The 60948-nt window shown below is 40.3% G+C and overlaps 1 protein-coding gene across 1 annotated transcript; it reads right to left on the bottom strand.

Moving 5' to 3' along the window:
- Window positions 1-454: 454 nt before the first annotated feature.
- Window positions 455-34383, bottom strand: spred1 (sprouty related EVH1 domain containing 1). Its single transcript, XM_084914372.1, has 6 exons — window positions 33292-34383; window positions 18244-18508; window positions 13310-13478; window positions 9530-9576; window positions 3271-3426; window positions 455-3130 (listed from the first exon to the last, which is right to left on the bottom strand). The coding sequence occupies exons 1-6, from the start codon at window positions 33321-33323 to the stop codon at window positions 2444-2446; spliced, it is 1356 nt and encodes a 451-aa protein (XP_084770498.1). The 5' UTR covers window positions 33324-34383; the 3' UTR covers window positions 455-2443.
- Between the last annotated feature and the right edge of the window lie 26565 nt (window positions 34384-60948).

Raw genomic sequence — 60948 nt, 5'->3', positions numbered from 1 at the left:
AGGAAACCTTATTTCCTGCCCCATCTTTTGTCAGTCAGCAGTATCCCTTGCCATCCCATTGGTAGTTGTTTCAAATTGTTGTGTCTAGCCATTTCGCACCGCTAACTGTTATTCCATCTGTCATCACTACAAGACTCCGAATTTCACTGACATTCCATAATCTCTGGTCTCCACGCCGCCTTTTTTTTTTTTCTTCTTGTGAGTATTAAAAACAAAACAAAACCAAAAAAACCCCAATGTGATGAAGAAGCTTTTTAACAGTCTTACTTAGGGTGAAGATTTTTGTTTCCCTGGACAAAGATGGGAATAAATAACAACAAAAACACATTAAAATGTGGAAAAATATCATGCTGGCGTTGGCCAATTTATTTTTAAACATCCGTGCATCCATATGTAATTCCTTTTTTTAAAATGCACTTTTTGATTACTTTTTTTTTTTTTTAATTTAAAGGGAAAAGGGATTAATGCAATTTAGAGATATCGGTTAGCTGGTTCCACCTGCTTTCAGTCTTCATATTAACAGAACGAGCGTCACTCTTCTCAATCTAACTTGGCAAGAAAGCCGATGAGTGCATTTCATTACTTTGTTTACTCTGAAGCCAGGGCTTCCAAAAGCAGGATGGTGGTCAGTACTGTTATGAGTCAAAGCCTGAATCACGTAGTCACCGGTGACGTTACGTAACATAAAACCACCTCTGCGTATGCAGACCTATGCACACACACACACACACACACACACACACACACACATATATACATACAGAACATCTCAGGGTTTAATAGCTGAGATGCTCAGCGTTCCCAAAACAATACATTCATTCCTTCACTCGTTCATTCATTCATTCATTCATGGAAGGAGTGGACTAACTTTCAAGGAACAATGTAATACAACATTTGCACAACATTTGAAGGGGAAAAACAGAAAGATTCAGAGGTCAAACAAGGGAATTTAAGAGGGTGCTGCAACCAAAGCTTGGAGAGCAGTGCTTTAAAAAGAGGGTTGTTTTTTTGGCTTTTTGTCTCTTTTATTTTTAACCCACTACAAAAAAAAAAAAAACAAAAAACAAAAACACAACAACAACAAAAAAACCAGGATGTTAACTTAATTTTTGAACAGACTAATTCCAAAATCTGGAGTTTTATCAGTCAAAGAATAGTCTAATTTAAGTGCCATGTCATTTTAACCAAGGAGCACTGTAACCCCTTACCTCACCAAAACAAAACTTGCTGGTTGAGCAACATTTTAACACTTGATTAAGAACTAATTGTAAAAATGAGCAGGAAAATAAGAAAAAAAAATAACAACAAACAAAAAAACCACCAATTTCACTACAGCAGTAAATAACTGGACTATAACTGAGATTCACTGAAGTAAATGAAACTGTTGTGTGTTGGTTTCTATTTATATGGTTCAAGAGGTTCTAAAATGCAATTTTCTTATGAGGAAATAAAAATATATGGGGGGGAGGGGGTGTTTAATGTAGTGAAGTTGTTACCATATTTTTCCCTTCTAATCGTAGAATCGATCCCTTTATTTTGGAATGCAATCAAACGATCTAAATCACCTCAGGAAGGCGAGTTAGTCATTTTAACGTCTTTTAAATGAACTGTGCAAGCTGTGCCAAGGTGGACCTTCAAAATCAATCTGTTACTCTGCTTAAAAAAAGTGATGGAAAGGAAAGAAGGAAATCAAATGGCCAGACATCCACCACAGCAACTACTCTCAAGCATTAAAATTACAATAGAACACGGTGGTTAATATACCACAAGAATTTCAGAGGATTACCTTTACTCGGGGGGGAATATCATTTTATAGTGCACTTTTCTCTGTCTAATAATTACATTGTCAGCGAATGCTTAAGCCATGAAGGAAAGGCCACTGTTACCTAACTGCAAATTCACAAACAAGCAAAAACATATCCCTTTTAGCATACCCAAACAGCAAGTACGTTTTTTCCTCAGCGCAGAATAGTTTTGATTTCTTTTTCTTTTTTTTGTCGTGAAGTCGTCGCTCTCTGTACAAATTTTCCTTCATGAAGTTACACATAACTTGTACTAGAAGTCTGATATTTGTGGCCTGGCTTATGAGTGTGAATGTGAGAGAGGTGTGTGTGTTTGTATGTGCAGATGTGTGTAGTAACATCTCCAAGTCTATTAATCGTGACTTCTCCTCCTCCTCTTCTTCTCCTCAGCTTAAGCTCCTGAGCTTAGCTTGATGCTCAGAGCCCCCCTACCCCCCACAAAGCATATGGTTTTGTCCTCCGCTGCTGCTTGTCGGCGACAAACACAAACTGAAATCTCCAAAAGCCCTCAAAGTGGGGATCAACAACATATCACCCCGTCTGAGAGGGGAATGAAAAAAGGATGCCAGCTTATAATTTTCCGCTTTTATCCACTTCCTTTGTTTTCTAGCTTTGATGGCGTCCCAGTGTCCGGTGTCGGGTCACCCCGCGGCCTTGTGCTTGCCCCCACAGCAGCGGCAGGCCTCGCCACAGTGGTGGCACGCGCGCAGAGGCAGGTAGCAGCACATGCAGGGTGCGATAAACGAGAGCGCCACCAAGGCCAGCCAGCGCAGACAGAACTGCTCGTCAGAAGTGTCACATGAACAGGGGTCTGAGAAGTCACCCTCTGAGTCAGACATGCAGTGATACAGCATGCTCTCGGCGCATAGCATACAGCTGACTTTGTAGATGCACTGTTTAATTGGGTCGGGGGCATCCTGGCACTGCCCCCGCCAGTTGTCTTCATGGTTGAACATCTCCCGACAGTAGATGCACCGTGAACGCTCGCCGTCCTCTCGCCGCCGTCTGCTCTTTTTGGACTTCATGAGGGGCGACGGCTGAGTCTTGATGGCCGTGTCCTTGCCCAGCCCAAGCCCTATACTTGTTCCTATACCCATTCCGGGGCCTGAGTGGGAGTCTCCACCGGGGCCATCGGGGAAGAGGTACTCGCACTTCTTACTGTCCAATTTGTGAAATGCAGTGGGGAAATCCAGGTCCTCACGGTCAGGTTCAGGTTTCCACATGACAGGGTGACGGTAGTCCTCGTAGCCACGGATGAGCACGTCTTTGCGTGGGTTGATGCGGACGATCTCTTCTTCATCCATGCGAAAACTGACACGGCGAGTCGACTTAAAGAGGAAAATCAAAAGAGGAATAAGTCAGATTGCTAGAAAGACTAGAAATCAACACTTTGTGGAAAATACTACATAAAAAGTACCTTAATTTAAAGAATTATATATTGATATAAGCCAGTAAGGCAAAGGCAGACCTGTGGAGGCAGGTAGCGCCTGTTGCTGGAGGGGAACTCGTCAAAGGGCTGGGCGCGAACGTAGCAGCCCCTGAATGGCTCGGTGGAGACGACATTGTTCAGAGGAGAGAAGGGCTCTTTCATCGGGGTACAGATGGAAGGAGGCTCATCACACACCTACAGGCATACAGAATCAGGTAAGTATGCAAAACAGGATGAAACTTAAAACATGTTCAAATTTCTTCCTTAGTAACACATCACAAAGAAAATCTAGTGAATTAACACTCTGATGATGCAATAACAACTTTTGTAATTATTTTTAGTCACTTTGCTTACCAAAAAATCTGCAAATTATCAATTTTTTTTGTTAATCCCCCCTGAAAAAAGCCATTCTCACTTTTCACGATACTGCTTCACTGTTAAAAGCTCTAATGGTCAATCAGTTCAGTTTTCATGATTACAACAGCTTTGACTCAGTGTGTGTAGGCTGTCGTTTGTGTGTGTGTGTGTGTTCCACTTTAACCACCAGGGGGCATCCTGCACCCACGCTTGTCCAAATGACTGAGCTGTGTAGATGACTCAAGGCCCTTCTGTTAAGAACTCAGAGTTCCCATCAGCCTTGCATGTGTTCCCACAAACATTTTAGCTGATGCAAAAATCTACAAACACTGGCCTAAAAAGGCTCTTGACAATGCCGAAAAAAAGAGAAATGTTGGAAACCATGCGCTGCAACGTGAAAGCGAACAATTAATTCCTTCCAACAATTACAAGAAGAAAGCTCACTGTTGACATCAATCGGCCTATAAATAACATCTTGTGAATGACACAGAGGACATCAAATGCAGGAAAATATTTTTACACATCTACAGAAATTATATTTAAAAAAGGAGCCTCCAACAGCAATAGCCTCATACTTTAAGTACTCATGGCAACAAAAATCAAAAGCAGCAGTGATTTTCATGATTCATGCATGCAGAGGTGATGAGAGTTGGGGGAGGATAGTTATTATGTTAAGAGCCTTGTGATATTTTGTGGAGCTTGATTTCAGTGCAACTATGTTCACAACTTCCAGCTTATTCAAACGTTCACGCGAGATACGGGAAAATAAGCAGAACTGTGCACCGGTCGCCCTCAAAACGTGGCTAAACTTCACATTCACGGACGTGCCTGCCTATTTCTAAACGCTCCTGTGATGTCTCAAAGTGACCCCGCTAAACTGAAGGTTCTTTCTCTCTGCGTGTCGCAACCGAAAATACACAAACACAGATGGATGCATGCCGAGGCGTCTTCGAGTTCGATCGGACCGTATTCGAGCCTCGTATGCACTGGCTAGCTGACCCTCTTTCCCCCCCCACACACATCTCGACCTCATCAAAGCAGGGTTAGTCCTCCTCTCTTCTCCTTCTCCCACCTTCTCTCCCTCTCTCTTTTCTGTGTGTGGAGGTGGTGCTGGCTGTAGTTAGTCAGTGCCGTGTGTAAAGTAGCCCACGCCAGTGCTTTAACGCACAGCGGAAATCTGGTTTGCTCCCAGCTGCTGCTACAGTAATTACTGTCCTGTGGTTGCTAAGAGATGCTTCCTTTGACTCCCACCCCCCCTCCCTCTCTTCTCCACTAGCCCCCTACCCTACCCAACCCACCCCACAGACTGCTAACACATGGTCTGTGCACGTGTGTGTGACTTTGTTCCTTCATTGCCTCCAAACATACCAAGTGGTGCAACACACATCGACAGCGTCTGCAGGGGAATGTGAGGAACAGGAGACATTGGAGGCAGAGGGAAGAGAAAGAACAGAGCAGGAAAAAATGAGATTGTGTTGTATTTGTGTGTGCGCGTCTGAGAGAGCTAGAGCGAGGGAGGGGGGGGAGAGGGAGCGAGAGGCCAAAGAGTCTGCCGAGGGAATGTCATAAACCAGCTCCAGCTGGAGAAATGCAGCAGAGAACTTAAAAAGCCAGATGACAGCTGTATGTGTATGTGAGAGAAAGAGAGAAAGGAGCGAGGGGCGGCGGGGCAAATGGGAAACAGACTTGGGCTTCCTTTTAAAGTGCTTGCCCAAGCCCCCACTATTCAAAGGCATGCGTGGGGGCCAATCTGGAGCTGATCTGACCCTAGAGATGTGGCTGTTTGAGGGAGGAGACGAGAAGGGGGAGGAATGCAGAGAGGGCGTTGTAGGTGGTGCGGAGCCACGGGCAACCTGGCTCCACACCAACATCAGGGATCCATGCACTTCCGCCCTCAAAGGCACAGGGGTTGAGGACAAGGAAGGCTGGCCCACATACTAAAAGCTTACGACACACACTTCAACAAAGCAAAGGAACGTTTTGTGTGCGTGCCTGGATATTAGAATGCAAACATGAATACATGCTTTACTTCTCTATGAGCTTGTTTCTCACAGGCTAGAAAGAAGCCTGATAGGTGCTCATCTCTGGGTCCTGCCAGCTTAAAATAAAAAATGTAAAAATTAAAAAAAAAAAAAAAGCCCACTCCTGATGTGTCCTAAAGGAGTGGTTGGCTGTTTTGGGAAGTGAGTCTTTATTTGTAAGAGTGAGGTGAGATGTATGTAACCAACTTCTGGCCTGCTGAGTTACATCAATCTACAAATACATGTTTGTAGATTTTTGTCAAATTCACAGCAAAAGAGAATAAAAGGCATATTTCATAAAATGTCAAATGGCTACTTTTAAACTACTCTTCTTCACAGCTTTGAGATGTCTCATAGAAAACGACATCATCGGTCAGAGTGAGGCTGTGAAACTCACTGGCCAACAAAACCCATGTGTACAAAACAGATAAGAGAAAACTTCCTGCCAGTTCTAAATTAGATGTGGATGTTTTCCTGTGGTATTCGAGAAAAGAAAAAAAACAAAAGAACAAAAAACCCTCACATACATATTTTACTTAGTACTAGCGGAAGGACTGTAGCGGTACAGCATAATTCCTGGCAGTGGGTCATCACAGCAGAGTAGGGTGTTGTGCAACCACTTTTCTCTATGGGTGAAATATGTTGCATGTTCAGTGTGTGTGTGTGTGTGTGTATGTGTGTGTGTTTTTTGAGTGAGAGGAAGAATGTGGTAAGCTTGTGAAGGGCATACATGTGGGTGCTCAGCCTCAGTGGGCAGGATGTGGGTGGAGAAGACCATCTTCAGCGCACGAACACTGACAATGCACGCGTGTGTGCGTGCACATACACGACGCACACAAATCTTTGTAACAATGCAAGGCTAGGATGAATTCCAGCAAATTTTGATACCCGTCGATTTTTAGAGCCATTTAATCAAGGAACAAAAACAAGGCTTCATGGTGACCTCTGGTATCTGTTTTTGGCACAAGGTCACAGCAAATCCATAGAGAGCTGCTACTGCTTCTAAAAAGACCTACCACTAATAAAAACTACACGTGTGGTCAACCAGGGGTGGGACAACATTTTGAAATCTTGATGCATCATCACACCGCTTCCTGTTGTGATACAATTATTAACATTCTGTTGCCAAATATTAGCAGAAAGCGCACACGCTCCAAATACAGCAACTAATCTGACTTACTAGAGTGATTATTTCATGACTCCGTGTGAAGTGAATGAAATTACTATCCATTTCCCACCTCTATTGGTCATAACAATTTCTTTCTTTCTTTTATGCTTTTTTTGCATTTTGCCTTTTACACACCCACACATGGCAGATGGAGGGAGCCACAGAAAGGTTGGGAGGGGGTGACATGCAGCAAAGCTTCTGTACTTTTTTTTTTTTTTTGAAAGTCATCATTTATCTGCACAGACACTGACGTGACTTCGTGATGGAGCTTGGAGCCACACAGCTCGGCTAACACTTTGCTGTGTGGTGGTATTTGCTGCTTCTCTGGCCGCAGCCACTGGTTCACTTCTCTGTCTGTAGCCCAGGTCTCTGACCGCAACATTCGGATGCCAAATCACCATGGTGACACCCTCGGTGGCTTGCTGAACACCCCCCTTCTACCCCTCTCTGGCTGCACCCCTTACCCCTCCTCCTGCCCACCCCCCACCCCCCCGCTGCCTAGCAACAGCGGTGCCATTGGATTTCCTGTATGTTCAGGCTGATTCCTTAAAGAGGAACTTTGCCACAAGAACTGGAACACCACTTTCTCCTCCATCACTGCTCTTGTAGTCTGCATCATGCAGATGGGCAAGTACAGAGCAGATCAGAGGTAAGTATAAGCCTCTGGGAGGTTCATAGCTAAAAATTTAATTCACATGAGGTCCAGCATGAAGTCAAAAAGAGACCACAAACGTGGTTCTGTCTATTCCATATACAGTGTGCAGAGTGGAGGAAATGATCAGAGGTGAATCAACACACCTCAGTGTTGCACAACAGTTAATCATTATTATGTGTAGGGTTTCTTTACAGCACTGGTGCATTGGATTGCTTAACAGTGTCAGAGGCTTCTATACTGTCACTAAATGTGTCCTACAAGAGCTGCCCTTCCTACTAATGTGCCTTTATCAACTTTGCAATCAGAAGCAGAACAGGTGGGTGGCTGGCTTTCCTGTAAAAGGCCAGATATCTAAAACAAATTACCAAGGGTGTGTTGCCTTGAACTATACACCTGCTGCCTTTTTCTGCTAAAGAGAACGTGACATTCTTAAACACACATGGTGACAGTCAACCGCTGTGCAAAGGCACTGAGTGTTGTTGTTGGTACAATACATGGTGCATGCAGTTATTGTATACAGGTTTAGTTGGTCCCAAATTTAGTTAGCTAAAGTCATAGAGTCCTATCTTCACACAAAGGAAGAATAAAGAGTCTTACGAGATGCGACCCTGATGTCAGCATCATGGAGAGATTAGCTTAAACAGGCTAAACGCGAGTTCACAACTATCTACTGAGCACCTTAAAGTACCTTGTTTTTTCAGCTAAGACAACATCAACATCCTTAAGCCTTATTTGACTAGTAAAGATGAATGCTCCAGGTGATAATATATCATCTTCAATCTTGACAACACTGACAGCTGCAGAGTTAGAGTACACCACATTTGCTGGCCAACACCCAGCTTCACCTCAGGGTCTGGCTGACACTGGTTAAACATCTGTAAATCTCTAAGAACAACTGTGAGACAACAAAGGCAGGTGTCAGCACCTGGCTGGGACAGATCAGACCCCAACCAAACATGTGGATCATGTCATTTCAGAGTCGGTGACAAAGCAGAGAGAACTTCACTTTTTTCAGTCATAGCAACTAGGGCTGCCACAAACAATTATTCTGATAGTCGACTAGTCACCGATTATTTTTGCGATTAGTCGACTAATCAGATCATGCATCCATTGGACGTAAAACGTACAGCTTATTGCACCAGCAGCATCTGCTCTTATATAACTATCATTAACTTACAGCTTTAAGTGTTTAAGGTATGTGCTAACTAAAAATAAAGACAAGATGATAGTTTATAAAATTTTAATGAAGTTTGCAGATTGTTTCGGTGGAGTTTAATAAACTCAGCCGTCTGCTCCTTGCTATCTAAAATATAACAGGACGCCGGAGTATACTCTCGAGCATCTCACACTTCTGATAATCAGTTGTTTGCTTGATGTTTATTCAGCTGTGTAAAAACTATAACTTTAATCTCAGCCAAACCGATTTACTCAGGAACAAATAAAATACTGAAAAAAGCCAAACAATAACATTTTTAAGTTATCTAAGTGACTTATATATCATGTTTAACCTGAGTAGCGAAAGACGGCGGTGGGTTTGAAAACGATTTGCCGGGAGTCCGGTGTTCTCACCGGCTCTAGTTAGCCTTGCCCCCGGCTAGCTAACGAGCTAGTGGGTAACAGACGTCTCCGAAAACGTCGGAGCGCTTTTGAAAATATGTGGTGTCTTGATAAACTGAGCAGATATTTGAGGTTTACACAGCTACATTCTCGTCTGAAAATATGTTAAACATTTATTTTGTGACCCAGAAAGAATAATAAGAGTAATATTAAAACTAACTAGCTGCCGCCATTGTTGGAAACTGAGCAGGGCCGCGCTATGAATTCTGGGACACAGTTTCTTCTTCTTCGGGGTTTAACGGCAGCTGGCACCCTTGTACATGTAGTGCTGCCATCTTCTGTTTCAGTCCGTTATTACACTCTTAAATCCTACTACTTATTCCTGCGTCTTTTGGGATCTTACAAAGCTTCAAACGACGCGTCAACTATTAAATCAGTCGTCGACGATTTTGATAGTCGACGTAATCGTGACTAGTCGACTAATCGTGGTAGCTCTAATAGCAACACAGGTTTTCTTTACTAAACCTTAATGTCACTCACCGGTAGTCCATCCTCTGGATTATCGCCCTCCCCAAACGGTCGACAACCTGAAAGAGAGAAAGGTACGAGAACTCAACAACAGCTCAAACAGGCAAAGTATGCAACACAAAACTCTCATAGCTAAATTTGATTGACAAAAGCAAGGGAAGACTAGAGGGTAAAAATTCAAAGAACCCAGGCGACAACCTGCATCAGTCTGAATCTTTCAGCAACTTCCTTCTACCAACAAAATATTTCTATTTGTTTGTTTGTTTCTCAAACTGTTCCCCTAAGCATGGTTTAAAGTTACCACGCTGACTCTTGTCGGGCCGGAATAGTTCAAGTCTTCTGCCTGTGGCCTAATGGGGAAATGAAAGCTGCTTTGTGTTAGTGGGGTTCACAGAAGTTAATAAAATAAGCATGCAGAGAATAATGTAACCGTGACCTCGTCTAAAAACCCACGTACCATTTTCGCACCCCAAACACCTCAGTTACCGAGGTGAAGGAAAGAGCTAACGTTTTTCATCACTGCACACATTGACTTCTCCTGTAGATTGTGTAATCTTAAGAAAGACACTTACACTACTTATATTTTCATAGTGTTTTGCTGAACACTAATCTCACAAACATCACTTTTTAAAAGATAACATTTTAGTGGTGCTTATGTCAACAATGTGAAATAACTTGTTTAATGTATGCAGTCTGAAGATTTTTTTTAAAGCTAGGTGAAGGTGTAATTGAATAAAGTCTGCCAATTTCCCTGCACGTACTGACACTGTATAGTCCAGTGAAGTCTTGAGGTTTGTCAGATCACAACAAGCAGAATGCAACACCACCGTTTTGTGACATAAGATAAAAACTTTGCTTGGAATAAACCTAAATTTTTAGTATGTGTAATATATGGCTGTTAATGTAACCAAATCCAAGAAAAAAAAAACCAAAAACCAAAAATAAAGCATTACACAACTAAAAGATGCCACCAGTTAACCACTCATTCGTGCAGGTGTGTGTTGCTTTACAGACAGCAGACATTTACTCTTTCAGAACAATAATTGAAGTAAATCTGAGTTAATATGTGCATAACGTTACATAAAGAACTGTTAAATCACATTTAAAGTTAATAATTTGATAATATTCACCAGGTAATATCATCAGAAGTATAAAATCTAAAAGCTGAGTTCAGAACGATGAGTTATAGCTATGCACTTCCAAGCATATGGTCAGAATTAACATAAAATGCAGCCATTTACTAAAAAAAATATCAGTGCACAGGTACAGCCAATCAAATTATTGTGGTTTCAGTCAGCTTAAATTAACACATAAAAACAACTGATGAACGCACCAGCTTATAAATTAAAAATAAATAAATAAAAAGAAGAATCAATGTTTAAGGACATTTCTAGATGAGAAAACAGTTTGGCAATGCTGTAGAAAGCAAGGACAAAACTATCTGAATGTGGGGAGGGGGGGTGGTGAATATATTTGTACCCAAGGGCATCAAGAGGTTCTTTTTAAACTTTGGTTCACTTATTTAGGATTACTGAGGCTTTATTTAAAGCACTGAGGCATCAATCTTCCTGTCTGCATTCAGAGAGAGAATGCAGAAAAACACAGTAATGTGATCTCTGTCACAGAGAGGACAGAAGAATTCACTGAGCTTGTGTTAGACACAGTCTGTCCATCAGTCTGTCTGTCTGTCGCTGAGTCACATGGAGAAAGGTGTGTGTGTGTGTGTGTATGCATTTCTCCACTACTGAGAGAAAGGCCTCCTGCAGCCCAACTCTGGCAGCGCTGGGCCACAAAGCTGCCTGAGCCATGTGCCTGACGTTGCCATGGCAACAGAGGACTGCAAGACTGATACACACGTGTGTGTGCGCACAGATACGCGTGCGCAGACACACACACACACACACACACACACACACAGGCAAAAACATATATTCCCTTCCTGCCTCTTCTCTCCCCCACACACATTCACGCAGCAGTCCAGCAGCAGAACGATGCAACTGGAATACAGAAGAACTGAGGAGAGGCATTACACAACACTGGCAGAATACAGAAGATGCCAGGAGAGAGAGGAGAACGGAGGGAGGAGAGGACAGCAGGGGCGGGAGGGGGAGAGAGAGAGAAATGCAAGGGAATGAAACCCCACCATCACCTGCTGTAGCTGACATTCACAGGAAGAAGCCGAAGCATTTATTAGCACACCAAAACTATACAGTCTCTGAATGAGAATCTTCACAATCACCCGGGCCCTGCTACATGAGATATCCATGCCTCTTTGCCATCTGATTATGTGAACAGCACTGAAACGGCCTCAAATCATGAATATCAGATATGTTACTGATATTTTGTTGTCAAACTGTGACAAAAGACCATAACAGCTTCCCAGCTCACAGTAACACCTTCAAATGCCAACACCCCATTCAAAACAAAACCCCTCAGGTTTCCACACATCATTTTAGCGTACCAAAATAGAAGACATTATTTAAGAAACTGTGAGCGAATTTTGGTTTGTTTAAAAGAGACACTAATCATCCTAGAAGATGACCCTGTGGTAATGAAGTACGCTATTATTGCCTGTTCGTTATCTTCATGTGAAATTTACAGGAAAAGCAGCTTGCAAAGCAAGTTCTACATGACTACCTTTTACCTAGATGGTGTGGACTTGTGCCCAGGAAGTTCAAATCTCAGATAAACGGCTGTGGGCAAGAAGCAACTGATGCTCAGTGGCGATAAACCTTTACAAATGTTCCGCTGTACCTCCTCTATGCTCCCCATGATTCCTGGGTCTAGAGAGTAAAGGCTATTACAGCTCCTCAGCCAGCCAGCCAGCCGGTCGACCAGCATCTTGTATAACACAGGGCTGGATAGCAGATTGCTGAGTTGGCAATTCTCCTACTAATTGGATGACTTTGCAACCTCTGGCACTGTGCTGAAAAATAATGCTTATTAGGACCTAAACCTGCCCACTCAGTTCCACGCATAAAGTAAATACCTATCTTAGCTTTAAAATATATAAATGCCACATTCAGTCCAAATACAAAATTTTGTTAGACTAGTCTAGCCAGTCCTCAAGCTATCTTGCCAAGACAGAGAAAGACAAAAGCCCAGTCTGGTCAAGTTTCTTCTGAGTGAAGCTCAGCCCATATCTCAGGTTGCGATCCATTCTATGAGTTTCTCGTCTTTCCCACCAACCCTCTCCTGTCCTCTATCACCCACTGTCTGAGCAAAGCATTGCATTGCCAGTCTCTACGGATGTGGCAAGCTTATCTGGGCAGCTGGGCTTGATAAGATAACACAGGAGGGTTCAAGCTTGGGTGAGAGAGCAGGTAGCATTGGCGGAGGAGTCATCAAAGGTAATCAACGGCACACATCTCTTCTAGAACAGATGCTAGGTCAGCCTTTACAAGCCAAGATAAACAAGCAGGAATACAGGCTGTGAATGCACACCAGTAGAATGCACACCACATTCATGTGCATACATCCATCTACATCCAACTTTTACATGTACTGAATGGTTGCCAAGACACACAGTGCAAATTCTAAACAAATGTGATGTTTTGTCGATCGAGTAAGAGTTTGAAAGGTGGTGAGGGTAGTAGAGGGAAAAAAATCTGTGGGCTGCCTTGATTTCTTGATATGGAAACAATAGCCAATGCTGGCTGATGGACTGTTAAGTTAAGGTGCATTCTGCTGGCTTTCTATTGGCTTTGTTATCTGGTTTGACCTGTTCTAAACTAGCAAAAAGAAAACAAACACACACACACACACGCATGCAGACAAAAAGGCAAAACACACCCTGGGTAATGTCCTCAATGGCCCTCCGTATTCCCCGGTCAAAAGCACGAGCATCAGCAGGGCTCTGAAAGGTCAGTCCAAACTTCTTGTCGTTGATCCTCCAGTGGTGGAAGATGGGGTTGACCTTGTTGTATACTAGGTCTTTCTGCAGCACACACTCCAGTACCACCTGAAAAGAAACAAACAGAAGAGTTTGAAAGTGAACCAAGGCATGCTGGTGCTCTTTGAGATGTTTTAATATAGCTGGATACAGAATTTGACCTGTGTGGTTTAATCCAACCCCATAAGCTGTTGTAATGTGTCAAATTCAATTATTCCAACACAACAGGAATATAACAAAAAGACATAGAAGATTTCTGCCATTTGAACTACACATATGGGCAGTTCCAGAGCTTCTAAAATCAAAAATAGAAAAAAAAGAAAATCCCCCCCAAATCCAATACTCAACATACTTCTTAGATAATTTGTAAAACACATTCTAAATAGTGAGGTTTTCATTACAAATAAAGTTAAACTTGAAGAGCAGTGGTGGCCTGAGAGTTGGAGTGTGTGGAGGTGTTTTGGAGCCAGGGAGCCCAAGTGTATGGCAGAGAGAGGCTGCGTTTCCAAAGCCTATTATTAATCAGGGCTACTGGGCCGCCTCCCGGCCTTCCTCTAGGCAGATTAAATGAAATGAGAGACGGCCATTACAGTCTTTGAGGTTTTTACTGACGCGCACGAGAGGTGGCTTAATGGGGTGTGAATGTGTGACTGTGCGCACCGCGATCTGCGTGAGAGCATGCGTGAGAGCATGCGTGAGCGCAGGAGCTGGTGCGATGAAAAGCTCAATGACCCAAGTGCTACGCTGTGCATCTTTGCGGTCCAAATGTCTTGTCGGAGGATAACGGTCACAAACAAAGTACTCGATTGCTGAAAGCAGATGGCACCGTTCCCCGTGGATCTAGACAACAGTCAACATGCACACTTCAAGAGGCTAATACGTGGCAGCTGTACAAGAGGTTGATGATATGTGTGTATGTGTGTCAGAGGGGGAGTGCTCAGGTCTGAATTTCATTCTGTCTGTGTGAGTCGCTTTGCAAGTGTGCTGCACATAATTCAAGCGTCTGTCTCCATATCATTGTTTCATACATGTCTCTAACAAGAAAAGGAGGCAGCGAGGGTTAAGCCTGCGTGACTACCCTAGAGCTACTGGATGAGTGCACAGAAGAAGGGAAGGATGGATGTGAGAGGCTGCTGGGGTGGCAAGGACAGGGGAAGGGAGGAGGGGTCCGCTGTGCCTCTGGGGGTGATTGTAGAGGCGAGACTGAATGGAGCCGGAGCAGGTAAGGTGAGCGCACAGCAAGGCCGACTGAGGAGGAAGTATCGCAGTTGCATGGAAGGTTGATACTTAACACCGCATTCCATATTGTGCTTAGAGAAAAGAGAGGAGGAGGAGCCTTGCTGACAGAAAAAGAGACAGAAAGGGAGCAGAGGCAAGTGATGTTAATGGAGGAGAGTGTCAGAGAGAGAGAGAGAGACAGAGAGACAGAGACAGAGAGCAGTCAAGACAGTGTGTAAGAGAAGAAAAGAGGAACAGATGGAGACTATGCTCACATGAATGCAAGAAATCAGGCTTCTTTCAGAATGATGATTCCAACCTTGCTATCATTTTAAGACAAAAATTGTAAAGAATAATGCAATTTAAGTTAAACAGGGTGCATTGATTCATAGTGAAATAACCCAGCACACCCTCACACCCTCCAAGACTTAAAGCTATAAATGTTACTGGTAAGTCAAAACAAACAAACAGGGTTAACAATTATTAAACCCCCCCCCCAAAAAAAAAAAAAAAAAAAAAAAAAGTCAAATAGGGCCTTGCCTCCAAGGCAATGCCATTTAGAGTAAGCCTGGAATGCACGGCTGTACCAATCTGCAGGGAGTTGCAAACTATGAATGACAGGAAGCAAGGTGGAGTGAAAGAGCTTAACTGGAGATTTGTCATAATCCGAGAGCCAGCATGGTAAGTAATCATCAACCAATTAGAGCTGTAGTTTTAAGAGAGTCACCGAATAGCAGCGAGAACGAGAAAGAGAGACGGAGGGGAGGTGGGGGGGCCAAGGAGGAGAGTGATTGGTAGCTATATGGAGAGCCAGCTGAGTCATCACCAGTACACTCTGTGCCGCATCACTGCGCTTATAGACAGATCCCCTCCACCTCTCCTCTTCCGTCTCCCATCTATCTGGCCCCACCTCCATTTCCTGCTCTTTGACTACATTCGTCTTCCCGAATTCCTCTAAATCCCACCCCCCACATCTCCAGTCACCTCAGGATAAAAAAACTTGTCTTTTTGATTTCAAAATAGCTGCATTTATGATTCATTTTCCTCACAGGTTTCTATCAGGAATCGGTGATGTCACTGCCTTTTTTCCCTTGTGTTTATTTCTGGTTGGATTAAAACACCCAAATTGTATCCTTGAAAAATAAAAAAAATGTCTAAATAAAAATACATCTAAAACCTTGCAGACCACTGTCCTATTTTGTATGTTAGACATAACCCAAACCAAGGAGCCTTAGTGATATTCATCACTAAGTCTAAACATCACTCATACAACATAATTACACAGTTCATATTCTTATGTCTTTTTTTGGAGGGGGGGGCACTGTTTTCTTCTTGGACGCTGCTTCTGATGCCCTCACACTGCCGGTGGCAAAGTGGTTGATGCCAACACCCTGGCACTGGGTGGTATCCTGACAGACCTACATATGTCTGGGTGTTTGTTGTGGTGGCTGGGGATTCTGGTGTTGATAGGGGTGTTTTACCACATCCCAGAACAGTTGTCGGGGTCTCTGAACCATGTCTATACCCTGTCTGAGCAATGCCGTTCCCATCACACCCTTTTTCTGTGCCACACACATCCTGGGTTACCAACGCACAAAACACAAGGACTGTAAATACGAAACATACATAAAATGTGGTCAGTGAAAGAAAAAAGAAAAGAAAAAAAGGTCATTTAGGCACGGTGCTGTAAGAAGGCTCTAATAACCATCTGCCAGAAAGCACCAGATTCTGTGCATCATGGTGGCCGCCTTTTGTCATCTGGCATTTGACAGACAAACAAATAGATTTACACTCCCGATTACCACAGACCAAGGATTATCCCAGTGCATCTACTGGGTCTGTTTTACATCTACAGCACAGAATGAGTCTCAGGAGCTTTACAGCAACTACTCCATAAGCCAAACAGATTAAAGCCACAACACAGCACTTGATATTAGGGCCTCATTGTTACTTTCATTACGAAGAAGCCGACAATACCAACTAAAAATAAAATAAAATAAATAAATAATAACAACAAAGGTCGATCAAATGGACCAATACGGCAAGGCCATGATGATCCACTTGGTAACGTAAATCCGTTGGGTATCTTTGTTGGCCTTCAGACAACAATTCTGACGGCTAAAGAACCAAACGGGTCAGGCAAAAAAAAAAAAGAAAAAAAAAAAAGAAGAAGAATCTGACAATACATGTAGAATGCAGGTCTAGCGATTTCCTGTGAACATCTTAGGCAATGCCTGCTGACACAGCTTCATATATTCATTGTTAAACGAATCCTGTGGCTAAGGTAGGGTGCCACTGTTGCTGGTCAACTTTCTTAGCTTCAATCTGGGACTTTAAGAGAATACTTTTTAGACACAAATAATTGTACTACCCTATTAATCCAACTCTGTATATTATAACATTACAAACAGGCAGAACTAATAATGTTTGCCTGCGCCAACATTAATGTTATAGTTTTATTATTAGCTCTAGCTGCTAGCCACAACTTTAATGATAACTTAACCGATGTGGCTATCCGATAAATGTACCTTATTTCCACAGCGTGTGCTTTCTGATGCAACCCTCCCATTTATCCGAGCCTGGGAGCGGCACTGAGAGTATACTAGTTTATGCCCAGTGAGGCAGGGTGTGTGGCTATCGGATAATAGCTAATAGTTAAGCAACTAACAGTAACGTGTGCACCAGCCAGGTTAACATTTATGATAACTGTTCAGTACTTCATGATGTTGAAACTGGAGCTTTACTGACCTCTCAATAGTGTTGGATGAATGTTCATGTGTTCAGTAACTAGTGAGGGGAGGTGTTATGTGAAGTTGTGTCAGTTGCATGAGACAGAAACGGCACTGTTGGTATCAATACTGTTGAAATGAGTAGCTAATTCCACTGTATCAATTAAGATCTGATTTTTTGTTTGACAACCCTATTAGAAAACTAGCATTTCTGGCTACAAAGGAAAATATAAAAGTAATTGTTAGGAGAAGCTTGAATGTAAATGGATTTTATTTTAACATTGGGGGAGGGGGGCAAGTAGTTGAGTACTGATGGAAATCCAGAGTGAATGTGCATTTCCATCTCTCACATTCTATTCTCTTTAATAATTTCCTGTTCTTCCTGATGATTCATCACAGAAACACGCAGTGTGCTCCTATTTTCAGATACCTGTGCCATGGTGGAAAGCCTAACAACCACTTCCTGTGTGAGTACATGTATGAATGACAAAGCAGTGGAGGGCAAGGCCGTGATGATCCACTTGTTAAAGTAAATCCGTTGGGTATCTTTGTTGGCCTTCAGACAACAATTTTGATGGCTAAAGAACCAAACAGGACAGGTGCTAAAAATAAATAAATAAATAATAATTTCCTGTTCTTCCTGATGATTCATCACAGAAACACGCAATTTGCTCCCATTTTCAGATACCTGTGCCATGGAGGAAAACCTAATAAGCACTTCCTGTGTGAGTACATGTATGAATGACAAAGCATTGGAGGGGAGTCCAGAACAGCAGGGTTTGCAGTGATCTCATTCAGATGAAGAAAAAAAAAAGAAAAACAACTTTGGATGTCTGGCCATGTAGCATAAAACGCTAATCGCATTTATGAACTTGAGGTTCTCTTACCAATTTGTCTTTGAGCCTTTCGCCTTTGATGTGGAACTCCACAGCGGTGGGACTAGGGCTTGGACTGGGACTAGGACTAGGGCTACAGGGGCTAAGGTTGCTGCTGCTTCCTCCACTGCCTCCACTGTGGGTGCTGTTGGTGTCCTCCGCCCGGGTGACCTTATAGACGGTGACACAGCTAAGTCCTCCACCGCCCAGGGGAAGCCACCCACCACTGGAGTCATCCCGAGTCATGACCACTGCTCTCACACGCGCATAACTGTCACTGTGGAGAAAAAAAGGAGGAAGAGAAAGAAGAAGGAAAACCCAGTGGTGTTAGTGAACATAATCTAGAATCATTAACATATTTTCAGTTGTCTCCTGGGTTCTTTTCTTTGCTTAAATCACCTTTATTACAAAAGCAGAACTACACAGCCTCAGCCTTGACCAGTAATACAGTTTAAGTGCAGCACAAACAAAATGTTGAGCAAAGAGAACATACACAAATGATAACGTGAGAAAATTACAATTTAAACTAGGGATGGGGCAATTAGGAAATTCTGGGCCAATGTCTGTCTTTTGCTTTATTTGCCATTTACTTACTTGAAAAAACTGAACATAAGAGATTAAATTTTGCATTAAAGATACGTTTTTGGTTTTAGTACACAGCAAAACAACAGACTACGTCTGAAGCGCCCAGTGTGTGTGTTTAACCCCAGGCAGGGGTGACTGACCGTGTGGCCAAGTTAAGTCTGGCCACAGCTGATTCCCAACCTTTCTCTTGAAACAGGTGGTTTTAAACTAGACAGCACATGACCTGGTTTCCAAACAACATCATCCGCTTTCCTTTAAATCACAGTGTATTATGACTATTATGAGATAGCCGTTTAAGATAATTAACACTGTGTATGTAACAGAAGGCAAACACACTAATAAAAAGTTTAGTTTTTTTAATGAAGCAGAAATAAAACATGGTGTTGATCATTTACTGTATTATAAAAGTTTCAGATAATTTATAGAGAATTAACATGAAGCAGACGGTTGAAAAGTACCTAAAAAAATCATCTTCTTTGAAATATCAATAAGTCACAAACTCTAAATTAACAAGAAATTCAAATCAGAAACAAAACTCACAAGAACAAATTGCTATATTGTGCCAATGTATCAGTAATAAAGTAATAAGAGATTATTATCCCAATTACATAATGTAACTTTAAATCTGCTCGCCTCTCATTCCATGTCTTTTTCTGTCCCCTCACTTGGAGACAGATGTTCCGTGATTAGATAACACAGCACTGGGCCACCGGAAATGACAAAGGTCAGGGGGTGTTGAGGGCAGCGTTTTGCACAAACTGCTGGTAACATATTAAAGACTTGGAAAGATCAGAGCGCAGCCAGAAATAGTCAAAGAACTGAAGTATATAACTGCCGGATGTCTCCCTGTGACACATTGCTCTCTGGCCAACGTCCGGGTTAACCAATAAAGATGACATCAGAGTCTGAAACATTTGCAAAGAATGTCTTTTCAATCAGCGGCCAAATCTCAAGCATTGACTGAGGCAGAGAAATGTCACTATGAAGAACATGTAATATGAAAACAGTTAACATTTAGCTCTTTTTCTAAAAGAGGAATAGCATCATCCTGGCTTCCCTCTTGGCTAACTCAATGAGGCCAACCTTTGGTCTCATTCCTTCCCCACCCTTGGCAAATCTCAGTGTTCAGGATATTGGTGAGTAATTAATCTAAGAGCCAGTGAGCTTTAAATCTGAAGCCATCTTTTTCTTCATGTGAAAGCTTTGACCTGCCACCATGTAATAATTGACCAAAGTTTCCTCAAAAGAGTGATGAGTATGTCAAATAAGAGAAACTCAAAACAAGAGACAAATACAGAAAGTGATTTGAGAGTGGGGTAATGGCTTTAAAGAAATAAATGCTATATAAAGAGCATACATTCAAGAGGTGATCAAAAACATGCGTGTTCTAAATCTGCTGGTTGTGTAGATAAGTGCCTGTCTGCCATCAGAAATAAAAAAGAAAACCAAAGAAAGAAATTTCTGACTAGCAGAAAAACAACAGAATTAGCTGCCAAATATTAGTTGTCTTCCTTTTACACTTTTATGGTTCTACAACAGCTCATAGTGCATGAGGGGATGAGACATCTGCAATCAGTAATTGTTGGTCGTCATCATCAGTGTGAGCCGAGCTGAGTCTTCTACTACTGCTTCAAATCTAAGGATTTGTCTTACTTCTCTGTTTGGACAAACATGTCAAAGTCAATCAGACAAAAAAATGAGGTTCACTTTGCAGAATACTGGTGGGTAAAAACAAAAATGAAAAAATAAATAAAATAATAACTTTGTGCGCACATGTTAGACTCCAAACACATGGTGTAGACCACAAGCAGCAGAACAGGCTTTAAACCTAAACAGGCTCAAAGCACTTTAAGTTAAACTGCTATTGTGGTACAAACATTTACTAGCCAGTGTGGTCAATGGCTTCCTGATATTCACTTGCCAAAAGGAAAATGTACCAGCATCTGGCAGGTGTTAATTTCTAGCCCTGTTAACATTATAATCTATCAAATGCCCTTTATATCCTTAGCTTTTCAAATTTAGACCTTTCAATTACTACTCAAACAAACAATCTCACCATCAAACTGAAAAAGTTACATCAAATTCTTCTGTGATATTAAATTAAGCACAGTCTGTCTGTAGCTGACGTCAATTTTATTTTATTTTATTTATATAGCACTAAATCACAACAGCAGTCACCTCAAGGTGCTTTTTATTGTAAAGTAAATGCTCTACAATAATACAGAGAAAACCCTAACAATCAAAACAAATCCCCAATGAGCAAGCACTTGGCGAGAGTGGAAAGGGAAAACTCCCTTTTAACAGGAAGAAACCTTCAGGAGAACCAGGTTCAAAAAGGGGCAGCCATCTGCTACGACCAGTTGGGGTTGAGGGAAGATTAAATGAAGAGCAGTGTATAAACACACAGCGAGTGAAAATGGCGAGTATGAAGAAGCACCGCCTAGGTCTGCTGCAGAAAAACTAAGGGAGGATACAGGGTCACCTGATCTTGCCTTAACTATATGCTTTATCAAAATGAAAACTTTAAAGCCCAATCTTAAAATTAGACAACTACATGTCTGTCTCTCGAATCCAAACTGGGAGCTCCTTCCACAGAAGAAAGGCCTGAAAGGCTTGGAATCTCCCAGTCTACTTTTAAATACCCTAGCAAGCCAGCTATCGGTGAACAAAGTGCTCTATTGGGGAAATATGGTATTATGAGGTCTTTAAGATAACATGGGGCCTGATAATTCAAGATCAAGGTGCAAAGCTTGATGTCAGGAAGATTTTTAGGTTTTACTGAAGTTATCTAATTTCCAAAGATATTTTTAAATATTATTTTGTCAAGTTTATGAATATTACTTTGTGAATTTGTGATTTTTTTTCCCCTCACCTGATGATTCAACCAAGCCAAAAAAAATGTGTATTTAGATATATTTGAATAAAATACGCATATACACTCACACACACACACCACTTGTCAGTTCTGTTCCTAACGCCCACCCCAGGCTTATTAGACAGTAACTGGCCGTGGGAGGATGCAGGGTGACAAAACGCAAACACAACTAATTTCCTCTTTGCAATCTGCTACAAACACCCTTTTCTGGCTTAACCTTAGTTTAACAGCAGTGTCACTAAATTTGTGCATGAGAACCCATGCCACACACACACACAGACACACAATGTACTTCTGAGCAGCCAGTAAGAAGAATATGCTGCTGCTGTTATACCTCTCTACAGCCCCCAATAAAGGATATGGGTGATGGGTGCAGAAGGGACTGTCAGTCAAGAAGGGGTCCCTGGGGTGAACAGAAGGCAGGCGGTGGTGTCGCTCAGCCATGACCAGGGCACAATGACCAGGGCCTGACCCTTCAGACCTACCATCACACACATGCCAGCAACCATGACACTCACAGGGAGGGGGGCAAGGCTCAGAAAGGAAGTTAACTGAACTGAACTGCATACATGCATTTATGCATCTGGCCTAAAACACCCATGTCACCCAAGAGAGACTCCTGAACAAGAAGTATTGTTATTACTGCACTTACTTAACATTTATAATCAAATAGACACACCTACATCCAAGAAAAAAAAAAAGAAAAAGCAAAACTCAGCCAACAAGTTTTAGATCAGTTTTTCACAGCAGTTTCTGTTCATTCTTCTTTCAACCCCTCTCATTCTTAAGAGGAACACTAGCCCCAAAACAAATGTCACTGCAACTTGCTGCAACACATAATGCGTATATGCAGGCGCACACACGTACAAAGTTCAGAGTAGGATGGCGGAGACAAAAGCTGGCCTCCACGCCCCTTGCTGGGAGCACACAGTCGACTGGACACACAATTGAGAGCGGAAGCAGATCAGCTGGCCTGGGCCTGCAGGGGAGGGGGCAAAAGAAAAGAGCCCCCAATTCTGAATTATTCCAAGTTGTTCTGCTGGATGACTGACTTCATTTCCGACCGAAGCAGGAGAGGAAAAAAAGAAGGAGGGGTGAGAGTGTAACAGAGAACTGCTGGTGGGGGTGATGAGCATGATTGCTGGAGACCAAGGTGACAATAAACAGCCCACAACCAACACATAAAGAGGAAGCCATAATCGAGTATCTCACTGTATCAAACCTCATTTGCGAAAAGAACACACAGAAGGTCTAAAATTATAACTTGGCTTCCACTTGAAGCAAACTGTAGTTTCAGTACTGTAACAACACTGCACACAAAATGTATTCAAATACATATGTGTACTGTGTTTGTAGTTTGACAATAGATGGGCAATACAAAAACAAACAAACAAAAACAACAAAAAGACCCTTTTTTTGGCTGAATGACAACACAGTTATGTAATTGTATCACATTTTGCATTATTTTTAGTGGTAGCTTTTTCCATGTTTATAAGCATAATAAGCATGAAACAGCAACTTAAGTTAGCTTGCATGTTGCTACAGTGAAGTCAATGAATGTGCTCCTGTCGCTCACAGAACCTAGTAGATAGAGAGATGCAGCACTAGAAACTCTCTTCTTTGAAACTAGCCAAGGGTTTTTCAAAAAGCATGCTAAACGTATCACAAAAAAATAAATAAAACTGGAAAAAATAAGGAGATCTTTCGAGTGAGTGAGATAGGAATGTGGATGGGGCTGCACAGACTCAAGAGATCCAAATACTATAGCACAGACTTAGCTAAAGGGGAAGAATTTTTAAAAAAAAAGAAAAAAAAAGGGCTATGTAAACAGTCTTTTTCCACATCTTCTCCAATCAGTTTGCTAGGGATGTGCATAACTAGTAGACTAGACAATGAAATGTTGCTGCTCCTGCTAGCTAGTACCCGAAATACTAGTAGTGCAAAACTACTTATTCATATTTATTAACGTACAATAGCAGCTAACTGTTTGAAAAGTTACAGCGCCACTTGCTACTATTTGAGAGAAGACAACCGCACACCTCTTTCTACTTGACAGGAAGGCCTACACAAGCAAGGTGGAAAATAAGACGGAAGATAGCCACATAAACCAACAGAGTTCTGCAGATGTAGAAGATGAACAACTGTGTCAGAGTAAAACAGAATGTAAAAACCAAGATTAAGCAAGAACCACATACAACACAGACATGTGGACATTAGCTTGTGAGGAAGAGGGCTACTTGTGTTAACACTGTTAATGATCACAATCTGATAGCCACTTCTGTCCGCGTGACAAGCACTGCAGTGGCATTTGAAAAATGATTTGATTACTGAAGAAAACAATTAAGTTTCAAATATGCACAAAATATTTTGATTTTGTTTAATTTTGACTATTTTCTTACTTTTAGACTAGTCGGCTATTTGAACAACTGAAAATGAATCAGTCGGTCAGGAGCAAAGGAGTTGATATACAGTCCAGCCCTATTTTTTAGTGCATGAATATGTAAATGTGAGTGTATTTTGTTACTACATAAAGGAATAACCAAAGCTGTTTTCACACATCCGCATACACCTCTGAACTTTTCTGGACACAATCTGGCTGAGTTGTATGTCACAATGCAAAAGACCAAATCAGGCAGATTGGCTGTCCTACTCTCCATTAGAGAATAGAGCAAGTACTGCAACTGTCTGGACCACAGCAAGTAAATGTCTCTCTTGGATTCCTACTTGCTGAAAGAGAACCTCCTATTATGTACTACTGTGTGTGAGAACTAGAATATCGATAATTGCACTTTTTATTCATCTGCTATATCTCACAGTTAAAACTATGTCACTCATGATAAATGGCTATTTACATACTTTATACATTGTGTACAAAATTACAGATATCACTTGCTCACAGAGAAGAGAAGAGAAGAGAAGAGAAGAGAAGAGAAGAGAACTGGGGAGCACGTGCAGTGCAGTGCAGTGCAGGCAGACAGGCAGGCAGGCCGGCCTGGGCCTCGAGGCCGGCTGCTCCAGTGTGGTGGAGAAGGGGGATCTTGGGACAACCATTTCCTAAGTGGACAAAGTGGCCGTTTGTCTGCTCCTCTGGCCCATGGCTCGCTGGACTCCAGCATGCCATCATGCTTTGCTCCTGTCTCAGCTTTGGGCCTCCCACCCCAAAGGGGAGTGGTAGAGAAGAGAGCAGGAGGATTGGGGATATTTTTTTTTGGGGGGGGGGGGGGGGGATCATGAAAGAAAGACAGGAGGGGGGAGAAGAAGGGAAGGAGAAGAATGAAGACGAAAGCAAGAGACGAGGGGAGAGAGAGAAAGGATGTGGCCTGAGCCCTGGGTGCTCTCCAAGTCGCCCTCCCTTTCCACTCCGTCTCCCCCTCCAGCCCAGCCCCTCCCTGGCCTGCCTCACTCTACACAATGGCCGCTTCTCTGCTGAAATTTCACGTTATTGGATCCCGGGCCTGGAGTTTTGTCCTCCCACAATGTCCAGGCAGCGGAGCATGCTGCAGGGGAGACACACTCTGCAAGCTAAAAGCTGGAAAACCATTCCTCCTTTCATTAGCATCAGAAAAGGGGAGAAAAGCCCCCTCGACACCACCTCTTTTATTTTTTTTCCCCAATCACCCCTTTTCCCTCACCATCTCTCCTCCATATCAAAACTGGAGGAAGGCTATCAAGCACAGTCAAGCTCCACTAGACCACTTTGGCTTGTAGGACTTTTTATATTATTTGGTGGGAGGTCATTAAAATACCATTGGGAAAATAAACACAAGCTACTTATGCCAATCCGATTCCATAGCTTATCCTCTGAGAAGAAAGTGATCGCTAGGAAAGTGGGTGGGACATGGAAGATTTAGCAAAAAGGAACTCTGGGCATTTGAGTCGCTTGCTTTACTTCAGAGGCTGTTATCACAGGAAAATTGTGATATTTGGACATTTCCTTAAGTACTTGACCTAAAATATACTAAGTGTAGTAGTATTAAGAAGGGGGAAATAATTTACCATTATTTAACAAGTTAAGGCGAGTCTTCAGAGTGTATATTGCAAGTTTCTACTAAAAATACCTCACAAATCATTCATTCTGCAATGCCAGTATATCCCACCTAATGCCATACTAAAGATCATTTCAGTACCTGTATCTTTGAAACCAGGTGGCCTACTGCCACGGCAAGAGTTTGAATGAGAAAGAAGAGCAGCCAGTGGAAGTAACACGACACACTCAGGCTACGTCCACACTAATGCTATTTCGTTTGAAAACGCATCGTTTTCTTTCAGTTTTGTCCTTTCGTCTACACTGAGACGGCGTTTTCGTCAAGGAAAAACACAGCGTTTTGAAAACGCTCTCGAAAACATTTCAAAATGGAGCTGTCCCGTCGCAGTATGGACACTGGAAAACGCAGACTTTCTAAAACGATGACGCATTTTAGTCATGTGATGCAGTCACGTGACCAATTAAACAAAGATAGCGGAGTGCATTATACAGCAGATGTTTTGATTGCTCTCAATTTTGACAGCCCTAAAAAAGATTAATATCAGTTTGTACATGCTCCACGTAGCTTTTCTTCCAATTCTTTAATCCTCACTCGCATTTGCGCATGCGCAGGACTGGAACATAAGCATTTTCGGCCGTTACAATGTGGACGCACAACTCTGTGAAAACGACTGAAAACGCTAGTGTGGACGTGGCGCGTTTTCAGATGAAAACGCAGTTTTCAAATCTATCCGGGCTAATGTGGACGTAGCCTTAGGTGAAGGCAGGGCAGTCGACAAACACGAACAAGATATCTTCTTCTTTTCAAACATCTCTAAGTGTAATCATGTAGTTATAACAGGAATTTGCAATGTCGGTTATAAAACTGAAGCAGTGTGTATTGTGATTCTGTCTGTCAGACAACAACATGGTTATAGAAATAATAATTAGAGCCGTGCCAAGAAGCAACTGGAATGGCTTGAAGGGCTATGTTTCTGTTGTCATGCCATTGTCGTTCTGCCGTCTGACAACAGGAATACAAAAATATTTACATGGTAACAACTTTATTATAATTCAGCTTTACCAAAAAAAAAAAAAAAAAGTAAATGTGAGGACTGAGAATATATGAGAGGTACAAAGATGGAACAGAAACCTAGCATAGTTAAGACCACACCTAGTCCTTGTTTAGTCATTGGAAACTGGGTCTTCCTCAATTTATGCTCTTTAGCATTTCAAAGACATTCTGGCCAGTTTTTGGCCTTACATTCAAAATGAGTGAGTGACATTCCCTTTATGACCTTTGTAATGTGCCAATTTAAAGGTTCTTTTATGTGCTTTAACAACAGGCACTTGGTCTGCTTTGCTCGCAAATGAGACATTTCAGAGTTGGGAGTTTGCAGAAGCGACTTTAGCAAGGATATAACAATGGCCAACTGCAGATAGTCATTCAGAATTTATTAGGGTAGGTCTGTGCTACTCAGACGAATCTGTTCACCAGGCAGGGGTTTGCGCTTATCTCCTTTTAATGTGAGAGGGCGCTACAAATCTGAGTGGCTTTTTTAGAGCGCTTTTCTGATACACACAGAAAAGGAAAAAATAAAATAAAATAAAAAAATAAAGGATGGGAATCTCTCGGTTCACTGAAGACACAAAAGTCTGTTAAAAGTTGATGAAAATCTAAATTTTACACATCTCCTTCACCATTTCATGAATGAGAGGCTCGTACATGCAATGAAACAAAAGAGTATGTTATTCCAAGACTGAAAAGACAAACTAATGGCACACATTCTTTCACTAGGATCATGCCTCATTGAAGAAATAAATAACATGCAATCTGGGACTCAGCCATTGATTCCAACAGTGCATCTAATCTGAATGGTGCAAACTAGCTAGCCAATTAGTGATGGTTCAAATCTCCCAAATAACCAGAGGCAAACTCAAGGGCACAGACTTACCCCAAAACAAACACCAACATGGCCAAACATGGATGCAGTGCAAATTATGACATAAGGTCAGAGCAAAACACTTTTAAACAGACCATCTTGTTACTCATTAACAGAAGTAACAATAGGACAATGCCTAGAGAAACACCAGCATCACAAGCCTGCTTACATTAACTGCAGTGAAAACCAATACGCTTGCTATAGAAAGAGAAGTGAAAGAGAAATTTGCCCCATCTCCTCTCAACACCTCAGGCTGCTTGGTGAGTCATCTCGCTCACAAGAACATTCAGCTTAGCTACCAACTGACTCAGGGAAAAAAAAAAAAAAAGAAGAAAGAAAAAAAATAAATAAATAAAATAAAAAAACAGGCTTACTCTGCTGCTACACCACACAGTAAATCTCGACTTCAAAATGTCTCACCATTCTTTTATACAAAAAAAACAAAACAAAACAAAAAAAAAACCTAATGCATACGACAAATTAACCGCTCATTGTCATGTCTGTTGTTATCTGTCACATACAGCAGTTAGTGGCACGGATTACCCTGGAGTCTAAATCAAAGATAGACCAAACCAGTGCACGAATGTCAGATCTACTCACTCAGATGGCATTTCTAACACTGATTTTCAAACCAACCCTTCCATTACTGGATTGGGCCCGCAACCCCAACAGCAATGTTGTAGGTGCCGCTGCACTGTGGCACTATAAATCAAAAGATTCCCATATGTGTATCAAATGCCAAAAAAACTATTCTCAAACATCAATCAAAGCCACATATTGAGATGATCTTAATTTGAACCACAAGCATTTGGAAAATTAAAACCTCGTGCCTGCCATTACAACAAAAAGAGGAAAAAGAGGAACCACAAATTTCGACTGCTGCAGCGTCTCTGGGCTGCTTTGATGTAAGAGTAGTCCCCAAAGACCAACCATCTACTCGTCATAGCTACTTTGAAACTAATGGGGAAACAGGAAGCTAAGGGGACAAGGCAGCCATCTAGCTGTGGGAGAAACTATTGATATATCTCAGGAGGAACTTGGGAAGGTCAAACCACCAAACCAAGATGATGGCCCATGAAGGTTAAGAGAAACTGCAATGACATGTTGTACATCATCGCAGCACGCCCAGTTGTTAGGAGTACTATAACATTATCATCATTATGAATCGTGCATTTTTCAAGCAGCTCTTACATGAACCTCTTCCTCTCAATAAAAGTCTGTTCCAAATTCTAAATATAGCCCCTAGACAGCACAAAATGTGATCAAAACTTTCCTGAGCAGATAAAAATACATATCCTTACAGGCCTCTAATTTTAATCCTATTTAAAAATGTGAATCATTAAGCAATTTATTTGATAACACGTTATGTGCACATAAATTCCCTCATCTAGGATCTGGCTCGATCTTTCCCAGAAACCCATATACACGCCAAATGTTTCCAGAGAAATACCGTAAACACTGCAGTGTGTCTACACAGACGCACACACAGAAACCCCTTCCTGTTTTCAAAGCGTTTGCAAACTCAATCAAAGACACAAGGTTTAGGATTTACATCTGTGCCCTTTTATGTCTGTGGCCTCACAGGAAAGAACCATCTTAGCCCAGCTGCAGCAGAGAGCTCACTACAAGGCTCAGCCTTCATGCTCCCGCATGCAGCATAACTAAACTAAAAACAATATCCACAATTCAGACACTTAGTGCTAAAAGCACTTCTTAGAGGCATTAGGATATGGTCTGTGAACATCAGAGGACCGTCCTGACAAAGAAATAAAGATAATCACTGCTATGTGGATGCTGTGATGGAGACACACACACACACTATTCTGGTGGCTTAACAGTATATGTATATATCTACACATAGCATACATTCACATCAGGTCTTTCTCTTAAAAATCTGTAAATTGGTTTGAAATATCCTCCAAATACACTGCTGACATTTATGGCAGTTTATGTGTGCTCCTAAAATACTTCCAGAGGAAATGAAAAACTTAAAAGAGGGAAGTGGCTTGGGTTTTAAATACACAGAATCCAGGACCAAATCTGGCCATGGGAATGGAACAGCCCAACACTATACAAGGCCTGTTCGTATGTTAACATGTCTCGGTTACAGCCAAAGCCCACTGACTGTACAAAGGTTCATTGTCATTATTGAGACAAAGCAGCAGGTTCTAATAAAATAGGCAGACGTTCAGACATTGATACTCTCTACACAAGATAAGTTTTAGGATTACAAAACATTTTATTAGGTGGACACTGTGTCAAAGTCTGTAGAAAGACATTGTAAACTTCCCATTATATCCTAACATATAAGACATATATGTACGTCCTAAATCTGCCATGCATCTAATGAAATATGAGAATGCAACCATTAACCAGTCAAGTACAATACTTTTATAAGTGCCCTTACATATCTATATATACATATTTGTCAAATAACACCATTTCATTAGCCTCTTAACTACTGCAGCCACAACCATCACTTCCTCAAAAGAATACAGAAGCAAAACCAAAGACGTGGTTAGCTCAGCAGACTTTGTTAAAGGTAAGGTGTGTCTGCAAGCTTAGACTAGTAATACAAAGGTTTTGGAGGAGTAGGTGGTGGAGGTCAGAACTAACAACTGGCAGTAACCCCAAATAATACTATCTATAAAAAGGTCCAGGAAATTGTTTAGCTTAACATGAGGGCCACAGGATATAGGCAATTACCCAGGCCATAAAGCACTAGCCCTAACAGCTGAAGTAGCTGTCTCCCTTTGTCGTTTCAGGACATGATGGGGGTTGTTTGGGAGGAATGTGTTTGGAAGGCTCCGCAACAGGAATGGGAGTGCAAACCAGCCCACAGGTGATAAGATCACAACAATGGCAGATAAAACGCTGAGCTGTCAAATCAATCACACAGATAGGAAGAGGACACAGGGAGAGGAATCACTAAAAGATCACACTGACAACAGACAATACCACAGCACTACAGGAATCTAAAACAATGAGCCTATACCCTACACATGTTCGGTGAGGTACTGAGGCAACTGACCTTCACTGATGAGAAAAAAAAAAAAAAAAAAAAGAGTCCATCCTTTTTAAGTAAAAAAAAAGACTATATACTTGGACCAGCTAAAATATATTAGCAATATTAGCATGTGTTTATTAAAAACTGGAGGAGGATAATAAAAAAACGGTAATTTGGAAAACAAGAGATATAAGCACAGTACACCTCAAAAGGCAGCCGCTTTGGTAGAGATGAATATTTTAGATAAACGTGACATTCACAAAGAGACTGCTTGCACATACTGTGCTTGCATAAATCTCCCACGTCTCCCAGGAAGACCACAGTCCTCGTCTGCAGAATTCACATTAGCCTTACATCACAGCACACATCCCAGACGAGACGCAAACCAAAATCTCACAAGGCTTTAAGTGCGTTCTTGTCATTTCAGCCATGTGAACATTGTTGCACCAAGGCCAAGTAACATGTTCTCAGCAAAGGGCGTGCTGTGTGTAAACCAGCTCGGCTTACCACCTATCATTTAGACTAAACCACCTCAGGGCTATCTGTTCACAAACCATGTGGATACTTTCACATTAAATGTTTAAAAATCGAGGCTGTGAGAGCAAAATGTAAAAGAAATTAATAATAAAATAAATAATACATCCCTAGTTACATTTGTAAATGATCCTACACTTGTTCTACATATGAGAAAAAAGGCAGTTTGATTAAGGATTCAGAGGCTCAAAGACCAACATTTAATTTATCAGTGGAAAGTGGCTCAATTTCACAATGTAATATGGTGAACATTACTATGAGGGGGGGGATGATTATCCTTGACTCTTTAAAAAAAATGTGGCACACCAAATCTTTTCTCTTTTTTTTGGTCAATAGACGTGTCATGAAAAATATTTCATTAAATAGACGCTTTTCAGCAAAAATAAATGGCTCAGGCAGTGCTCAGTATTCTGTTTACTCCATTACTATGAATCATACAAGAGGAAAGGTGGTGAAATCTTAGCAACAATGTTTGGATCGCTTCGCCATTTTAGCTGCTGCCATCATGCTGTGTGGAACTGAGGATTTTTATTTTTTAGCCTGTGGCAGTAGTTCTGAAAAATTGGGGATCTGGGGCATGGATGAGTTCCCGAGATTATTGAAGGGAGCCGCATCAAATTTAGGAGATGAGGCGGTTTCACCAATTCACAGAATTCAAGCTGAATCAAGGTTTAGAGCAAATATAGCCTGGAATGAATTCATGTGTGAGCTCCTGTGCTTTGGCATGAGGAAAGATAAATAAATCCATGACACATGTTACATAAAAACAAAACAGCAGTGTAGTTCAAGGACAAAACCTCCATGCATTAAATCAATCAGTCTCACAAAGGCCAGAAAGATTGAATGGGGAAAAACAACCACAACAACAAAAAACATGGGTGTGTTTCAGACATTAAACCGTGACACTGTAAATGGCTGAAAAGGGCATATGACTTCCTCTGTGACAAACGCATTGTGAAAGAAAAATCACGTCGAGATGGTTAAGAAAAAACATGTAAAATAAACGACTGGAAAAACGAGTACAGGCGCTTATATGCGACGTATTGTACCGCGAATGCAGAATATATGATCACTGTGTGACCGTCGGTGCAATGCGAAACAGTGTACAGTGCTGTGAATGGGCAGGCAGGTACTTTATGAATGGAGGGGATCATGTGACCGCAGCACCTCCCGAAGCAGATATTTCTCACTGACTGTCAACAAGCGCACACAAGGGATCAGCCCATTAAAACAATACCAAAATGCGACCTGAAATGGGCGCGACGTGTACAAAAACACAGCATGCACATATTATAATCGATGCCCGTAGGTTGTGAGGCTCTGGACGTGAATGCGATGCCGTTTTTAAGCGTTTTTATGAATGGAGGATTGTGATATGTAAATGAGCATGATTGAGAAAAAAAAATGGCATCTTCGGCTTTTCAATGCCGACTTTGCCGCATTAACCGCGAAGAGCCTTCATTAAAGAAAGGCTAGACTTAAAGACAAACACAATCCGCAATATTTTAATCGATGATTATGTTCCGAAATCATGGCGGACAGCAGTTAGACACAGATCTGGGCTGTCAATGCAGAGGACTCAGATCGTGATGTACTGAGAAAGCACTCACATAAAATTATATTTAGATTACTGCCATCTATGCGTCTGCTCCGAACGATCCTTCGTGAATGAATACATTTCCCGAACATAAATAATAATACACCAAGCAAGTGCCCCGTAAATGAGCAAAGATTAGTACAACTCAAATGTTGTGGCTTTAATTTGAATTCTCACAGCATATACTGGTTAGCAGTATCATAAGCCTGCAAAAAAGTAGCAACGAAATTAATATTTTACTACGGATCGATGCTACTGTTTCCCCGGCACGGTTCTGTTTAATCTCACAAGGCAATCCTTTGTATTAGCTTGATAAACAAACAAACACGGGGGGAAAGTACAACGTGTTTCTTATTGTTGATATTAGTAAACCAAGACGATGAAATGGCAACGTTGCTCGGTTAGAAATGTCACCGGGAACTAACGTAGCTCGATGCTCGGTGTGTTAATATCTACACATATAAGCACATATTGAAGATTAGCTGTGTGTTTAGATGTAAATGATAAAATAATAATAATAATAATACAATAATGTGTGTGTAAAACAGGACTCACTCGTTGTTTGGATTTGTTGAATCTTCACTCATTTTTTTCCTCACGGGGATCCAAATCCTAGCAATAGCATCGACGACGCAGTGACGGCGGGATAAAATACCACATATATCACCATTTTCCTTCACATACAGAAATAACCCCTATTTCAGATAGTAAATAAACGGCGTACAAGGGGCATGCCTAACTCAGCGTCCCTATGAAAAGCAAGTGAAGCTAGCTGGACGTTAGCTTTTGCTGGCTGGGCTCTAACGTTAAATCGCGAGGAGGAATGACAATCGTTGATTCATTTTATCCTCCCTGGAAGTAAAATCCGACCACAACAAATGGGCCATCTGGACCATCCTCTTCAACTGACACAAATCCCCGGCTTGCAAAAATGTGCATAGATCCTCAAAAAATGTAGAAACCGTTGTAGGTTGTATCGTTTGGCAGGTTATTTATGGTTGGCTGTCGAGCATCCATTCGCCAACTTCAGGTCCAGGACAACACTTGAAAAAGCGCTGTGCAGCGTTGCTCCGTCAACGTGTCCGAGTAATTTTCAGTAAAGGCATCCAATGCCCCCCAAAATGGTCCGACTGTTTTCAGTATTAGCACCGACAGTTAAAGTAAAAACACATAGACTTGAAATTTCCTTGAGAACTTGATGGACATCTGCTTTAATCGAACTCCATTTTCAACTCGGGGGGGAATGAAACATCGGAAAAATGGGCGGATATGTCGACCCTCGCTTGAAAAAAGGATCCTTCCGCGACGTAGTAAAAACATAACACTTGTGATAGAAAAAATACCAACCCAGCTCACACTTTGCTCTTTATGCATAAAGAGTAGCGTATATTATACTAAACCGCGTTCCCCCGTAAGCGTATGCAATAAGTTAGTAAGATTTCTTTCTAAAGTTGACCTAAAGTAGTCCCCCCACTTCCCAAAAGAAGTTTCCCTTCAATCACGCATTGAAACAAGAGGGAAGCGTCTGTGTGATAGCACGCAAAGTAGGCTAGAAAATAATCTAGAGGAAGGACCTGAGCTGACACGGAGACTTGGTCATTAACAATTTCTGGTATATTCTTTTTTCAGTTGTATTATCGTGATCTACCTCCCTTCCGAACCGCTATTAAAATCCTAATGCAAAATAGCGGGGAAGTGCTGCAAATATACACAACCCAGAGTGCTGCAGCACGTGGAATTATATCAGACCCTCTTCACGATTTATGTGTTTCAAATCAAGATGGTATTTCTATCTCTGAGCGTAGGCCAGGGTTATTTATTATTCAGTGATAGCAGAGTGAAAAGTGAAAGACTGTAAAGACTAATTCAGAAAATGAGGATTTTTTTCCTCTGGAATGTAGAAACAAAAATCTGAGTAGGGCACGGTGTGGGATTTTTGAGAACTGTAATTGGCCGTAAATGTAAATAAAAGGCATTAGGATTACACTATAAGCTACAAAAAGGGGGTTTGGGTGATCACTAGAGAGTATGGCACTAAAACAACTGCGTGTGGCTCAAAGTTGTGCTGCTAAAACTGCCTTACCTAGCTTCTAAAACTGTACCAGGCAGCTAAAGCTCCCTCCAGAATAAAACAGTCAAAGAAGTTGCCAGAAAAATCCATGTGTGCTAGTATGAATCTTAGTTGCAAATGTGTTAAAATCCTTTCAGAGCAAATTGGCAGCCTGGTTGCATAAGACTTAAATGCTATTGGATTTCTGTGCTGTGTGGAAAAGGCAAGAGATCAGGCTAAATGATTCTGCCTGGTTGTCATAGTGACAACATGTTGTGTGAGAAGTTTCTTTGTATTTCTCTGGCTTTCATACAGCTTGTGCTACAGTATTATGCTGACGGCCATATGAAACATCCCTCTGTGTCAATGTACATACACTACCAGTCAAAAGTTTGGACGCACCTTCTCATTTAATGGTTTTTCTTTATTTTCATGACTATTTACATTGTAGATTCTCACTGAAGACACCCAGACTATGAATGAACACGCATGGAATTATGTAGTAAACCAAAAAATTTGAAATAACTCAAATTTTGTTTTAGATTTTAGATTGGTCAAAATAGCCACCCTTTGCTTTGATTACTGCTTTTGACCATCTTGGCATTCTTTTGATGAGCTTCATGAAGTCGTCACCTGAAATGGTTTTCCGACAGTCTTGAAGGAGTTCCCAGAGATTCTGAGTACTTGTTGGCCCTTTTGCGTTCACTCTGCAGTCCATCCCACTGTAGGATGTTGTGGTAGTTGTGCTGGTTCAGTATGCCTTCAGTTTTGAATAAATCCCGATCACATCTCCTCCTCCATGCTTCACTGTGGGAACCATGCATGTAGAGATCATCCGTTCACCCTTTTCTGCGTCACACAAAGGCACGGCAGGTAGAACCAAAAATCTCAAATTTGGACTTATCACCCCAAAGACAAATTTCCACTGGTCTAATGTCCATTTCTTGTGTTTCTTGGCCCAAACAAATCTCTTCTGCTTGTTGCTTTTCCTTAGTAGTGTTTTTTAGCAGCTATTTGACCATTAAGGCCTGATTCGCGCAGTCTCCTCTGAACAGTTGATGTAGAGATGTGTCTGCTACTGGAACTCTATGTGGCATTTATCTGGGCTCTAATCTGAGGTGCTTTTAACTGGCGATTTCTGAGGCTGGTGACTCGGATGAATTTATCCTCAGCAGAAGTGGTGACACTCGGGCTTTTGTCAGTTTTGTCACAGCAATGGTCTTTGCGACTGCACTTCGGGGACAAATTTAAAGTTTTTGCAATTTTCCAGACTGATTGAGATTTGCTTCTTAAAGTAATGATAGACTATCATTTCTTTTCACTTAGCAGATTGGTTTAAAAGTCATTGGACTTGCTGACAAAAATTTAAATATCCATCCATTCATCTTTCTTCTGCTTTTCCAATTTGGGGGCGTGTAGTATTTGACAAGGCTAACACCAGAGAGACAGTTAACTATTCATGAATAGTTAACTATGTCTAATTTAGACTCACCCGTTAATCTAATCCAGGTATGTCACTGAACTGTGGGAAAAAGTAAAGATAACCTAGGATACAAGGATTGTTTTTAATACTTGAATTGAAATCCTGTAGAAATAGACTGAAGAACCCACGGACATCAAATCCTGTTTCTTCCCTTGAGATGTTCTGCCAGGCTTTTACTGCAGCCACCTTCAGTTTTGTCCTCAGTAACTAAAATTATGCCCTATTGGGCTGAGATCAGGTGACTGACTTGGACACTAAGGAATATCCCATTTCTTTGCCTGGAAAGACTGCTTTTGTGGCATGTTTTGGGTCATTATCTATTTATACCCTGAAATACTGCCTGATCAGAGTATACCCCTATACACTTCAGAGTTCTTCCTTCTACTTCTATCAGCAGTCATATCGTCAATAAACACTAGTAACCTGATTCAGTGAGCAGCCATACATGTCCATGGCATAACATTGCCTCCGCCATGTCTGATAGATGACGTGAAATACTTCATGAGCTATTTTATTTTTTCACCATTATTCTGGCAGAAGTTAATCTTGGTTGCACCAGAGCTGGGCAGTCTTGTTTAAAAGTTTTCTATCAAAGTCTAATTTGGCTGTGCTGTTCTTGAGTGTAACCAACCAGTGCTTTGCACCTTGTTATAAACCGTCTGTATTTACATCCATTAAGACTCTTTTTGATTTTAGACTATGACAAGGATACACCTACAACCTCAAGAGTGTGCTTAGCTTTTCTAGATGTTTTGAAGAGGTTTCTCTTAACGTAGAAATGAATTCTGTGATCTTCCAGGTCTATTGGCCAATGAATTGTTTTACATATTGTTCCAATTATTAATCTGATTACTCCCAACGTTTTTGCTATCTGTCCAATTGGTTTATTTTGTCTTTTTTTCATCCTTGTGTTGGCCTCATTCACTTGCATGGGCATGTCTTTGAACCTCATAAAATGTCATGTCAAAAGCTATGAAATTCTAGTTCAAAATTCGGAATCAACTCTTTTATCTGCTTAATTTGTGGACTAGGCTTCTCTTTGTCATGAAACTGCTTGTCAGTCAATTGTCCAGTGAGCCTCTGAAAATGAAGGATTTTATGTATAAAAATGGCCATAATTCCAAAACAGACTGCCTGAGAGCAAAAGCTCTCTTGGGATTGTTTTCTCAAAAAAAAAAAAAAAAGATTTCAAGCTGACATGAATGTTTATACAAGCAGTCTGTATTATAAACGGGGTAATCAGGTTAGGATACTGCATCTTTGTTTTATTTAACATGGCCTCTTCACTTATTTCTGATTAAGTTACCATGATCAGGTCCAAATGAAGTGTCCCTTGATTCTTAAAGAGCAGAAAAGAACAATGAGCATGATTTATTTTTCCTACTAGCATGCCTTTATCCTTTAGAGTATTTAGAGTTCAGGAAGTCAGCCTTCTTTCTCATCTCACAAATATGGATGGCCCTAGTCCATTTCCTGTGTTTTTCACACTGAACATACCACACAATGTAGCATATTTAAACCGGCCAACAGGAAGTTTAGCTGATAGAAGCATCCTTAACTTTACTCACTAAATGCAATCAGACTCATCACAATATTCTTCAAGGCAGTAAACAAGATAACATTCCTGTATTGCCAACAAGGAACTACAGAATGGATGATATTTTTAGCCCGATACAATCCTCATTCATCAGATCTAAGCTGATGAGTGAAATGATTTACATACCGCAGTCTGATGTGACTTCCGTTAAGTCATGTTCCTTTATTTTTCAGTGACTTTGCAGCACAAATTTTTATTTACTTGAAGTGTCTGATGTATCTTGTAATGTGAAAAGAATGTGATAATTCAATGTGAACAAAAATGATAAAACTACCAGACAAACTTGTTTCCATTGCGTTTTTATTATTTTCGTGTTTGTACAAAAAAATCAGAATCTAAACTTCAGTAGATAAACAAACTTGCTCATGACATGAAAGAGATTTTCTCTCCTTGAATGCCTTTATTTAAAATGCAGCATCAGAAAGCATTTGGACAGCAAAATGTGATCAACTGCACCTAGGATCACATGGGAACCTGTGATTCTGTACCATCCATCCGGTTCACAGTGAGACCATCTGACACTGGGCGAGTGATTGGACATTTCCTGGACAAGTTGTTAATCCTTCACAGGGCAAAAGTAGATAGACACATAGGCTCACATTTGCACCTATATAGCTAATTTTGGAATGGCCACTTAACCTAATCCTGAAAACACTACAAAAAAGGGCTCCAGCAATACTAAGCACTGTACCACTGGGCAAGGGAGATTCATCTATAGCAGGCGTTTCCAACTCCAGGCCTAAGGGCCGGCATCCTGCAGGTTTTAGATGTGTCCTTGATCGAACACAGCTGTTTTAAATGGCTAAATGACCACCTCAACATGGCCCAGTAATGAACTAATCATTTGATTCACGTGTGTTGATCCAGGGTGATATCTAAAACCTGCAGGACACCGGACCTTGAGGCCTGGAGTTGGAAACCACAGATCTATAGTTTCTGGCCTGGCCAAGAGAGAGAATCAGATGTCTATCCCCAAACATATTGCTCTGATCATCTCAGAAGCACAGCAGCTTCTAGAAATGGAGAACTATAACTGTGTAGCCATACAGTCTGCAGTAAACTCAGGGCAACGAATGACCCATGTAGGCTGATGGTTTGGTGAATGAGTAATCTATTATTCATCCCTTTGTTTGTTATACAGATAATATAAATATATGTATGTATATATGTATTGTAACTGTAACTAATTGACAACACTAAACTTTTAACCTCATTTAGCCACTTTTGTTATTGTGTAGTTTCCAGAAATGATCATCTCCAGCTTGTCTGTGAGGCACACTTGATAACTACAGTGGACTCTCAGTCATGTAGGCCAAGAGGTGTGGCTTACACAAGAGGTATTGATTTTTTAAGGCCTGGCAGCTGAACACAACAATGCATACCTATGATTAGTGTGGGCCTGGCCTCGGAAGTCTACAACTTTTAGGCAAGCTAATTGCAGGGTGGTGAGTAGAAAAGGTGTAGTGGCTAGAGGGGAAGGAAGTGTGAAGGCCTTCAGGCATGTTTGATGTGCTTTGAACCATCTCTCTCTTTCACTCTTTTGGACTGTTTATGTGCATACGGTATGTACCAAAGATACAAACATTTATTATCTTGCCTAATCGCCCTCAAAATTCCAGTTTTGAAATCTCTGACTACATTCAAGCAGCATGAGGGGATTTTCAAGAATGTCTCCAAACAAATCCATCTCTCTTTTGAGAGAGATTTATGTGGATAAGTAGATGAGTTAAGTGTGTAAAGCTTAAAGAGCTGGTCTTGTGACCACGCACAAGGATGTTCATATGAAAGGTCAGTATGGATTCAAAGCCCTTGAGAGAAATACATCTCTAGAGTTATCAAAGTTCTGTAAATCACCAGAATTTGAACTATGTGGAGACCAACAAAACTTTCTTTCTGAAAGGCATGGCCACACTGTGTGCTTTATAGAAAGACTGTTATAATAAGTTATATGTCCCATGTGTGCAGAAAAAAAATATTAATAAATAGTAAGTGTGTTACTTCAAATAGTTTGTTTTGCTTTCTTAAATGTCTGTTTGCATGTTATGCATTAAATTTTTTGCAGCTAGGACAGTTTTTCCATTCCATTTTAGACTGACTATTACATTTAAAACTACATCAGCTCTCAAAACTTGGTGCACCAGTTGGTAATGTCTCAGCTACAAAAATGGGAAACTAAATTAGTTTCAACCACAGTTCGCTTTTTCAGTATTTGAGACTCTGTCACTTCCTATTGTTTGCATGTTGTGTGTGGGCTTGACTGAAACTTGATCTTGCTGGGGAAGCTGTGTTTAGGGTGAGGTGGACAGGCCTTTGTTACTGCCTGAGGGGTGTTTATTTGGGCGGCTTCAGTTGGCTTCCCTGTAATCATCACCCAGCCCCACAGGATATAAGGGATTAATGAATATGTTGGAGGGGAAGTTACAGATGACTATTTATCATTCTCATGGGGATGAGAAGGAACGGCATGAGAGACAGTAGAAGAAGAAGTTGCAGAAGGTGCATTTGAGCAAGCGCACATATGTGGGCGTTTGTGCAAATACGATTAAAGACATAGGAAGGAAGGGTAAAAAGAGAAATCCTCTCTATCGTATCTTATTGGTCCTTCACTTTACAGTGGTAATAGTTTAACATTTTTACAAATGCAATCGTGTGAAAAAGTTTACACAGGACTGTGCATTCCTGTGAAAATTAAGTACACCCCATGATTCAGGAACTTGTATAACCACCTTTACTAGCAATAACTTGAAGTGATCATTATCTATATGACTTCATTAGACTCCCACATATTTGTGGAATAATTTTCTTTGCAGTTTTGCTACAGTTCATTGAGCTTTGTAGGCATTTGTTTCGGCACAGCCCTCTTATGGTATGCCTTTGACTGGACCATTGCAACGCTTCAATTCTTGGGTGAACTTGGGATGTTGTTAAGAGAAAACAGCCCTTTCAAACAAGCCATATTTATTCAGTCTTTTTAAAATTGTACTGTCATAAACTTTAACATTTAACGCTGAGGAGTGTGTAATATAGATAGATCTTCAGAATTTTGTCATTCTACTGAGCTTTTCTGGGCTTATCCTTGGGGGGAACTTGCTGGGACATCCACACCTGAGAAGAGGGTTAGTGTTAGGCATTGTTTTAACACACACATAATGTTCCATATCAGAATTTCTGCTTTTATAGAATAGCCACACGTGCCAATGATCAGTTAATCAAGTGAATTTGATCAGCAGCAATATGAAACTGCTACTTACCCCCTTGATTTCTATGTAAGCAATCAGGTGATGGTGAAAATTTTCACAGGGCTACATTGAGTCCAGTAAAAACTGTCTTTTTCAAATGACTATGCTTAACTGTATATATAGTTAACATACAATATACAATACAAAATCACAAGCCAAGAGCCTAAGCATTTTTTAAAACTCTACAATTAAGGTTTGAATCATTTGTAAATACTCTATTCTGTTTCTGTTTACATTTTAAATGGTTTCTTCAACTTTTTTAAACACTCCTGAACCATATAGCACAGCATAGAGGGAAACTGTAACCTGGTGACAAAAGGTCAGTCACATAGTGTGAAACTACAACTTGATGATTTTATGGTTGTCAAGCTTTAGAAGTGCTACTCGGTGGACTGTGGTATCATCAGACAGAGCCAGACTACCCTCTAGTTTCCCATTGCACTATGGATGGATGCATTAAGGAGAACTGGTTAGTGGATTTCAAGATGGCACTTAACCAATTCAACTAATTCAACATTGATACATTTGCCAAAAACAAGGGTGGATGTACAGGGGGGCAACTGCCCCCTGCTGTAGAGCATTGCCCCCTAGCTGCACCCCCCCCCCCCCCCCCCCCCCCAACTTTTATGTCCTTAAAATCCCTTTCATCTGTGCAAGATTGCTATTGTTTTGCCAGTGAGGACTGCTCAGTGTGAGTTTTTCTAATTTAAAGCTTATAAAAATCACCTTGTCTTTATTTTCTTAGAAGAGATAATGATACAATAAATAGTTTTAAAGTGTTTTTGTGGATATTTTGTTGACTCCATTTGCATATAGGGGATTCTCACATACTTCACTGAAGAGGCATGTGAAACCCTGCCTAGATCTTTTGCCCCTCATTTAAATTTTCTAGATCTGCCACAGGCCAAAAAACAAACAACAAAACACTTCCTCCACATTGTATCTGGATGTGCTGTACTGCTACCTGCTTGCATAGATGTAAGGTGGTAAAATGAAATAATCATATAGTGCATCGGGGTCTAAATATCACTGCACCTAAAGGATCAAATACTCAAAAGTTAAAGACAGATTTCATTGATAATTATTCTGCAGACCATCCCCTTTTTATTTTGTACAGACATTGCCCAGCTACATAAGATGATTATGTAAGTAATGTCACAGACCTTAAAAATGCACGTTGTAAACATTGTGTGTGTGGATGTGTGTGTCTGTGGGTGAGTAAAAAAGTAACGATTAGTTTTCACTCTAATGTTTCCATACCACATCAAATCAGACGAAATCGATGCCTGGAAAAACTCTGAGCCAGACATGACTCCTTATATTACTCTTCAGAAGTCTTCAGACATCTCGTCTTTTCCTAAAACATCCCTTCACTCAAAATATCTACGTTCACTCTCTCTTTTTCACACACACACTCACACGTGGATGCACACGCGCACACACACATTTTGCTATGAAACTCTTGTAACAATAACTCCCCCCTGCCTCCCTCCCCTCCTCAGCTTTGTAGCCCCCATCCTTCTATCCCTCTCCCCTGTGGCCACCTCCTCTTAATCCTCAAGCTCATCTGGGAACCACCAGCACCCCTCTATAAAGAAATGTATTGTGCCCAGATTATTTGATTGTTTTCAGATGTTGGACCATTCCTACACAAAAGAGGAAGAACAGGGTTTGTCCAAAGCCGTCGGCTACTAGGCCCATGGATGGACACGCCAGGAGGAGGGGGAAAAAAGGGATCGGCGTGGGGCTCGGGGAGCGGACACACGAGTCAGGAAGTGACCCTTGCAATGCAAGATTACAAACAATGTGCTCTCTCAACTTCTGCAGTCCCTGCTGTGGAACATACCACTTCTGCGACAGCCAAGGGGGTGGCGCTTGAAGGAAGAAGGAAGGAAGGATCGTTTCAGCCTACTCTTTCTCCTTAATGCTGCATCCATTCAGCAAGTTTGCTAGAGGGAGTAGGCGGGTCTGGGGTAGTCGGGCCAGGAAGGCACTTCACTGATGAAAAGTCAGCACATGGAAATGGATGAGAAGTGGGCTTGCGGGTGGAAGGGTGGGTGGGTGGGTGGGTGGGGTGGTGGTGGGGGATTGGCTTGCAACCAGCAGACATGAACTGGGATGTAAAGGGGAAGAAAGGGAGGGAGGTGAAGGATGAAAGGCAGGGAATGAGAAAAAGGATAAGGGTAGTGATGGGGAATGTGAGAATCTGGAAAGTAAGCGTAACACTGAGGGAAGAATCACAAAGACTAATGGTCTGATTCAGGGCTTGTCGAGCACTGGAGTTCTCTGCCTGTCAAACAGCATGAAGCAAACAACCTTTTTCTTTGTCTGAGGGCAAAACATTGTATAAAGGAAGCAGCCCGTTGAAACTGAATAGAGCTTTTGTCCTGAGGTTGTTGTGCCTTTGCATTTGAACAAGCCTCTAGATGATTAAAATAATGCTCATCATAAGGCTCCATTTCCTCACATTAGTCTATTTATCACTTCATCCTGTTTCTTAACAAGTAACTGGATTTAACTCTTTAACTTGCTGCGCATCCTTGACAGTAGAAGATTCTTGTCACATCCCCCCAATCTGTGCTGGAATTGTTCAATTAAAGACAAACTGACATTTTCTGTTTGATTTCTCTCAAGTACAGAGAGGACAGAAATGAAGCAAATCTCTGATAAATAAAGAAAATACCCGGATGGACAAGCACACACACACACAGACACACATGCACACACACACTCCACCCCCGTCTACACTGTCATGAGTGACTCACAGCGCATCGCAGCACCGTATGAACTTCAAAAAGCGGCTGGCTGTACATTCACAGTGTATTCAAACCCCTGCTCTTTAAATAGCTCAGCCTCCTCCAAACAGAAATATACATGCATTAAAAATGATTGACTCACACGAGAATTAAAGAAGCAGAGATAATGTCGTCACATTGTGTAGCGCACGGCAGCAGTGCTGCACAGACAATGCTGGTTTGTCTTGGTCAAAGCCAACATTTGTTCATGTAGGCAAGGCAGCACATGTCTGTTCTAAACAGTTCTTCTTCTTATTATTATCATATGCAGACAAAGTTCCATGACATTTGCGTTGTCACAGCTTTTATTTTATTTAATTTTAATTTTTTTTCATTAAATGTTAAGCTTTGTTATCACCTGTAAGCACTTACATGCACACATGCCTACGCATGCTGCGTTTGTGACTGAGCGTAATTGTGTGTTTTTAAGCCAGGTAGTGTTTGTCTAAATGTGAGTGTGTGTGTTCTGGAATGCACCTGTCCTGATAGGCAGGCAGTGGAATGCTGAATACTGTCTCTCACCCAGGGAGGCAGGGCTGGAATGCAGCCTATAGGCCCTAATTCTTCTCTTCACTGCACAGGAGAGTTGCACGTTCACATGCTCACACACACGGATACGCGTCCAATCCTTAGTCCTGGTTTTGCTCACGGTGAAGGTTGCGCGTGCACCTATGTGCCCGAGAGCGTGTGTTGTGGCTGGGTGAGGGGTGTAAATGCCCTTTCCCACGAATGTGTGCGTGTTTCACTTCAACAAACTTTCTTTAGCGTGCAACCTGAGAGCAATTAATTTTTCCTTTTGAGCGGGAGCTGTGTAATTTTCATTGCTTCACGCATTGTTATTAAGTCGTTCCATGGGGCTGCAAATTCCAACCAACAAAGCAAGCTTGCTGCTCCTTTTAAAACTTGCCAGATCCACTGCCCGTTTACTTCAACCCCCTCATATTCTTATACACTCCACTGAAGCTCAAGTACTTAACACTACCACAGTCAGTGTCATCTCATTTTATTACAGAGCAAAGAAATCTAGATGAAAAATCCAACCTAAATGCTGATTTTGCTGCAGAAACAATCAGTTTCATTATATAATACATCCACTCATGTATAATACAGAAAATAGTGTAGCTCTCTGACAACTGTACAAGATTTACACAACTAAACATTAAAATGAAAGTAAGCAAAGATCTAAACTTTCAGTTTGGTCCAAACAGGAGTGACTTCATATACAGTGCACCTACATTGTTGTACTCTATATGAAATCCTACCCATTTACTTCCTGGCCCTCAACCATGCCTACAGGCAGATCCAACTTCATAGCACTCACATCAAAGAGTTAATTAAAGAGGTAGGAAGTATGGGGGAAGCTGGCTGTTATAGTTTATATGTCTTTCACACCTCAGCACACGTGCAAACTGGAAAACTAGGTCTCTTTATTTATATTGATTGATTAGTGTTTCCTTAAGTGGTATGGGTCCTTACAGGGTCCTGGCTATCACGTTGAAGTTCAGTCCTCTAAGTAGTCAAAATGTGTCAAAGGGGTTTCGAGTTGGCGTTTAGTTGGGCACAACGTTTTTCCCAGTACTGTTATCAAAAACCTCAGAGGCTTTGTTTCCAGTACGGTTGGCTGCTGGGGAGAGACTATACCACAAAACCAATCACATGCTTTCAGTCAAAAGTCCCTTGACATGATTTCAGAAAAAGGAAAACAACAGTCATCTACTCAAAATTAACATTATTATTATTATTTTCTTTTTAAAAAAAAGAGGAAATCTTAAAAAGAAGAAAAGAAAAAAAAGATGGTCCACATAGTGCTGTCATTCAGAGTCAATTTACTGCATGGTAGTCTTGAGACTCGCAGGGCCAATTGATTTTTGCGTTGCTTTTTTATTTCTTCAAATGGGACAAATAAACAGGAAATGTGTGAGGGGGGGACATTGATGAGGGTGAATGGAGGAAAACAGGAGACGAAGGGGTGAAAGTGGTGGGGATAATTCTAATATTAGAGAGTGTTGCACAGATTCTCACCACAGCCTGAAACCAAAATCAGAGCGTTTCCATTCAAAATGAAAGTTACTTGATGTGGGCCGGCAGTAACAATAGCCCATGTGACAGGGCCCTGGGGTCACACGGACATAGCTTCTGCCATGTCTGCTTGTGTATTACGATTACTATGTTTACCTGTATACAACATAGATTTTTATTTTGTGATAAATTCTGGCTTTTTGTACTGTGTTTATATCTTTATGCAGTTGATCCTAAGCTCCTTTGATTGTATGCACTTGTGATGGATTGTTTCTGCATGTGAGTAGATGTGGATGTGTAACCATGTAGGTGTGTGAATAAACAGGCAGCAACCTTGTTGCTAGGTGAGATTTAAACCGCTTTCTTTTGGCCTTTGCTGCCACCAAGTGGCTGCGCATACAATTGCAAGTGTTGCTTATCATGCACTACAAAACGCAACGATCAGTCCAAGTTTGTGAACCAGGCTGTTTAATTTCACTTCTTTTCTTAGATAACTTTATTTTCTCCTATCAGTTTACACTACATTTACATCGTTGTTTTTTTTAATCTACACATGGCAAATGGCCTGTATTTCTATAGCGCTTTACTTAGTCCCTGAGGATCCCAAAGCGCTTTACACTACATTCAGTCATACACCCACTGGTGATGGCAAGCTACATTGTAGCCACAGCTGCCCTGGGGCGCACTGACAGAGGCGAGGCTGCCGGACACTGGCGGCACCGGGCCCTCTGACCACCACCAGTAGGTAATGGGTGAAGTATCTTATCCATTGCCTACTGGTGGTGGTAGGCACAACGACCGAGACTGTCGGAGTCAAGGCCCGAACCGGCAACCTTCCGATTACAAGAGGAACTGCCAACTCTTGAGCCACGATCGCCTGAAAGGGCAAGGCTTCATCCGTAGAAAGAGTAAGAAACAAGCCCAGAGTGCTTAACAGTCTTAACAACTTTTTAGCAGTGGCACCCCCTTGTGGTTGAGTCCGAGAAGATATTTTGTTAATTTTATCCATCTGACAGATTTGGATATTTTCCCATATCCCATTCTAATTTTTAATCGGATTTTAAAAATTGAATTACATTATCCCATTACAAAAAACAAAATGCCTTTTATAAAATATGAAGCTAGTTTTGCAAAATAAAATACACAGGTTGACCTGTATATTTTATTTGGCTGTCTTTGTGGGTTTTTTTTTTTTTTTTACAGAACAACAACAGCACAGGACATGGACTGAAACAGACAGAAGTGGGGTAGACTCTGTGGTATTAGGATGCAAATGAAACAAATGAGATCAGAATGAACAAGGTTTAACACCATCAATAATGTCATCTATGGTAAGGGGAAAAAATCATCATGACATAAATAGATTTAGCAGATTTTTACAGTGGATGCTTTCCCTGATGCGACCCTAAAGGGATTTGTGTCTAACCAAACACCTTTTGATGTAATACACTACACCATTGAGCCATTCATGAAAAATGAAAAAACGAAATATCAGAATTACATAAGTGTTTAGACTTTGTCATACCAAGCTATGGTGTATCCTGCTTCTATCACTGGTCTTTAATAAACTGCTGTGCCTAACTGGACATAAATAGGAAATCTGGATACCTGTCTATATAAAATGTTAAAGCTATTTTGGATTGAAATACCAACTCATGGTTACAGTGTTTTTGCAGTATTGAAATGCCCAAGAGCACATTATCTCCATAGTTCTTATTTGAAAGGAGGTTGAACTCACAAACAGCCAAACTGAAAAACTGGGGATGACATTCACAGCTATGACCAGTAAACAAGAACCCACTGTAAATAAGATCCAGGTTACCTTGTGGAGATACAGCTGTGGTCAGAAGTTTGAATGCAGTCATCACAGGCCTGAATGTTAGTTCCTTTGAACAGTTATTTTTACAGGGTGGGATGATGATCTTTAATAGCTATAAAAAGAAGAATCGCTTGCGCAGCTTAGAATTTATTTTTTATTTTCTCTGATCCACACCCGGTCAAAAGTGTACATACAGGCTCAAATATTTACATACACTCACTTAAATCCTCTAACTTCTTGTTAGTAATCATGATTGACTACAACTCTGAGTTTCTCTTTGCCAGCATAAAAAAGGATTTTGTAGTTAAACTATGACAGAAAATCGCAGATCTTTGGGTATAAAAGCCTCATATTACGCTTTAGGAAAATCTGATAGGCATTTTCTAGTGTTCTCTGACAGATTATACAACAGTAAAAAAATATGGTAGCTTATATAGCATATGAATGTAGTTTCAACTTATTTAAAACATGGATAAATATGTGATCACATGATAAAATAAAATTTATATTATTCAAACCATATATTTTGAATGTGAAAACAAAAATAAACACCTCAAAGGTGTAATTTACAGTGAATACTATGTGAAAGCAACTACAAATAGCCTGAAATGTTCCATTACATTTTAATTCCATTTTTCTATTGAGAAAACAGCAATAATAACACTGGAGCCTTCATGATACAGCTACAGTGACAGATACCTACCAGAATACCAGTCATCAACTATAACAAACGTTAAATGTTGTTTTAGTTTCCTTTAACATTGTCTAAACACACCTCTTCACCGTTAATGTTAAATGTCTGATAACCTCGAATGACATTATTTAATGACATATGTCAGTTTTCAGAGCATGGCAGATTACAGTGATCCAAGTTCAGCTTCACAGTGATACAAGCCCAAGAAGCTATTCAATCTGAAAGTAGCAAGGTGACGTGAAAAATTTACCTTTAAAAAATAAACTTTGCCAATATCTTGAGATTGGAGATACTCACCTCCTTCAAATTTCCCATGATCAGAAAGGATCCTAACATGCGTGTTGGTCTACTCCTACTTACTAGCTGCTTTATGAAGCAAAGCATCTATCTATCTATCTATCTATCTATCTATCTATCTATCTATCTATCTATCTATCTATCTATCTATCTATCTATCTATCTATCTATCTATCTAAAGACATACACAGATAATAAAACACACAACAAAACATTATCAGTCATGGATTGGCCTCAACAGAGCCCCAGCACCCATAGAAAAGCCTTCAGCTTTGTCCTCAAGAATTATTCCTGATGGTTGCTTTCACTGCACCTATTTCCCATTTTCCTAACAAAACATAAGGAAATGAGTGGTTGCTCAAGGTACTTGCGCATATAACAACTTCATATAACAACTTCCAACAAGTATTGGAAGTTTTCTCCTTTCTCTCTCCCTTTGTCATTCTTTCTTTCCGTAAGGTTTCTTAACCACTTATCCCGTCCAGGATCGCAGTGTGGGCGGGGTTGGTGATGGTGGTGACTGGAGCCCATCTGAACTGTCACGGGGCAAGAGGTGGTGTACACCCTGGGCAAATTGTCAGACTATCACAGGTCCAAGGCTGACAGACCTACAGTCTACTTAGAATCACCAGTTAACCTAACAAACAGGTCTTTAAACTGAGGGAGGAAGCGGGAATAGAAAACCATGCTGCTGTAGGGCGACAGTGCTAACCACTGCAACAGCCTATAGCCTATTATTATATTAATAAAGTTCTCTTCCACCCCTGCCCTCTACAGTGTGCAGAGAACAGCTTTTCCATCCCTGCCACAGAAGACACATAGAGGGTGGATAGTGTCACATTAATTAAGTGCAACACTGAACACTGTAGCCTAGCTCACACCAGTTGTGACAGCTGCTGGTCTAGTGGGCTGAACAATTTTTCCATCATAAACCAGAATTAAGTGCAGACATGTTAAAGCTAATTTTCAAACTGACATGAAACAAGTATTTGATTTACTTAAATTTACAGTAAAGTTAACTTTTTGAAAACGTATTCAACATTGGCTTTATTTTTTACGACAAACAGTTTTTCAGTCTCTAGCTTAAGCAAAGAGAAGCAACACAAATAGACACGTAGTAAAGATTGTTAGAAAGAAACACAGTAAGATGACTTTATCAGAGACAAACAGATGTTTATGGATGGAGAGAAAACTTCGTATGAATTACTGTAAATATACTAAGCCCACACCCTACCACGTAAAACGCACATCTGTCTCCTCAAGGCGTGTCACTCGTGCTTTGATCACCGCGATCCACTCATCCTGTCGCCGTGAAGGGATGAGTGTCACTGTCATTTAACACACCACCTTGGAAAGAAACACAGCAGTGTGTAGCTCAGATATTTATATGTGAATTCACACGCAGGAAATATGATTCCACCATCAATGCTGTCAGGTTGTGGCATCTTCTTGGCAGAATATTTATCAGTTGAATTAATATCTGGCATCAAAATTATGCTAAAGAATTTCCAAACTTCTCCTTTACTGTATCTATTTGTTCGAAGTGTACTTTGAAAGCTTGATGATTGAAACCTCTGTGAACTTTTTTGAGCTTGCTAACCATGATGTTGAAGAGGGTGTGAAGCATGCCAGCTGCGGAATAACCAATCAGTGGCGTTCAGTGAAAACATGCAGAGAAATGCAACCAGGTGAGCTATTTATAGAGGAGATGCAGACACGACTGTTGACTGTGAGACTGCCTTGATGTTTGAGTCATCACAAATCAACATCATTCTGTTTAGTTCCTTGGTTTCCCTTTGGTGTTTGCTTGAGCTAGAGGTTACAGAGGATGGCACTGCACAATGCTTTAAGTAATATTATATTCTCTACCTGGCTGACTGTAGGTGCCAAAAATAGAAATATTGTTTTTAGATTTTAGAAAAAATGGAAAAACAAAGAACGCTGTGCTTCTTTATCTTTGCTGACTAATAATTCATTTCTTGTTCTGATGCTTTTGCTTGCTTCATTATCTTTTCTCTTTTAGAAAAACATTTTCAATACTATTCAATACATTGCTCTCACACTGGAAGTAGTGAGATGGTAGGGGAATAGGCTAGTTACCATTTTTATTAAAATCTGTCAGTCGGAGGGATTTTTAAAATTCTAAATAAACTGGAAACTCAAAATTATGGATTAAAGAATCCTTTTTTTTTGCTGGTGTGGGATTAAAATTTATGTATGTTATGGACAAACGGATTCATGGAGTCAAGCCATGAAGCTCCTGGCGTACTATTTTGTTCTGATGTTAATGCAAGATGAAGTTTGGAACTCTGCATTTAGCAGAACTGAGTCAGCAGAGTGTTGGTGACTTTTAGGGATTTTTGTGCAATATGTGTGTGTTGGCATATTACACAGCAACCCTGCTCTGTAATGTCATGTAGTGGGCTACTTTGAGGATGAGTTGTTGTGATTCCCAATGTGGGTATACATTTTTATGTGATTATAAAACTTATCTCACAGCACCAAGTATATATTGCGACACCATGCATTTATATTCCCTAAAGTGGATAACAATGACAAGCCCAAACATATCTGAGAGCGAGAGCTCCCTCCAATGATGATTTAATTGCTAAAGACAGAGCGGCTTCAACAGTAAGGAAGTAGTTTGGCTCCAAGAGGTCTAAATGTTATGTTATACTTTTTCTTAATATTTCCAGGAAGAAGACTAACTTTCTGCTTGAATTTGACTTCTGCAGTATTACTGTATATAATGCTGTGTCACTACTATTACCTTAGAATACTGCTGCTTGCACGGCAAAAGATCCACACTACAAATTAAGTAGATTGTCATCAGTGACTGTAATTCAAACTAAACATGCCCTTCACTTTATTTGCACTAATAGATGCTGTTTCCTGCGAGCTGGAATCACTGATAAAATGTTCAGTATCTTTTTCTATCTTCATAAATAACATTACTGCATATTTCTATGAAATATTGTGATATAATTTTGAAACTATATTGCTCACTTCTAAAGGCTTCCACTTTAAAATAATAGCACTTAGAGTTGATTTGGGGGACATCTAGGACGAGAAAAATATAGAGGCACTGCTAAAGTTAATTAGGTCAATATCAGTATTTATCCTGAGATTTCAGATGCTGTGGACACTTTTAACTCTTTTAACTTTTAACTCTGTGGTCCTTGTCTCATAGAAGTAAATCATACAATCTGTAGGTGTTTCAGAAAGCTTGGTCAAGTGGAAAGCAGCACTTGGCGCCATCATTTATTTTCTCATCACAAATGTGGATGAGTATTTTCCATCGTAGGACCAATGCTCCAGTGTGTATACACACAGAGGAAACTCCAGCCGTGATTTGGTTTTATGCTACCTTGAACAGTGGGCTGTTTTTTTTTCTCAGGACTTCCAGCTCAAAGTAGAACTTTCAAGGATATTTTAATAGTCGAGGATGCGGTTCATGCTCTTAAACTATAAAAACAATGGCAACTCTGAATTCTGGAGAGGGTATATCTGTTTTTTCAAAGGATTTCTTGTTTGTATAATTTTGTTACAGTCATTTGTTATATTTAACACAACCTTTTATAGAGTTAGTCTAATAGTCATAGAGATGACTATAGGTTTAGACATATATATATGCATATATTTAAATTTCTTGCATTCCACATTTCTTAGCTGGGGGGGGGGAAGCTACTTTTGCTAAATAAAATAATAGGTTGCTAGTTTTAGTTATTGTCATAGGTTGCTGACAAGTGAATCTTTATTTTAGTGAGATTTGCCTAATTTAATGGATTAGCAAAAGTAATTTCTTTGTGCATAACTTCTTCATAAATGGTTGCATTCAAAAATCAAAGATTAGCAAGTAAATTATACCCTACACTAAGTTACAAATAGCACAAAAGAGCATGCCCATTGTCGCAAATGTGAAATTTAGTCTCTCACAAAATAATTAGACCATTTTGCATTTCATGATGGCTTCTTTCAGATCCCCCACAGGGTGCACATCGGCAGATTAATCCATGTATTCGGGTTTTATGCTAGATGCCTTTCCTGACACAACCCTCCCAGGGATTTGTGTCTATTTTTTGAGTCAGGGATATTTCACGTGTTAGCGAAATCTGGTAACCAATGCAAAAATAAATATTATAAAATATTTGGAAACTGGCCTTTTCCCTTTATGGATTGATGTAGGATTTCTGCTGCTCAGCTAGCTATCTGGTCAGCTGCTCATCTTAGCTAGCTAGCTAGCTAGCTATTATCAAGCATATTTTTGGTTTTACAGTTTTTGAAATATGTTGTCAATGGGCTATGGATCCATGTCAGTTTAGCAATAAGAATCAAGGTGACTTAAAAAAGCTCCAGCTATGAATTTTTAAGAGAAGGAAGCAGCAGGGAGAATTTCATGGATCCAGGAGTTAACGTGGGTCACAACTGCTTTCCTACATATTTCAAGATGTCAGTGGGACAGTTTGCCCTGTTGTTGGCAGAGATGGCACCACATCTGAGGAAGCAGAGAAATACTTTTAGAGAGCCCACTGATCCGGAGTAGCTTCTAGCTATGTGTCTGAGGTAAAACATTTTTTCTATTTACTATTTCCTATCCTTGTATATTCAGTGTGTTTTGCGCTACAAGTCCACTGTTGCCAAATGCAGCGGTCTGATTGGTCAGAGCTGTTCATTTGAATGCGAAAAATTGAGCATGATTCGGTAAAAAATAAAAGCCACAAAGTCATCCTGTGAAGTTTTCATGTTTGGTGAGATTTTATTTTTCACTGTATGATAGCTTTCACTGCGGATGTATCTGATAAGTTGACTTGGCCATTAAGTGTTGCTGGCTAGTCAGCACCAAGAAATATTTGTAGCTTGAATTAATTATTTTCATTTTATTAATGTCCAGTTGTGAGCCATCTCCCGCTATCTCAGTGCCTGGACATTTGAAATTAGCAAGGTAAACATGGAAAATATGCCTGTATAGTATTATTGAAAATGCTCTGACTCTAAAATTTTCCAAATGTGCTATGTTGTTGTTTTCAACTATCATTATACTAATTGGACTTTGATGCTAATATCTTTAAAGGTTCATGTGGTTCAGATGATCAAGTCCGTTAAAATATTAGTGACGTAAAAATAGTTATACTGGGTAACAGTGTTTCATGATCTTTTTATATGTTTCTTTTTACTTTCTAAGGTTTTGATGAATTAAATGTAACATCTTTGAGGATATTTAGTAGAAACTGTTCTGATTTCTATTGGGTTCTGGTGGAAAATGTGGTTGCCAAGAAAATATGCAAATACGGTTGGGTGGCAGTAGTTTGGCTTCACAGTTAATACAGCTTTCGAATAGACAAGTATTTGTTTATCAAAAGAGAGATTTGGATTCATTTAACTGTTTTGTTTACCACTGGGGCATCGAGACTTGCTGACATAGACTACTAGATAGACGATTTAGCACTGAGCTATTTTTTTTGTTCTTTTTTAAAGCTTTTAAAATTTGTTTGGTAAGTTTTTTTTTCAATATTTTCTGCATTTGTTTAAAACTTTAATATGCCAGCCTTTTCCTGTGTCTATAATTAAGGTTGTCATATTAAAGTTTAAATATTAAACACACATAATCAATGGCCACTTGATTAGCTATGTAAGCAAATATCTAATTAACTATACAAATGGCAACAGCTCAATACATTTAGGCATTCAGACATAGTCAAGACAAAGTTCAAACTAAGCATCAGAACAGGGAAGGTGATTTAAATGAATTTGAATGTGGCATGGCTGTTGGTGCCAGACGTCTGTTTAGAGATAAATAAACTAACATAGACATACTTAACTACACCTGTTCAACTGCTTGCTAATGCAAATATCTAATTTGCCAACCACATGGCAACAGCTCAGTGCATTTAGGCATTTTGAAATGATCGAGACAACCTGCTCAAGTTCAAACTTCAGCATCAGAATGGGGAAGAAATGTGTATGGCTATTGAATGAAATGTGGTATGGCTAATCTAGGTTATGGTTGATCTCAGTATTTCCCAAGCTGCTGATCTACTTGTATTTTCACGCATAACACTCCCTAGGGTTTACAGAGAAGGGTCTGAAAAAGAGAAAATGGCACCAGTAACCCAAATAACTTATACTTTCAGCTGAAGTATGCAAAAGAGCTCCTCTGAATCCACAACATGTCAAACCTTGAAGCAGACGGGCTACAGCAGCAGAAGCCAACAACAGGTGCCACTCTTTTCAGCTAAGAACAGAAATGTGAAGCTACAGTTTGCATGGGCTCACAATAGAAGATTGGAAAAACATCGTCTGATCTAATCACTGTTGATTTCTGCTGCGTCATTCAAATGGTAGGGTCAGAATTTGGTGTAAAACACATGAAAGCATCGATGATTCTTGCCTTGTTCAGGCTGCTAGTCATCTAATGGTGTGGGTGATATTTTCTTTGCATATTATGGACCCCTTCATACCAACTGGGCATTGTTAAAACCCCACAGCATATGTGAATATTGTTGCTTACCATGTCAAAGGTAGGCCAACCTGGTTCTAGCCAGGTGTGACTGTTGAAGTGACTGGTGAGACTACATTTAGGGTCTTTGTGTTGATAAGCTGGAGCTTTTACAGTACTCAGTCTGCGCTGGGAGGTTTGCCAGTGTGCTCATCTAACAGTTGGCCCTGTGGATTTTGATTATTGGAGACAATTTAAAAAAAATCTTATAATAAAGAAATCAAAAAACATAGAAACAATAAATAAATAAACAAACAGTATAACAAAAACTGAAAACTCCAAACTGATTTAGAATTACTTTTAATATTATAAATTAAAAGAAAATGGTAAGAATATGAATATGAATATAGTGTAGCATTATTCAGATCAAAGACCTAGAACATGCATGTGATTTATAAATTATAATAATAATTATAATGAAAGCACAACACAAAGCCATGACAAATATTATACATTTTTTTATAATATTATTATATAATATTTGCCCACCCCAAAAGGACTATTGTGCTCCAAATTGTGCCAAGTCTTTAAATGCCCCCATATAAATCGAAAAGTGGAAGCCACAAACAAGCAAGGCAAGTCTCAGCACTCTGTGGAGTTCTACAGAGGTCTCACATAGGGCACATAACACTACAGTGTTTCTCTTTGTGGATGCACAAATGTTTTTATTCACTGATCTCTCCCCAAAACTTACTTTCTATCACAAACCTGTGTTTTATTATATAACTTACTTTGAATGCACTATATCAGCTTACGCAAGCTTGATGAGACTGTAGATTTGCATGGTAGCAGATACTAACATATAACATATATTCATTGTTAATTAAGGATATTTATATATGCAAAGCACTTAACTATTATAAAATTATTTTTTTAACAAAAGCAGCATTTTTGTTCTTGTAGCTGTTATAGCTACTCATAGTGATAACACATTTATTGTTTATTAATATATGTTTAGATTACACAATTCTGAAAAGTCTTAAATTTTGTTCCAGCAGGCATTTTAATGAAATCAACTGCAGAACAGAGACGGCTGACATTGATAATGCACACCATGGATTCTCAGCATGTAATAAGATTAGGTACATATCTTTGTTTTTCTTTCTTCCAACAACAGATTGGAACCATATTTTGTTTGCACTGTATAGTAAAATTGATATTTCCAGTTTAGAACTGAAACAGCACTGCAAAATGTATAGTGAGTGAGTCGATTTTCCAAAAACACCTTTCTGGAATAAACCACAGAAACAATAGGCATCAACAACTGAATTTTATTGTTAGATGGCACAAATCTGGTTTGATCAATTTATAATGACCAAAATATCCACAAATGGCTGTAAAAAGTCAGTTCACAAAAAGCTTACACATTTAATAGACTTGTCAAATTGTACACAAGTCTGTTAAACTGATAAAATAAATGCAGCAGTGATACAAAGTGTCCACTAGAGAGCACCATTTAAATTGAATTGAACTGCACCCTTGTTGTTTTTTTTTTCTCACAGTCATAGTTGTAGAAACGTAACATATTTTTGTACCGTGCATTCACATATTATTATGCCTTGATTCAAATAAAAAGTTTGGCAATATGAAGTTGATATGAGTTATGCAATAGTTCTTTAAAAAGTGACGGTATACAAGTAATAACTTCAAAATCACATCTTGTTCTTTTTCATCCATTCACTGCTGCCTATGCAGTATAAAGGATAGTCATAAAAGTACTCAATATTGAGCAGTAAATTCAGATTTTAAATGCTTACATCATTTTGCAACATCACTGAGAGATTGTATAAATAACGCAGAACAGTGTATCACGGCATAGAGTGCACTATATAGCAGACTGAATCTGGGAACTCATAAACCGAGAGACAGTAAATGTAAAACACTACAGGCAACTGATGTGTGACCTGGCATGTGGGGTACTGTGCATCAAATCCAGCATTTTTAAAAGTCAAGCTATAAGCAAGAGGAGCTGCTGTACCACACGGATATATACTGAGAATGCTGTCTCCTAAATATCCTCCACAGCAGTTTCACTCAGAGCTTCAGCGATTATCAGGCCCACCTACACTGAAGTAAATGTTGATAATGCAATTTGTTATCGACTTCCTTTATTTATTCCTGTATTAGGCAGAAAATATGAATCAGTTCAGTTAAATACTGTCCATGACGATGTTTAAAAAAATTATACATAACGTTATTGTTCAGAGTGGAAGGTGGGAAATCCTTCAAAAATACATGCATGTGTACGGGAAGATTACTTGTTTTAATTGTGCTATTTTTCCACAATTATTTTTTTTGTTAATATATTTTATTAGCATTATGGTTGTAAAATCTTTTATATCCTTTTGCTTTTACTATTTGTCTCTGTGGCAACCTTTGAATTAGTTTCACTATGATAAACATATTATATAAATAAGATACGAGTCACTAACTGACAAAGTGTATTAATTTAATCTGAGTATGTGGACACGTGTGTGCAACCCAAATTGGTGACAGCACAAAGTCACAAGCATGCCTTTTATGCATATGCTAGCTGCTCTTTTTGTGCCCTTTATTCTCAACTATTTCTTCCCTTCATAAGGTCATAATTGTGTGTTTATATTTGAATTACATGTAAAAGAGCATCCATGGTCTCTATTCATGTCCACATATTCATATCCCATTATAAAAGGTTTATTTTTATTCTGTTTTAGTTGTCAAGCACATATGTTATATAGGCCACAGTAATATAAACTATATTCCAAGCATCCTACATTGTCACTCCTGTAAGTGTGCCACAGCGTCTACACTAGGGCAAAACCCCTGAGCCCCCAAAGAGCAGAGCTTTGTGTGATTGCTCCTCTTGCTCTCTGAACTCTGGTGCTTCACCTTCAACTACAGTCTAACCGGAGTAGGAGGGAGGAGGGGGAGGAAGGAATAAGGAAAATGGGGGAGGAGATAATGGGGGCGGCGGTTATGCCACATTAAAAGTGGAAGTTCATTCTCTGATAAACACATAGCTACACATCCCACTGGACCCACTGTCTGAGATGGCAGCCAGTACTAAATGTGAGGTTGTCTGAGCTACAGCACTACAAGGAGAGAAACCACATGGAATTCATGTTTTGTCCCTAGGTTGTTCGTTTGAGAACGTTAGAGGATTTTAATGTGCCTCTCTGTACCTCACAGTTTCCATTCAGGGGGCTCTCCAGACGCACTGCAGCTCTTCACAGAAGACATGCATAATCATGGCAGAAGGGAGGGGATGAAACAAAGGAGAGATGTGTAAAGCATCATATACATACGGCTCTTTATATTGTACCCCTTTTAGGTATTCTTATGGGTGTTTTGGTTTTAGGTTTGATTTTTAGTGTTGTTACACACAAAGGAAACAGCCGCAACTCAGTACTTCAAAGGGGCCCTTGCAATCCCACATAGACAGACCACATTTCAATGGAGCATGCTGTGCTGTGCTTTGCTGCACTGTGCTACAGACAGACAAGCGCTGTTACGGAGAAGAGCAGACCGTGGCTTCTCATTAAAAGCACTACTGTTTCCTCCGCAGATTACATTGCTATGGGAAAACTACACAGGGAAGACACCCTTGCCACATCTACAGCTGAACGATGCAATGTTACATGATTGGAACTGTCAAATAAAGCATACAGTTGGTGGAGTCTCAAAACAAGTGTTCAAAAAAAATGACAAAACATTTTTAATGGAAATGATTGACAGGTTGTTTACAAAGAAATGTGAGTTTTCTTGATGTTTAGAAATGTCTAGCTTTTGTATGAGGGCTGCCTACTTCAGCCTTGTTGTTGTTGTTGTGCTTTACAACTGGTCAAGGCCTCTGAACAAATCCTGTTGCTTAAAAGGTCAGAAAAGTGATGTTAGTTACACACATGTTCAGAACTAGCATCGCAAGATTGTATGATAACAAAAAAGAAAAGAAAACATGAATTGAATGAGTTTAATTTTACAACATTTTGTGGTAAATTTTTGTTACCACATTTTTATTTAAAATAGTACTTATTAGAGGTAATATTGTAGTGAATGTGAGGCTTTTAAAATTAGATAGTTCTGTCTCAGCCTAGTTTTTCTTGTTTTAGGTCCTAGGCACGAGCAATCTCCCAATTTGATATTGTGGAAATTCTTAATTTCTGGATTGATCTGCTTTTTGTAGGACAGAATGCTTATTAATTAGAAATTAAGTAACAGCACTGCCCAAACCTTCCTACTTGACTTAGATTAAGTAAAATGGAGACTTATTAATAATAGAAATTAGTACAATGCACTGAAACAAGCACTATTAGAATTAATCAGAACCAGTGCAGCCTCATTGTAGACACAAGTTAAACGACACAAAATAAAGACATAATGTCTATATAATAAGATTTTGGCCCATTATATGACCAAGACCAGCTTCACTGAATCTCCATGTCAATGGAAAAATCCAAAGTGATAGAATCCAAATAACTCAGCAACGGGTCATAAAAACACAAGAGAAGTGTGGAAACTTTTCTTCCACCACCGAAAAACTTTTTTTTTTTTGCCATACATTGGTCAAAAGTTTAAGTTTAAAATTTTAGATCCCAATTAACCCGATTTCAGTGGCATCAAAAAGCTTATACAGCGAGGACAACAGATATACGCACATACACACAAAGACACAAAGGGTTGCTAGGGGAAGTGGAAACAGCTGGGGAATGAGACACAGGTGAACTGAATCTAGGGAAGACACAGGAGACAGCTGTTAAATAAATAAAACAGGAAGTAAATTTATATAGCTTTATTTGATTCATTTCTTTTTAGATTGCTGAGAACCTACATTATGAAAGAATTAGCAGAAATCACACTTGCATTCATCCGCTCCAAATAGGCATGAAAATGAAGCGCTGGTCTGGCCTAACTGAGTTTTGGGAGCAGTACCCAGCTCTGTGATGTAGGTTAATGACTAAATAGGGATGTGATTCAGTCTTAGAATTAGCAGCAAAAAACATGCTGCTGTCTTGAGCTGTGAGTCAATTATAGTGCTGAGCAACCTGGATCAGAGAAAAAGAGAGCAATTTTCACATGCTTATTCAAACTTCTTTTTATTCTCTAAAACAAGGATATACCATTTGTGATTAGACCTACCAAGCTGGAACTCTCAGTACTTTTACTTGTAACAACGTATTTATAAATTGTGGTTTTTGTGCATTTGCTGTTTAGTTCAGACACCCTACTTGTTTAAGGCTGGGTGTGTAACACTCTGAAGCTTGAGCAAGTTTACAGTTAGCTTACATTTATTCATCAGGGCAAAACATTATGAAAAAGGACTTAATTCCCTAAAATGAAATGAGCAGAGTGTCTGAAGTAATTTCACACAAGCCGAATGAAACACTGTGTAGATGGGAGGTGTGGTTAAAGTAGTCAGCGCATAACCTGTAGGTGTGATATAAAGGGAAGTAGATCTCCCCTGTTTGTGTATTATTCACTTATGTTGATGCTGAAAGTCCATGTTGTCACAGAAAGTGACGTGGGAAAGGGTGACGAAACAAATCAACAAAAACCGATTGGAGAACCAACTTTGGTGATTTGCAGTGACCTTTACCTCTAAGCATAGCAAAGTGAGATTCCAGCACTGTAGAGGTAAAGGGGTCCAGTTTTCTTTTACTTGAGATTGTCACCTGTAACAACTCTAACACAGCAGTATGAATTAATGAAAGGGGATCTGTCTCCGGTGCTTTTTCTTTCAGCCGTAA

Source organism: Perissodus microlepis, chromosome 19, assembly GCF_051167445.1.
Source record: "Perissodus microlepis isolate ML-2025 ecotype Zambia chromosome 19, ASM5116744v1, whole genome shotgun sequence".
NCBI classification, from domain to species: Eukaryota; Metazoa; Chordata; class Actinopteri; order Cichliformes; family Cichlidae; genus Perissodus; species Perissodus microlepis.
This window is presented reverse-complemented; position numbering and strand designations above follow the sequence as displayed.

Coding starts and splice junctions, on each gene's coding strand:
- spred1 (XM_084914372.1), bottom strand. CDS start 33,323: ATGAGTGAAGATTCAACAAATCCAAACAACGA. Junction 3,427..9,529: donor ATCCAGAGGATGGACTACCG/GTGAGTGACATT, acceptor GTATGCCTGTAG/GTGTGTGATGAGCCTCCTTC. Junction 3,131..3,270: donor GGCGCTACCTGCCTCCACAG/GTCTGCCTTTGC, acceptor TTCCTCTTTAAG/TCGACTCGCCGTGTCAGTTT.